The sequence below is a fragment of the Cajanus cajan genome, chromosome 1 (assembly GCF_000230855.2).
Source record: "Cajanus cajan strain Asha chromosome 1, NIPB_CcT2T_4, whole genome shotgun sequence".
NCBI lineage: Eukaryota > Viridiplantae > Streptophyta > Magnoliopsida > Fabales > Fabaceae > Cajanus > Cajanus cajan.
The window spans coordinates 34,044,129-34,116,217 of NC_138517.1; the positions used below are offsets into that span (position 1 = coordinate 34,044,129).

Consider the following 72,089-nt stretch of genomic DNA (forward strand, 5'->3'; position numbering starts at 1 on the left):
AAGTCCAATCACGGACACATACAAGAATGGAGAGACTCAAAGAGAAACAAAAATAAGCACAAGCTAATAGGTCCTAAACAAGTTGATTGTGGAAGAAATCAAGAACAATCAAACAATGGATCTATGGAACAAATTTGATTCAAAACAATTAGATCCGAATAGAAACTCAAAGAAGACATACAAGAGTACACAAACAGCAAAACAATCGGACAAAACACAAGAGAACTTATCTCCAAGAACCTTGCTCTTGATACCAAAAATGATGGCAAACACTAGGAGAAGTGGTAGATGTTCTTCTCCTCGGATTCACCAATGCTTGGACCTCTTCAGTGGAGATTGAATCCGAATGTAGGACACTTGAAGGAAGGTAGATTTTTGGACTTAGGGTTCCTAGACTATGGATGGAAGCATCCAAGCTTAAGGAACAAAAGAAAGCTCACTTCAAAAGGTAGAAAACCTAGATAGGGTTCCTAAAAAGTGATGGCTCTCTCTTGGTGACTTTTGGAAGAAACTTGGCAGAATATTTGCTCTCAAATTTCATATATCAAAAGTGAATACAATGAGTGAAGGAGGAAGCTTAAATGGATCCGGAATTAGGGACACTTGGCGCCAATGTGGAGGCTTCACATGTGGCGCCAAATTTTGAATTCAAATTTTGAATTTGAATTCAAAACTTAACTCACATGTGCAAGTCCGGTTCACATTGATGCTAGGTGTATTTAGGTTTGATTTAGTGTGCATTTAGGGTTGAATTTGAGTCACACATGTTCAGTCAAGGTGGCACCATCCATGTGACTCAAAATGCAACTTAAATGCATGCTAAATTAAACCTAGTTTTGAATTTTGAATTCAAAACTTAACTCACATGTGCAAGTCCGGTTCACATTGATGCTAGGTGTATTTAGGTTTGATTTAGTGTGCATCTAGGGTTGAATTTGAGTCACACATGTTCAGCTAAGGTGGCACCATCCATGTGACTCAAAATGCAACTTTAATGCATGCTAAATTAAACTTAGTTTTTCCTAATTCACTTAAACTAATAATCCTCCTTAAATCCTAATCTAAAGACCTAAATACAATGGTCAATCAAATACAATGAATAGGAAAAATTACAAGAATGAAAATGAGTCCAATATTGGGTACCAAAAGCCCAAAGGCCCATGAAGCCCAAAACTAAGCCCAATAAGCTTATGGCCCAAAAATGCTAATCTATGTGGTCCAAAATACAAGACCAAAATATGTGAAACCTATACTAATATAATATGTACAAAATATTAGAAAAATGGATTTATTAAGAGATGGCCCATGTGAAGCTCAAATTGGGCCTTCTAGGCCCATCGGGCCTTGACTGGCCCAAACCTTCATGTCTAACCAATTTCTCTTGACTCCTTCAATGTGTCACCCCTTGCCTTCCTAGGCATGATTCCATCATGTGTGAAGATAAGTCATTGACCACATTTACTCGAAAGATGCTTCTTTGACCTATATTAACATATTTTATATGAATTTGGATCCTCTCCTACAATTTTCTCTTTCCAGCCTCTCTCCTGCAACATTAATAGCCATTAGATATATCTAATGACCCAAATTTAATCTTATAATTAATGTAACTTCTTAAATGATTAAATTTGAGCCATTAAATATATCTAATGACTATTAATATTGCAAGAGAGAGGCTGGAGAGAGAAAATTACATGAGAGGATCCAAATTGTATTTTATATACATTTGTTTAACCCGTCTTGTAACAAAGGACTTGGTATTTTTTTTTTTTAGTTGCTTAATTTTTATTTAGAGGTTTCGGTTATCTGAATATTCTCATGTAGGATAAAAATAAAATCATTTTTGATTCAATATATTCTTCTTCTTTTCATTTATTTTACTTAATTGTCTTAAAATTTAAAAGCAATCCAATGTAGTTAAAAGACGGTTAGAAGTGGATAGTTTTAAGAGGCATTAATTAAATCGTAATGCATGTCATAAATAGAGAATTTTAAGCCAGGTAATGCAATAAAATAACACTTTATAAAAATAAATAACAATAAGTATTAATTTAGTTGCTTTCCATGTATTTTTAAAATTAAAAAAATATTTTTTTACTTTTTATTTCTCTGTTCTACTTTTTGTATTTCATTTTCACAATTTACCTTAAATACATTAAAGCGATTTATCAATACTTTTGCGTACTTTTTATCTATACGTGGAATGTCTCTACTATAAGAAACATAACACTACTGATTACTCCCCGTTAAAGTTACTATATTGAACAACTAAAAGAAAATGCGAATTTTACACACTTTATATGCAACTATATTAGTCGAAGAAAACAAGATAATTTTCTGTAGACAGAATACCATTCTAACAATTTGATTTTGTGTTATACCATTTATGTTCATTCACACGTATAATGAAGAACTAATAATCATAACATGCTAATAAATAAAGTAGTGCTATTCAAAATTACATATGATATCAAAACGGACATGTTGTCTTGAACGGGACTATGTCACAAAATATGACCGATGAAATGTCAATGATTTCATAATTGAGACAACACACATCAATCAAAATTAATGGGATAAGAGTGACAAATGAGACATAGTGGTAATATAGTCACAAAATATGGTCTTCATATGGCCACTTATACGAGACTTACATATATATCAGCATCGAAAGAGAGTCACAACAACCGGGGTTCAAAGGATTTGGATGATTAGTTGTTACAATGTCACTGAACACCTGAACAGAAGCTGTGGCACTAAACATGTGAGTGAGATTATTATTAATTAACATTAATAAAAATGACAGCAAAAGATTGTTAATGTTTGGTTGAAGCAAAGGAAGAAGGAAAATAGAAATAGAGATAGGAGACATCTATGCTCTCTGTCACATAGTACTTGCTGAAATTCCATGCACGTACGGCTGCTCTATGTTGCTTATGCCACTATCTGCCAATGCAGAGTGACATGGATACGATGGTGTGAAATTGAAAAGCTTTTGTTGTTTTTGTTGTTTCTTGGACCACGTGATCACATTGCTTCTGTGTTCTGCCTAGCTTGGATCCCCATAAAGATCTCCAATATCTTACACAGTACCCCCACAACCTTCTCTCTTGTTCTTTTTAACATACACCATCTTTCTCTCTTTCACATTCATGCACGCCAAACTGCTGGCAAATACATGTAACCATAGACAGTTTTATTATTCCTTTAATGCTTATTTATTATGGCTTTAAAATACAATATTAATCTCTCATTTTATTTTATTTTAGTTTGAGTTTGGTCATTTAAGTTTAAATAATTTCATTTTATTTTTTTTAGTACTTTTATTAACTAAATTAGTCTTTTTATTGATATTTTATCGGATAATATAATTTTTACTGATGTAACATTATTATGTATCATTAAATTAATCAAATTAGTGTAATAAATTAATAGTATAATCAACTTGATAAAATAAAGATATTTTAAGAGATTAAAGTATAATTTTTGAAATTGGTGAAATCAAATTAAAATTAGAAATATAAATAAGAGACTAAAGTTCATTTTAGCTCATGTTATTAGTGTAAAATTTTGTAAGTAGATCAACAAGCAACAAATAAAAAGTCACCGTGAATAAAATTTTAAGAAAATTATCATAAAAGTTAATGAATGAATGCATGTATGATAATTTATCATTAGAAGACGGTATAAAATTATTTTTCATTGTCTGTGCATTGTCTTTTGTTTTTTTTTTCTCCTTTTTCTTTTAAATGCATATAAACAAAATAACATTTTATTATAAAATATTGTCTAATGTAAGATAGAGAATAAATTTTTAAATTATTTCTTGAGAAAATACATTAATGTTGAAAATTATAGAAAAAAATTAAATATATTTTTAAGCCCTTTAAGATAAGTGAATTTTGATTTTGACTCTTACAAAAAATTTTCTTTCTAAAATTTGTAAGCATTATTTTTTATTCTTGTAAAATGAGAAAAAATTAATTTTAATCCCTCTAAAATATTTTATTATTTTTATCCCTTTAAAACCTAAAATTGCTATTTTTAAGATTTATTAATAATATTTATTTTAAGGTTCTATAAATTTCTTTTAGAGATATCATACACTAATAATATATCAGACAATTATGAATACTAATTAGGATAATCACTTAAAATTTCTAATAAATAAATTAATAGTTTAAAAGGATCACATGGTGTGTATTTGTATAATTGTTGAACCGAGTCCATCAATACATTTGCTTCTGTGTTTATGCGGGAGCTTGTGAAACTTCCGTTTTAAGGGTTTCAAATAGTTACCCAAACACACAGATAGCAATATGGGCTAAAAACAGTTTCAAATTTTACAAGAATGAAAAAAAAAAATTAAGAACCAAAATTAAAACTGACGCATTTTTCATGTACTAAAAAAGATATTTAATGTAATACAAAATTCTAATTTATTTTTAAAAATTACAAATATGAGTTATATTAGTCTTTTTAAGGAATTATTGTGTCTAATACAGAAAATATAACATGACTAATATTTATGATTTTCACAGTATATATTAATATTTCTAACCTTAAAGTTTTCAAACAGGAATTTGGAGTTTTCCGCTAAAGTATAAGTATGATTATGGCTTTACTAGTGCCATTATAGGGATTGATCGGAATATTGGCCTGCATGTGTAGTGTCTTGCATATGATAATACACTAGAAAAAGGTGAAGAATATTCAATCTCAGTCGCTGATGGTGGCAACATATTATATCTCTATTCTATTCCCATGTTGAATTTGAATTTTACCAAACATTTCCGAGACACGTAGGTGGACCTACACAACGGGGTTATGAATTTTTGCTATGGTATATAGATTGATGAGAACAACAAAATTTAATTTACAAAGAGAAACTCTTTTCCTCTTTTGGTGGTGCCATTTTTTTTTTCATTCTTCTTTTGAAGAGATAAGAAGATACTCGTTTCGTTAGGTAGAAGACCTAACTATCGCTGTTTGAACATGTGGCAAGGTTGCATAATTGTTCCCAAGTCCTGGATTTGAGGATCTCAAACATAAATTACATACAACACCTTTCATTTTCCATTGGCTCCATCAGTTTCGGTTAATGATTAATGAGCCCTAGAAATTTAAGAAGTCTTTATATATATATATATAATTTTATTTTTCTTTTTTGCATTTATTAGTCATGCATATGAACTTAAAACATGTATCGTCAAAGATTACAATCTTCAATTTGAAGCATTAGTAGAATATATGTTCTACAGAACCATGCTTGGTGGAAGTTCTTGGTGTATGATAGCTCCTTCTACCTGCGAGATCTATAGGTCAAAGATTGTTCTTTGAATGCCCTTTGTTGTTACACTCTAATTTATTTTTCCTCCCAATCAAAGTCCTTGTCTAAGACCTAAGATCATAACTAATTGCATTTGGCTATTTTGGCTTAATTTAGCCAGAACCCCACTAAAAGAACAATTTGGTACATGTATTTTATATAGTTCAAATTATTCTGACATATATGTATATATCACCAACTAGAAGAACCCCTGAAAAGCTAGCCAATTAAATTATTATTAACTAGTTCACTGGATTCTCTTGCGTGTGCATAGCATGCCATTGTTTTCTTCCTATATTCTTATAGAAGGCATGCCAGGTGCTTTTCATTTTTATATGTTCACTCACCACGTAAGGCTTGGCAACTGGGAAATTAATTAGCTAGGTGTGGTTCAATCAGTAGCCATTGCTAATTAATTAATTATTATTAATTTAATAACGGCATGGTATCTATCATCTTTATTATTATTATTTTTTTTGGCTCGGAACTTGTTGAAGAAAAATATAATCATGTCATATATATGTAGACATTCAAATTCTGAAGCAGGCACATTGTTGTGTTATGGTTAGATTTCCCTTTCATTTATTACATATATGTTGGGAATAGATGAGGCTCTCTAAACAAAATCTTGGCCCGAAGAAAATCCGGTGTGATGTCTCACTCAGTTCCCATTGACACTACCCTTCATGAATTAGAAAAGTTCAATGCAATATAGTTTGATCCAAGAGAAGTCCTCTGGTCCCAGAAAGAAAATCTTGAGAGATCCTATTGATAATTACAAGATTTTGACTCTACCCCTTTATTCATAAAACCTTCAATTGGTTATATAAAATATAAATGGTATGTGAATTGACTAAACTTGACCAATCTTTGACCCTGAGATAAGAATCAAACGGTGTCAGTTCAATTGCAACTATTTATTTATTTTTTTACTACGCCATACAGTGGAAGAAGCTTGTGGGGTTTCTCAACAATTGCTGGGAATCTTTGTGATTACGTCTATGACACAAACACGATCACCCAAAACGAGTAGCGATTGGAAGGCCTAACACTTCATTAATTGCTTTATTAAATATTTTTATTTTTATTTCTTAGCTGCTCAATTTAATTGCTTTACACAAACACTTCATGACGTTTCAGAAGGAGGGCCAAATATGATCTCTACATTGGTTCCATCGTATCTTTGAATTTAACATTTAGCATCCCTCCCTTTACACAATGTACAATTTGATTTTTAATGATTTATCACTCACACTTTCATATCTTGTCTTCGAACTGCGTTCTATACCCAACCAGGTGAAAAATTAATAAAGAAAGGGAATTAAACATATTTTAAAAATGCTTCTCTCTCCCCTTTTCCAAATCATCATAAAGAAATAGGTGTAAGTGTAATTTAAAAATAAGAATGTAAAAATACTGGTTATTATTTATTTTCCTTTTTATTTTCTCGTCAAACATAAATATAATCACTTTAATTCTATTTAAAAAATCAATCCTAATTTTCTTGCAGCTCAATTATTGTATTTAATTATCTATGTCTGTTTCTATTTTTATCACTCATAATATATATTATTTATCTGTCTAAATTAACCTACTTACTTTTTCTTATTTTTCTTTAATTCCTTACGTATCATATCATACCTATTAACTTAAAATAGTATGAGATTATCATTATTTTAATTATTTATTTTTATATAAAAGTGATAATAAAGTTTAAACTTAAATAATGTATAAACTATCCAATTTTTTCCACTATTTTGCCAAAGCTAATAAATTAAATAATCATTTTGATTTAAAAACCCTATAAAATAAACAATTACAAGAAAACCTTTATTAATTATACCCCGATTATAATTATTAATTAAGTCTCCCTTTTCTCTCTCTGTCTCTCTACATGTGTTTCTCATATACTTTTCATACCCTCCTTTATCATGCAGAGTCCCCGTCCATTCTATATATAGCCCCTACCCCTTCCACCTCCTTTCCCCACTACAACACACACACCAACAGCCACAACAACCAATCCACCCTAAAATAACAAACCACCCTCTCTTTTCTCATTCTCCCCAAACCAAAATGGCAGCTGAAAACCACCCTTCCCCAACATACTTCATTCTCCTACTCATAACCATCACACGTTTGATCTCCACAGTGGGCAAAACCTCCCAATTGAAGACCATGCTACCTCCGGAACTCGTCTCTGCTGAGGACAACAACAACAACAACAACAACGTCTTCCAAAAGCTCCGGGACGACCCGGAGGCTCTTGAAAGAGTCTCCAGAGATTATGGCAACCTTGTCCACGATGTCCCCGTGGCGGTGCTTCAGCCCGCCACGGGACAGGACATCGCGAGGTTGATAAAGGCCTCATACAACAGCTCCGTCCCTTTTCGCATAGCGGCGAGGGGCCAAGGCCACTCGACGCGCGGTCAGGCGATGGTAAGGGACGGAGTGGTGGTTGACATGGCGGCGTTCAGAGAGAGGGGGAATGGGGTGGGGATAAAGGTGAGTGTGGACCCTTTGGTTGGTGATTACTATGCTGATGTTGGAGGGGAACAGTTGTGGTTCGATGTGCTTCACTCCACGCTCCTCCATGGACTTGCACCTCGTTCTTGGACTGATTACTTGTACTTGACGGTGGGAGGGACTCTCTCCAATGCTGGCATCAGTGGCCAAACATTCCGCTATGGTCCTCAAATCACCAGTGTTCGTGAAATGGATGTCATCACTGGTATGAATTGATTCCAAACCAATACTCTTTTGTTTGTACCAATATTCGAATCTCAGATCTTCTACATGGTATTCTGGATTCTCACTGCTAGGTTTTTCTTCTCACCCTAACATGATAATAATAATAATAAACTATTTTAATTTAACACACGTTAATTGATTTCACGGTGCCTTTGAAAATTTGAGCGTTTTTGTACTATATACAACAACTTCTGTATCAAAAGTGGTTCATCTATTTGCTTAGTATCGAAACTCTTGGATTTACATGGATATTATAACAACCCTTTTAATTTAACTACTCAAGGTTTTAATATTGTGAAAATTTGTCATTGGACACCTTGGAAAGTGTCACAGCTTGGAAAGGGAGGAAGGAAAGAGAATGAAGTAAAATAAAGTAATTGTTATAATTAGTTGCTTGAAAAATTTGAGATTGTTTATTAAATTATGGTTCGCGATTCTAATTGTGGCAACCAGCAATGTCGTGGTTATGAGTGTTTTCAGAACCCAATTGCAGCTTCAGTTATAGTGGCGTTTGTTCATGTTGTTTTTATAATTTGATTAATGTGATGCATCAGATTGTGATTGCGATTGAAATATATAAAATCTTGTTATTCAATTTTGTTCTATTGATTAGGACAAGGAATTTCGCAAACTTGATTTTATTTTATATTTTTTTCATGTAATACCGAATTAGTGGTTGATAACCGAGTCTTTGTTGACAATTTTGGTGAGAGTTAGCAAGCGTTTTCCACCGGTCCCATGTTTGAAAAATTCTTAACCATGGAATCAGTTCACACAGACAGTCATGGCCCCTTAGTCCTGATTAATTGTTTTTTTCTAAGAACTTGTTGATATATTATTGCTCCAAGTCTTATTTTGGTCAATTTTTTTATTGTAATAAACAGACCGCTGAATTGATTTACTCAAACTGTTTTTTTAATAAAGAATGTGTGCATGCATGCAATTATATATTTTATTGTTTTATGTTTAATAATAAAGTTTTTTATCCCTTCAAAAAAAAAATAAAGTTTTTTATTGGTTCAGGAAAGGGCGAATTTGTGACCTGCTCTTCGCAGACAAATTCGGAGTTATTTCACGCGGTTCTTGGAGGCTTAGGACAATTTGGAATTATAACAAGGGCCAGAATCGCTCTTGCGCCAGCTCCAAAGAGGGTATGTTTAAATCTCTAGAATTGACTAGGACTTTGTCTTGTTGCTTCTTCCTCCAACATCTCATATAGTAACGCCAATTCTATGTGTTACATTATTCAACCATCAAGCTTTACGGAAGCATCAATTGTCCTTGTCCTATAAATTTTATGTCGCCATTCTTCTTGCATACACATACACACATAAGTTTCACATTATGTTTGTGCATGTGAGTCATCATTGAAAGACACATGCGCAAATGAAAACGAGACATGATAAACTTAATTAAAGGTGAATAACGTGGATTCTTGAAATTAAAAGGGCATTAAAATGTATGTGTTGGAAAAATATATATTATATATGCATAAATCTTTTGAAATAGAAAGGCTCGTGTTATCCTTTCTCGTCGAGGTCCACAATTAATCTATGTAATTTGTTTATCAAACTCAAATAACAAACGCTATTTGAAAATACTACCAAGCATGGTCTATGTATGCATAAATATGTTTCCACTAGAAAGGATAAATAAAGTTGGTGAGATCGATCCATCATTCATTTGATGCTTAGGCAAGGGTTGAGCACGAAGTACTATAGTACCTTATTTAACTTTTTCATTGTATTTGATGGGACTAGTTGCATAAACCATCACCATGTGTTCATTATGGTTTTTCATTAGTACGATAACGAGTTAATCAGTTCAATGTATAAACTAATGGCGAAATTTTATTGGCAGGTTAAATGGGTGAGACTTTTGTACAATGACTTTTCTGCTTTCACCAAGGACCAGGAACAATTAATCTCAATTTCTGGAAGGAAACAAAATATTGCACTGGATTATTTAGAAGGATTGCTGCTAATGCACCAAGGACCCATAAATAATTGGAGATCTTCTTTCTTCCCTTTAGCCGACCATGCTCGAATAATTTCGCTTGTAACCAAACACAGCGTCCTCTATTGCCTAGAAGTTGCCAAATATTATGATGCCCAAAATGAAAACAATGTAGACAAGGTACCATCTCTATTCATGTGCAATTGCCCTCATGATGTGTCTTTTTTTTTCTTTTCTTTTTTCCCATTTTTTTGGGTATCACCTTAAATAACAACCATTTTAAATTTATTAGTTCAAGTAATCTTGTAATCAATATTGTAATTTGTAAGTAATGTTGTTATTTTCATGTTTGTGTAGGACCTCCAAGTTTTACTCCAAGGACTGAGCTATATCCCTGGATTTTATTATGAGAAAGATGTGTCATATGTTGAGTTCTTGAATAGAGTCCGAAGTGGAGAGTTGAAGCTACAGTCACAAGGACTGTGGGATGTTCCTCATCCATGGCTTAATTTGTTTATACCCAAATCTCAAATCATGGATTTTGACTCGGCCATATTCAAGAATATCATCCTTAAAAGAAACATCACCACGGGACCTGTCTTGGTTTACCCCATGAACAGAAACAAGTAATTAAGCTGAACTACTCACAATTTGTGTAATTATTATTAGGAAAATGTTAATTAATTGGTACGAAAACTATTTTCATTAAATTCAGGAAAGTGAAACTCCTCTTTCCTAAAATAACTTCTTTCTCATCAAATGATTTTTCTCAATCTTTTACTTATTCCCTTTTTTGAATTTTTTGTCACTCATGCCATTTTTCACAGAAAAGTTATTGGTACCAATTTAATAGCATTGTCGTTATTATCATATGCACACATTTCTTTTCTTTACCCTACTACTTCTCACTCACTAACTTTTTTCCATACAAATTGTAAAATTTTCAGGTGGGACAATAGGATGTCAGCATCAATACCAGACGAGGAAATCTTCTACACAGTTGGATTTTTGCATTCAAGCGGGTTTGATGATTGGAAGGCCTATGATGCTCAAAATAAAGAAATCTTGCAATTTTGTAATGACGCTGGGATCAAGGTTAAGCAATATCTTCCCCACTATCGCACACAAGAAGATTGGACAAACCATTTTGGCCCTAAATGGAGAACCTTTGTAGAAAGAAAACACCAGTTTGATCCAAGAATGATTCTATCACCTGGACAAAGAATCTTTAACAATTAAACTAGTTTTTTTTTTTTTTTTTTATAAATATTTTTCCCCAAATAAAAAAGATGTTATATATATATGGTGGGACTACCCAAGTTAGCTAGCTGGCTGAGCGCAAGTGTACACATAGGACCCAGAGTTGAGGTGATAGCCTTTGTACTTGTTTTTGTTAAGAGGGTGGGGTTAAAAGCTGCATGACTTTGGCATATATGTAGATCAGGTTACACATTCTATAGATACGTTAGGTTGACAAAATCATGTGTGAAAGATGCACACAGCTAGCTGTACCTCTCTTTCTCTCTCTCTTTCTCTCTCCCTCAGTTTGTCCATCACTAAAAAGATTACTAGTTTAGATTTTAGAACCTAGTGAAGAGAAAGAAAAAAAAACGATTATAATGAGGATATATATATGTTTATCACGTTCTAATCCTACATTAGTTCTTAATGTGCAATGAGTGTGTTTGGTGCGTTAATGATTCTTTATCTTTGTTAATTCCTATTATATAATCTTGTTTTGCCTTCCTAATTTTGTACAGGGGCACCCTAGAAATAATTGAGATCCTAGGTTAAGAAGGAACAGCATTATTGTGTCTAAATTGAGAGTCCTAGCTGTATGCCATGATAATAAAACATTGTAGGTTACTAGATAGATGTGATAACGCCAAATGCCTTCAAATACTATAATCTCAATTGCAAGATCCTTCTTCCTAATTATATAAGAAAAGATTACGCTGCTTTACAAGAGAATACAGGAAAGCAAGTGTTTCCTTAATATAAAGAATCATGCAATAAACAAATGGCATTGTAGAGTGCATTTTATATTTAATGAAAGATTAGTGTAGACATCAAACTCATAAATTTGATACAATTCGAATTCGTAGATATAATTACTCTTTTTCAATCATATATATATATATATATATATATATAATTATTGGAAAAGGTGAAAACTCGCTGTGCAGATTTTTATATCTCCAAGGGATTAATCTTTAATTTAATTTTCCATTGGAAATTCATGAAATTAAGAAAAGAGTTTAGACATGAACAATTACGGTAACCAAGGAATATATGCATATATACTGCAAGTATGCAACCTACGTCACTCAATTTTGCGGAGGATTTCGGAATACTATAGTGTATCACTGAAAGGACACACAAGTGGCAGTGATGAATATTTTAATTTAAAGTTTTAATTAGATTCTAAAATTTTCCCTTCTTTTTCCGGCAAAAGTAAAATAATTAGGGATGAGCAACGGGTGAGTTTGGTCGGGTTCGGGTAAAAAATGTTCAACCCATTATAAACTGATTTTGAAAAAATGTAACCCATATCCGACCGACTGAACTTTAGATTTGAGGTGGTTCGGGTTGAAACGGATTTGGATTTGAGTGGGTGGGTACAATCGGGTTTGAATTTTTTTGTAGACCAATTTATCTTAATGAAGATGAAGCTTAAAACGATAAAAAATATTTTTAAAATAGTGTATAAAAATAGAATAAAGGTGACAATAGATGGTGTAAGTAGATTCGTAGATGAAATATATACAAACTAAAGAAGCAAAAATAAAAGATAACAAAATTCATAGTTGTTACATGCAAAAGAAATCTAAAGTTAGATTACAAAATCCATAAGAAATCACAGTCGCACAAGTTGTACTCAAAATGGAGATAAGAAGATGGAAAAGAAAAACAAAGAAAGAAGCAAAAAGATAACTCTAAAAATGGACTAATGTGTTAAGAAGTTGAATGAGGAAGGAAAAGACAAAAATAAATATCTAAGTTATGAGAAAAAGGAAAAAATATAAATTACAAATTGATGGCTATATTATACTTGAAATAATGACTTTTAAGTTTGGACCATTGTTGTTTAGTTATACAAAAGTAATAAAAATTTAAACTTATCTCATTTTCGGTTGGGTTTAGTTTTTAGCGGGTTTAAAAATTCAAAATTGAACTCGCCCAATATAACCCGTATAAAATCAAAATTTTAACCTGATTTACCCATAAGACCCGCCCGAACCCACCCAAAAGCAATATTTTTTATCTGGTTTTTCGGGTTCGGTTCGGGTCTCGGTTTAATGCTCACCCCTAAAAAAAATAATCGAATAATCAAGTCAATTACAACTAGACAACAAGAATACAGGTAAATAAATAAATGCGTGGCTTCGTTTCACCTTAGAAACGAAGGAATGCAATAACGAAGACAATAATTATAATATGAAATTAATAGAATATCTAAATGTTTGTAGATATTTATGAGTTAATCACCTATACACTGCTAGTGTAAAGTTTTTTTTACACTGGCAACCAATTATATTTCTTAATTGTGTCATGTCACTGTTAAAAGTAAATGTGTCTATAGTGACATGGCACAATTAAGAGATATAATTAGTTACCAGTGTAAAAAGACTTTACACTGACAGTTTATAAGTAATTAACTCTATTTATATATCATGAAAAATGTTTTTCCATTCAACCTAAGTATCTTTTGTTGAAGAATTCTAACGTTTTTAGGTTGAAAATATAGGAATTAGGACAAGAGGTTAAAAAAAAAAAGAGAAGAATGTTTTATAAAACGATCCAATCTATGTAAACTAAAATCCTAGTGGACTATACCAATCAAAGAAATGAAAACCATATACATTGTAGAGTGGTGATCTGAATCAAACTAAGAAAACGATATTTGAACAGCTAGTCCACAGAAACATCAGTGCCTTATAGAAAAACATCAAAAGGTAAAGAATAAGAAGAATATGACTCAATTATATAGGAGAAAATAAAAATTAGAAATTTTAAAATGAAGCTTCTTTCATTAAACTAAGATCAACATGTGTGTTTTTCACTTTTTCATCAAATGAGTATGTTTGGAAAAGTTTATTCAAATAAAAACCATTTCTATAACTACTCTGGTAGCATGGTAGACAAGCAACTCAACCAAAACGATATATTGCAAATAGTAACAACTAACAACGTGGATTTTGGCTAACCATGGCTAAATACACACACACACATATATATATATATATATATATATATATATATATATATATATATATATATATATATATATATTATTTTTTTGACAGCATGGCCTCATATTGTTTAAATACTTTAATCTTAATTTGGCCATTTCATCTAAATGTCCTTGTATTAATCACTTGCACCTATTCTTAAAAACTTTGTGAGAGGTATGGCATGCCCCGTATTCATAACCTAATAATTATACATTTCAAGATTTATTCCTTGTAGTGCACTCTAATAGATTTAAAGTCTATTTAAATACAAGTTAAAAACATTTTTAATGACTTATTTTAGTGAAATTAAAGAATATTTTTCTGCAAAGAAGTTCTTAAAGTATTTCCAAACTTATATCAAACAAGCCTTTATTCTACTTTGCATTTATATTTCGAACAAAAGGCTTTCATAACATATTCGGTATAATTAGTACAATGTAAATATCAACAATAAAAAAATAACATTCCTTACGATAAATCGGAATATCTTAACTGTGTTAGAATATTTAGTAAATACCAAAAAAATTTAAAATAGAAGTAGTGTTGGATCGAATAGGAATAACATTTTGCTTTTTGGGGTATCAGACAGACCCACGAGTGCTTTTGTTGTGACAAAGTATTAAGCAAGGAGTTATTGTACTAATCAAAACGTTCATTTAAATTAAAGTAAACCTCACCTAGTTGTCGTTCGTGTTATCATCAATAAGAGGATTGAATTTTCCTTGCTATGGAATATTTATTGTTAATTAACTAAGCAAGATTCCATAATAAAGTGACTCCGATCGATCTTTGCCACATAAAGTGAAACTTTCCTTTTACTTTTTATGTTAACAACGTGCTTTGCGGCCTCCATTGGGACCTTAGTTACCTTATTTAATTAAATAAGGGCATAATTATAAACCAAATTAAAGAAGCCATGTAACACTTAATTCCAGCTTACAGGCAACAAGGAGACAGAAAAAGTTAATAGCCTCATCATTTTGTTGACTTTTCTTGCTGCCTATAGAGTATGAATGCTTTATAGATCAATGTCTAATTGTTGTGAAAAATCATGGACAAGAAAACCCAACATTCACACAGTGACACTGAATAATATCTGTGTTGATAATAGATTTTACTAGAATATATATATGTAACACTTGATCTAATTATGGTACCATATAATCATAACCAAATCGCAACTTCTTTGTCGCTTTTCCGCAAATCCTAAAGTATGCCTATCTCTTTGCTACCCATTGTTTTCAACTTTCCTGACATCTTGATATTAGTTTAATTAAAAAATAAAAAATGGATAATTTGTTAAAGGTTGAATGTTGTGTTTGTAATATTAAAGGTCTTTTTTATAAACTTTTCTAGAAATACTTATAAGAGAGAAAAATTAGAAGAAGAAAAAATTTCTTCATAAGAAAAAAATATTTAAAACTAATTTGTGCATAAATTAAAAATAAAAAATTGGATAACCTAATAGGAGAGACTAATAATAAAATTTTTGCAAATTAGTTTATGCATAAATTAATTTTAATTTATAAAAAAAATTGTTTTATTTTTCCTTCTTTTTCTTTTAGAAGTGTTTAGGAAAAACTTATTGTTTGAGTTTGATCGGTTTGCTTTAGAGGATTTTGCTGACCTGAGGGATTCCTTTTGCTTTTGGGATCAGAACCTATCTTCTATCTATAGCTGAATTGATACAACCTAACATAATAATTAGATGCTCGGGGGCATCATAAGTGAGTGTCTTCGACAACCACACTCAAAGGGCATAAGTAGTAGACAGAAAAGCAACATTTAAAGTAGAATCTTGTCGAAAAGAATTAGGTTTTATGACGGCCATCAACAATATTTATCATAGAATTGTAATAAGATGATTTTAGATAGTAGATAGAGAGAAACTCTCTCTTATTTCATCACGCACGGTTCTGAATTGAGACAGTATCGATGAAATTAAGGTGTTTTCTAATGCTATCTAAGATTGTGGATATATGAATTAAGTGTTCTTTCGAGACACATTCTAAATTCTGTTTTAATATTAATTTGTGCGATATATATATAAACCTTTAACAATTGTATTTCTTTATATTTTATAAATTAAATCTATTAGGGCGCTAACTGGTTTTAATATGAGGAAATTGAGAATTCAAAACAATTTGGAGTTGATATTCTTATATATATTCGTTTATATATTTTGGTTCAAATTGAACTAATTAATACAATTCAATCATCTTGATTTGAATATTAATTTTACCTATGATTCAGAATTTGATGTCATCTAAAACACTCCAAAATTTGTCTTCTTTATTATATGTACAATAATACAAGTTATTTGCCGGAAAAAAAGATAACCAAACCAATCAACCTAAATATCATTCTAATTAATTTTTAAAATAAAAAATTATATTAGTTCACACGAGCTAAATCAAACCAAACAAATATAATTTATTTTAATTTTTTTTTCTCTTAATACCAAATCAACCAACCCGTGGATCATTGATTTCGGAATAGAACTTCTCTAATATATATGGTATTAATATCATAAAATAAGTTATATATACATCATACTCATCTACACAATTCCACTTTCTAGCAGTAAATTTCGGAATAAAAATTATATTTATTTTTACATAAGATATTCTTAAGTATTCTGTGTAAGATTCTGAATGCAACGAAACTATAAAATTTTACGCGGGAATTTTATATATTATCAATAAAATAATCATCTATGTTTAATGTTATTCTCGGAAGTTTTTAATCTCTCACACTCCTTATTCAGATGATTGTTATTTGTTAATAAAATAAGTATCAATCATGTACACATCAATTAATGGGATAAACAAAATTTTTATTTTCTAGGTACAATAGGAAAACAAAACAAAGTTATTGTTTAGTTATAGGCTATATTTTATCTATTTATTAAATTCTTATAGAAAATGAATATTTTATTGACACCTGCTGAAGGCTGAAGTTATGCGAAATTACTCTGGATACTGTTTAGTCTATTATATTATTAAACACTCATTCATTATTGAAGAATGGAGATTGTTCACACAATATTCCCTTTTTAATTGTGGTTTGTTTTAAGCGAGTATACGTGGTCTCTCACATGAAACTCACGTGACACGACCCTTTATGAATTTTCTCTCCAAAAATACCCTTATACTCCATATGTTCCAAATGTGCATAACTTTCAAACCATTTGTATAATATCTCCCTTATTTGCATGGAAGCTGGCAAAATTACAAAACAAAGGGGAAGAGTATTTAGCTGGTTACTTGGTTACTGCTTAGAGGTATTTTTTTGCACTTTCTATGGATGATTCATGTAAGAAGGTTCGAGTAAGCATTAACTATTTTTAATGAGAAGCGAAACACACAAATAATTATTAGACACATCGATGGTCAAGTTAATGATCGTAAAAAAGTATATGAAAATAAACATAAACATAATTAGTTCACTAGCATATACATAAAAATAACTTATATATAATAGTTAAACATTTATTATGAGTTAAAGACATGACAAGTCTAAAAAGGATTAAAGTCATTGATGTTTGGCCAATTTTTATGATTATTTTGTTAAGCTTGAGAAAGATAATATCATCAGGGTGTTTGGTGAAATGGGTCGAACAAGCAATTAATGCAATGACATGGGTTGGTTGGTGATAGTTGGTTAAGAGTTAAACACTAGATAAAAGAAGTCAACAGTGGAAGACTTACAAAACCCAAAGTAAGTCAATCTCTAAACGACACAAATCACCTAATTTGTAAATTTAGAGATAAGGTATGCAAATTCTTGGAGTGTTGTTAGAATTAACGGACCAAAGGTTGCATCCGTTGGTTGTGTGGAGTAGGGGAAGATGTGAAAGGACATAATTAAAAGATAAAAGGACAAATGTGCAAGGATAGAATAGAATGATGAAATATTTCGTGTATTGATTATCCCAATGTGAGCAATATATGTACAAGGTGAAACACATCAGCAAGGACAAAATAAAATAAAGGAATATTGCTACAATATAAAGCTAATATCATTTTGAAGTTACTGATATTTACAGCAAACATAACAGAAAATATGCTAAGAATATACTGAGGAATAATCTGTGGGCTTTGGAATGGATTGGGCTAAGAAAGCATTGGGCTTCTTCTGTTTTACCCCCCACAAGCTGGAGGTGAATGAATGTCAAGCAACTCCAGCTTGGATAAATTAATAGTGAGTAAGCGAGGGGAAAGAGCCTTTGTAAACATGTCAGCAAGTTGGTTGGAGGATGAAATGGGTAGCAAGTGCATGAGACCAAACTGAGCTTTCTCATGAACGAGATGACAATCAATTTCCAGATGTTTTGTGCGTTCATGAAAAACAGGATTGGCGGCAATATGGAGAGTGCTTTGATTATCGCAATACAGGGCAGGCTGCTTTGAACATGAAATTCCCAAATCAGACAGTAAATAAATGAGCCATTACAATTCACATGTGCTGGAAGTGCCCTATACCTAGCTTCGAAAGAAGATTTGGTTATTGTGTTCTATTTCTTGGTTTTCCAAGAAACCAAAGAATTGCCAATGAAGATGTAATATCCTGTAACAGACCGACGAGAATCAATGCAGGTAGCTCAATCTGCGTCGTTGAAACCCAGAACATGAACCAGTGAATCACGCCTAAACATAAGGCCTTTGCTGAGGTTGCCTTTAAGATATTTAAGAACCCGCATAGCAGCATGGAAGTGAACTTGAGTTGGATTAGAAATGAATTGGCTTAGTTGCTGGATAGGAAAAGCAATGTTAGGAAAAGTGCTTGTAAGATACAACAATCGACCAATTAAACGTCTATAAGAGAGGGGATCAGACAGTGGTGCACTTGAATCTTTATGAAGACGTAGTGAAAAATCCATTGGATTGGTGGATGGTTTGCATCCCAACATACCAGAATCTGATAACAAATCTAAGCAATATTTCTGTTGACAAATTGAAATTCCAGCATCTGAAACATTGACTTCTAAACCTAAGAAATATTTAAGACTTTCTAAATCCTTTATGTGAAAATTTGAATTTAGGATCTGCTTGACAATATCAATTTCATGATGACAATTGCTTGCCAAAACTATATCATCAACATACATTATCAAGGCTGTGAAATCAGTTCCAAGTTTTTTAACAAAGAGGTTGTGATTCGCCTGTGCTTGCTGATATCCACAAGATAAAAGAAGAAGATAAAGTTTCTCATACCAACGTCAACTAGCTTGCTTCAGTCCATACAGAGATTTGCAAAGTTTACAGCAATGTGAGCTAGAGTAGCCATGAATGCTAGGGCCTAGGAGGAATAATCATATAAACATCTTCAGTCAAATCTCTGTGCAAGAAGGCGTTGCTGACATCTAATTACTGCAAGTGCCACTGATTGATTAATGCTAAGGCTAAAACTACACGAATTGTAGTCATCTTTGCCACAGGGGAAAAAGTCTCCATGTAATCAATCCCCTTAATTTGAGAGAATCCTTTGGCAACAAGATGTGCTTTGTAGCACTCGATATTACCATCAGCTTTGCGCTTGATCTTGTAGACCCATTTACATCCTATGGGTTTAACATTAGGAGGAGGCATAACAATATCCCAGGTCTGATTTAGATTTAGAGCCTTAATCCAACAGGGGTGGTGAATCGCCTCTTTGTATGTAGAGGGTTCACTTTTAGAGAAAAGAGACATGACAAATTTGTGATCAGAGGGAGGTAACTGAGAGTAAGAAATTACCTTTTGAAGTGGATATTCACACTTTAAGGATGGCTGGTCTGACAAAGCAGTAAAGGTGCTACAAACAAAGTCACGAAGCCGAGTTGATGGCTGAGGAATGCAAGTTGAACGACGTGGCTGAGGAATGGGTGGTGTGGTGGTCGTAAGCAAATTAGATGTGGGTGGTGTACACAAGGAGGGCCTTCTCTAACGGTGTACTCCATATCGTACTCTTCACATAGATGCACATGATGCATGTCACACACATTCACACTTCATGGACTCATCACTTTACTTGTCATAGTTACTCATATATTATGTCTCATTCTCACATATCATCATATTTCATATCTCATATTCACTTTTCACATTGTCTCATCATATTCACATAATCTCTACAAAGCACTCTAATCCCTATCAAAACATATTCAAACTCAAAATTAAATATACATTCATGCTCAATATATAATCATTAAGGGACACAACAGAACATTCAGAAAGCAAAACACAAAACTTTCATAAAGTGTCTGTTTCTATCAGGCACGGGATTGGAGGCCAATCCTGCTACCCAACAGTTATTCCCACACCCTGAGTGAGATTTCTCACTCCTCCCTTACCTTGATAAGTAGAAGATGAAGCTAGAGTAGAATCTTGCTAGTCTCCTTCTCTTGGTTCTTGATGGACTCCTTCCACCAAGGGGATGATCAAACGTTCAATGGTGAAGAGGAGCTCCTTGCCAAGGCCAAGATGGTGACCTTAGAGGGTGGACGTTCCTTCAAGGGTGAGGCTAAGTGATGGTGGGCGTGAAAGGTGGGGTCTTGGGCGATTAGGAGAAAGGTTGGGAGGATGGTGTCTTTGGGTGTTCTAGTTGGCTCTCTTCACCAAGTGGAGATGAAGGCCACTCAAGGGAACCCTAAACTCATTCTAGGGAGGAGATAGTAGAGGTAGGCCATGTAGACCTAGAGAGAGGATTTGAGGCAAAAATGCTAACTCAAATTCATATATTCCAAAGTATTTACAAGGTGCATGGTTTAGGGTATTTATAGGGGAGGGAAGCATTTAGGGTTGCATTTGGAAGTGTATGGCCGAAAATGGCAATGCCAAATGCACTCCAAATGAAACTCAAATTAACCCTAGATGCTACTTGGTGGCCAAGGATGGAATCTTTGGATTTGGCTAAGCTACAACTAGGTGCATGATAAGACCATGCAACCTAGGTGCCCTCCACTTGGGCCTATGCCTTTCCAAGTCCAAAAATAGATCAATTCTCACCAAAAAATATGTCTAGGCCCTAAATAAATACCCTAGTCCAAAAAAATAAAAATCCTATAATCTAAGGCACCCCATAATACAAGGGTAAAATGGAAAATACAAGTAAAAATAAATCGTATGACTAAAATACTCCAAAATACAAGGGTAAAATGAGAAATACAAATAAAATAAATTCTATGTCTAAAATACCCAAAATAAAAGGGTAAAAAAGGGGAAAATAAAGACAAGGGCAAAATAGCGTAGAAGAAAACAAAGTCAGAAGTGTAAAAAAATGCTTTTGGTAGTGCCTTAGTATGCTATTTATAGACGTCAAAAGTGACCAGAACGGCCCGTTTTGGATCCAGAACGGTCCGTTCTGGATCCATTCGTCATGTGTTAAGTTTGCATCTAGAATGACATGTTCTTAAACTAGAACGACCCGTTCTAGAGTTGAGTTTTAACTCATAACTGCCATGTTGGAACGACCCATTCCAATATAGGGTTTTAAGCCTTTTTAGTGGTTTGGAATGGCCCGTTCCAGTTTGAGAACGGTCCGTTCCAGGTTACTAAATCAGTCTTTACAAGGCTTTTTGAGTCTCCTAGTGTCATATCATGTTATTTTCATGCTTTGGGAGCTCCTTTTTCTTGAGAATAGAAGTTCATTCCCTTGTTTGTATGTCCCAGACGAAATTAGGTGTCTACAATATTTATAAAATACATTTAAATATCAAAATAATTTCTAAAATACCTTCATATAATTTATGAAAATTGAGGTGTTACACTAGATGATAAAGACCTTGTTGAAGCTTAGCCAAACCAACAATCTTCATTGTGCTCAATTCCTGAATTTGGCATAAAAGACCCGAAAAGGTTAATTTGTAATTGAGACTTGAAAGGAATTTTGAAATGAAAAAAAGATTAAAGCTAAAATCTGGAACATAAAGCATATTATAAATTATAAAATTTGGAGCAAAATGAACAGTGCCAGCATAATGTGAAGTGACTATGGACCCATTAGGTAGATGAATATTAATGGGTTTTATTTTTGAAAAAACTTGAAAATTTTTGAGAGAGCAACTAATGTGATCAGTTGCTCCAAAATCCACAATCTAAGATGAAGAATGATATAATGAATTAAAAGAGAGGACATGAGAAGTTTGTGGTGTGACACTACAAAAAATAAAAGATGTGTTACCACTAGGACCAGAAAAAGAATTTGGGCCTTTCTGAATAAGGTTGGCTTGAGTGGAAGAATGAGGCTCATTGCTATTGGCACCACCTGTGGCTTGTTGGAGTAGAGACATCAAATGTTGGTATTGGGCCTGGGCAAAGTTAAGACCTGATCCATGTTGTTGCTTAACAGGGTTTTGCGGTAGAGAAATTTAGTCATCAATGGCTGTGTAGTTAGTAGAGGAAGAACCACTGTTGGGGTTGTAGAAATGTGGACGACCCGGATATCGTGGATGGCCAGGAGGGTAACCGTGTTTGCTATAGCAAACGTCAACAGTGTGCCCTGTTCTCTTGCAATAAACACACATTTTTGAAGATCTAGCTTGTTGGATTTTGCCACCACTGCCTCTACCGCTTGGTCCACCACCTCCACCACCGCGAGTTTTACCATGAAAAAAACGTGCATCAATGGCATTTGTTGAAGGGGAAATGACATTATTAGCAAAGTCATTTGGCGCATCTAGAGGAGAAACAATAGTAGCATGTTGTCGTTCATTTTGAATGACCATGGAAAAGACTCTGTTAATAGAGGGTAGAGGATCCATTAGTAAAATTTGGGAACGAACACATTGAATCTATCATCAAGATCTTTGAGAAATCGGATAATAAAATCCAATTGATGGTAAACACGGGCTTGACAATCACACGGTGGAAAAGGAAGAAAATTATCAAGTTCCTTCCAAGATGCCTTTAGAGTAGTAAAGAAATCTGTGACAGTGAGTGAGCCTTGCTTCAAGGCATAAATTTCCTCCTGGAGCTCTGCAATACGCAAAAGATTGTTATGAGAAAAACGTTCTCATAAATCATTCCAAGCATCAACAACACGGTCCAGATAAATTATGCTTTTGCGCAATCGAAAGAGAGACAGAATTTATGATCCATGACATGAGCAGCGTGTTGCAACGCTCCCATGGAGGATAGAAAGGATCATTAGGACTTGGAATAAGAATAGAACCAATAAGGAACCCCATTTTATTTTTGGAAGTACGAGCCATGCGAAAGGAAGGAGACCAAGAGTGTTAGTTACCACCGGAGAGGACATGAGAGACTAAGACAGAGGACGAGTTCTCACTAGGGTGGATGTAGAAAGGACTTGATGGATTTTGGCTAGGGTCAGTGAAAAGAGGTGGGTCTGAGATGTGATCAATGCGAGGGGACCCAGGTTCAGAAATAGAGGCTGCCATGGTAGCAGAAAAAAGATATCAACAGAGCTCTAGGAGGGAGCTCTGATACCATAAAAAGATAAAAGGACAAATGTGCAAGGATAGAATAGAATGATGAAATATTTCGTGTATTGATTATCCCAATGTGAGCAATATATGTACAAGGTGAAAGGCATCAACAAGGACAAAATAAAATAAAGGAATATTGTTACAATATAAAGCTAATATCATCTAGAAGTTACTGATATTTATAGCAAACATAACAGAAAATATGCTAAGAATATATTGAGGAATAATCTGTGGGTTGTGGAATGGATTGGGCTTCTTCTGTTTTAATAATAAAAGTTGAAAATGGAGACATGAACAAAGGAAATTATATAAATGCAAGAATAATGTTGAAGGTTATTGAAGCATACATTTTTTTTTAAAAGGAGGATTATATTATGTTATTATATATCATAAATATTGAGTTTAGTTTGTTTGACAAATATATATTTTTTTTAAGAGGAGGATTATTATTATTATATATATATTGAATATTTGGAGCATTTATATACATATTTCTACCTTGGTATTAATATTGTCCACTTTGAGTTTACACTTTCATGATTTTACTTTTAAACATCACTTAAAGAGCCTTTTACCAATAAATTAAGTATATGTGTACTTTATAAACTCTTATGTCTTCTCTTTAATTATGTGAGACTTAATTTGTATTTCAATAACTTAACATCATTTTTTTATCGATAAGCCTTGCATCATTGAAAAACCTTGTGATGACATTTTGTTTTTCTTCGTAATTTTTTTGGCATTATAATCTTCACACACACACACATATATAGGAAATCACTTACTCAAGAGTAAATCTTATTAGATTTACTCCACTTAATAACTTATGTTCTACATCAAATTTTAATGATTCAATCGTTAAATTAAAAGTTATTAATGTATAGATCAAGTTTGTAAATTTTTTAAAAATTAAAAAATTATTTGATACTTCATTATATAAATTTAAATCGATGTATAAAATATTTTTATAATTATCTGTCGATTTAAATTAATGAAACAGAATATCAAATAGTTTTTAATTTTTTTTAAAATTAAGCAGACTTAATCTATATATTAATAACTTTTAATTTAACAATTGGATTGTTAAAATTTAATGTAAAACTTAAGTTATTAAGTAAAGTAAGCCTAGCAAGACTTATTATTAAAATAAATATATCTTTCCTTATATATAAATTCCTTCTCTAAGAGAAACTCCGAGTTGCTTGTCCCATGAAGCAACTCAAGTCTCGGTTTCTTGCCATTGGAAGACTCTGACGTGGCAACATGAGTTGCTTGAAGAAGAGAGAGAGTTGCTTCCTCAAACAACCGTTCCTTACCAAATTTTAAGTAGATCTTATTGAATATATTTGGAAACGTTTCGAAAATAATAATGATGAAAATTAATTTCGTATAATATTTATGTATTTATTATTGCTTTATTTTATTTTTAATATCTACTTATTGTGTATTTTTTCTCGTAATTTTTTTTATTGTAGCGCAATTATCCTTTTTAATAAAAAATTAAATTTGGTTCATAAATGATTAGAAAAAAAATTCTAAAAGTTGAATTTCTTAAAGTTTTTTACCATTAAAGTAAATTTGTGTTTGAGTTGCTTAATACTGACATGGTACACTAGAGACCACTTTTTTCATTTTTTAATGCATGAAGCAACTCAAATGAGTTGCTTGCATTGGAGATGCCCTAACTCATTTATCTTTCCTATAAAATTTCTTCTCTAACTCATTTATCTCTCTCCTATTAAATTCTTTCTTTAACTCATTTATCTCTCATCTCTCATGATGTCTCCCCTCTCTCTTTGAAAAAAAAATTAATAAATAGAAAAAAAATGATTTGGAGAATGAAGTTAATAAGAGAGAGAAAATATAATTTATTTTCTTTTAAAATTAAATTAAATTACTATAATATCCTTTATACAAATTAACCAAATCAAAAGAAATGAGTAATTTTCTTGTCCTAAAATTTTAATGTAGGTTGTTAACATACTCCAACTAAAAAATAGGTGAGAGTATATTAGCATTCCCCATATATATATATAGCAAAGTAGGTCTCCAACAAAACTTTCCCACCCGAATCAAAAGGCTATTCGAATGGTTAGATAAAATCTTAAAGCATGCGCATGTCATTTACATCGTTACCATTTGAGTTTTTTTTAACTCTTACAGTTAATTCCTTTTGTATTCTGAAACCTTTTTATTTTTGGTGAGTTGATTTTAAAAACTTTCATCTATCTTCTTTTGAATTAAGATTTATCTCAATCATATTTTTTTTTATAGGTAAGACTTTACTTAAGAAAATTGAATTCAATATCACTTATAAAAATAAAGAATGTAAATTTAAATAAATAATATAAAATTTATCAAGGTACACTACTGGAAAATGAGTCTTTTATGTCACCTTTTTTTTTATCGGACATAATAAAAATCGACGTAAAAAAGATACAGTGACATTTTGGCAATTTTTGTGAACTTTTTTACATTGGACCTGGTACGGTCTGATATAAAAAAAGTAACGAAAGCGAATAAAAAGAGTGCATGGGAGGCACACGCACGCACGCACTCACTCGGATCTCATCACTTTTCTAGATTCTATTATGTATAAACTCTCTCCCTCTCCTTTGTTGCTGAATCATTTTTTCTGTCTTCTGCAGAGTGGGGTGAACTTTTCGTTACTCGTTCGTACACTGTTGCAGCTCAGGTATGAATTAGGGTTTCGCTAACACCTTTTTGCTTCGCATTGCTATTGTGGCTATTTGTTCTATTCGATTTTTCGGTTGTTCTATTTTTTTTGGGTTGTTGGTCTTTTCTTCTATATTGTTCTATCAAGCAGAACGACCCATTCTCCAAGCAGAACGCTCGTTCTGTTTGCACTCATTATGTTTTTTTGTTTACAACTTTTTTACGTCGGATCTTGGCAATGTCCGACGTAAATTTGCATTGATTTTCACAATCGACGTAAATTTACGTCTCCGGCATTGACGTCGGACTTTTTTCTGACGTAAAAAGTTTAAAATAACATACGTAAATTACCTCTTTTGTACTAGTGGTATTAATTTTAAAACTCATTATTTGAGTTTAAATTTGAGAGTTCAATTATCCATAAAGGATGAAAATTGAATTTTACTAGACTCTTGATACATTCATTTAAAAGTAGTTAATTTTACAAATATTATTAAATTTTAAAATATTTTAAAATTGTTATTTATATTAATTAAATAAAATGATTTATAAAGATGAAAAAAAGGAAGAAAAAAGAAAATAAAAAAGGAAAAATAGTTTTAGCTGAACAAAAGTTTATCATGCTTTGATACATAGACCTGCAATAGAAAGCCCAGCTACAATGTTTTACAAAAATTGCAAATTGAAAATTGAATGGTTAAGTAAACGAGTTAAAAAAAACAATGTAAATGATACAATCGACTCCGATAAATTGCCCTCTATTTTTTTGTTTAATATGAAAGAGTTATCAATTTGTTTCAATTAAATTAACTCCTTCGTCTATTATTATTAGTGGAATTATGTCTTATATATTTTATTTTAAAAATAATATAAAATAATAAAAGTTATAATATGTAAATCAAGTAAGCAATAATCTTAAAATTAATAAAAATTACACAATTAATGTAGAAATTTTTTAAACAAAAGTAAGAAATAATAAAAGTTAATCTTAAAAATATGATAGCGGATTATAATTTACCAAAACCCCAGTTAATAATATCAAGTTAAATTTTAATTTTAATTTAGATTAAAAATAAATGTAATAATACTTTAAAAAAAATTCTTATCCATCTAAAGTTTGAAAAGAAAGAGTTAACAAGTTGCCCAAATTAAACTAAATCTCTGATTTAGATTAAGAAATAAAAGTAACGACAGTTCTTTTTAAAATAAATAGTTTACCAATTTGTCCCAATTAAAGTGATCCTTTAAAAAAAAAGCATTAACCTATATTTTCAACTAAAAAAAGAATCAACTCTTGAAAAAAATAAAATAAATGGAACAATAATTTAAAAAAAATAATGGTTTATAATATTATCTCTAACTTAATTGGTAGTAATAATTCAAGTTTTAGCTAGCTAGGTAATTCATGTAAAATTTGTTATTCAAAATAAAATACTAGTATTTGACTCAACTAAAATTGTCTCTCGTAAAACATTATCAGAAGATCTCAATGAAAATAAAAATAAAATTAAAAAGAAAATAGAGGGACACTTTGTAAGGAGGAAAAAATCCATTACAATTAAAATAAAAATTAAGTTTAGAATAAAGGCAGTTAACAATTTAAAACCATCCATGAAAAAATTGCATCATCTTTTGAAACCATTTTAAAACCATCGATGAAAATATTGCATCACTGAAACCATTTTCACAAGCATATGGGTAAACACCATCCATGAACATTACTTTTTTCTATTTTCATTTACTAGTCATTGGAGGAGCCACACTATATTGAATGATACCCATTACCCAATCGAGGCAAAATGTGACAACTTAAGCACCAAGAAGAGAGGATATCCGACACATCATAGTACCCATTTTTGTATGAAACAGTAGCACGGTCTATTGAAAAGTAAATCCATTTTCAATCCAATGGAATATACATTCAACCTGAAAACATTATGGCTCTTAATCTTAATACAAATCAATGGCAGAAAAAATAGACGAGTCATATGAGGACAAGACCACCATTTATGCTTGGGTCAAACAAGCAAAAAGTAACATTCACACATTCAAAAACAATTATTATAAGACCTTTTTTTGTGCCCCACTGATATATATACACTATATTGACATCAAACTTACCTTTTCAGACTTGTACCAAAAGTGCTGTCAACTCTCCAAAAGAATTCATTATTACAAATTTAAGCACAATGCATGATACAAAACAATTGCTAAGTATTACAACCATCTTCACAATTGGCTGAGTCACGTTAGCCTTGTAACAAACCTGCCAGCTGTCCCTGCTAGCTGTCCTCATTCTGATTATTCCTTCCTGTATTGCATTTCTATTATTTTTGATTCTGCATTCTGTTTTTTCTCTTTCTTGTTTTCAGCTGCTATATATATGCAGAGTATTGTATCTTCTCAATCTGCAATGAATTAGCTCACACAAGGCTATTAGTCAGAGTCCTTTATCATGATGTTTCTCATTTTATGGTATCAGAGCTCTTGATTTTTCAAGAGCTCTGTAGACCTCACTTCCAATGGTTCGAGGAAATTCCAGCAGCGGTAACAATGGTGGTGGTGGGAATCCTCCTAACCCCCCTCCATTAGACCCAGCCTTGAATCCACTCAGTGTCTATTACATTGCCCCCGGTGAAAATCCTTCTATGGCCTTAGTATCTCCATTGCTTACAGTCAAGAATTATCATAGCTGGTCTAGGGGGATGAAGCGCTCTTTAATCTCAAAAAATAAGTTCAAGTTTGTCAATGGCTCTTTACCAATGCCTCATGCCTTTGATCCATCTTTTGATGCCTGGGAACGTTGCAACAATCTGGTTTTATCTTGGATCTTGAATTCGGTTGAACCAACCATCTCACAAAGCATTGTCTACATTGAAGTTGCTGTTGTAGCTTGGAAGCTATTGAAGGACCGTTTCTCACAAGCTGATCGAGTCAGAGTTTTTGAATTGCAAGAAGAATTGATGTCTTTAAAACAAGGTGCAAATTCTGTTGCTCAATTTTTTAAAGAAATGACTACAATATGGGATGAAATAGGTAATTTTATACCATTGCCAGAGTGTGCATGTACTGTGAAGTGTGTATGTGTAGCTAGCACCAATGGAAAGCAATTTCGTGAAGAAGATTGCATCATGAAATTCCTCAGTGGATTGAATGATGAATTTGATGTTGTTAGAACCCAAATACTGATGATGGAACCTTTTCCTGATATCAATAAGGCCCTCTCCCTAGTATTACAACATGAAAGAAGGATCGGTGGGTTGAATAATAATGAAAACCAAGTGCTCATTAATGCCGCAGAATGTAACGTCCGATTCTAACGCCTAATTTATATAATAATAATTATATATTTCTTATATAATATTTTTGCAAATATATCGTTAATAATATTTTTTTTATGGATAAAGATAAAGAAACAGAATATTTTGTGAATTTAATACATAACATAAGTATTTATAATAATGTATTATTTTACATAATATTTCTTTCTTTCACTTCTATTACAAACTTTACATTGATAATAGAAATAAATTTACAATAACAATTATAATAAATTCATCAAATAGTCTCCATATTCTAATTTCTTCCAAGAAAGACAACAACTATAATCACTGCAAAATGCTCTAGAATCCCAAGTAGATCCATCTATTTTATAATATATTTAATTTTAAAAACAAAGAAAAGAGAGGAGTAAGAACAATATCCAATAAATACAATAATTCAAAAGAATAAACAGAATTATTTATAATCAATATTAAACATATATATATATATATATAGAAATATAAATATATATACAGATCATATATTAGATTTTCATGATACAATAAAATTTGAATTATACTTGTAGTGACTAGTCAGGATAAATGAGCATCATCATAATATCAACCAATAAAAGGATATTTCACCTTAACCAACAATAGGATATTTCACCTTCATTCTTTACTCATTTAAATCCCCAAGGTCAAACCTCCAGCTACAAATAATTCAAACTTTATCTTCTATGGCCATAGAACAATATTTATTTTCGTAAATACGTTAAGAAGTAACAATAAGACGAGTCCAAGATATCACAACTATATCATAGTTGATTATAAATATATTTACAATAAATATATTTACGCAAAAAGAATATATTAAGAGTACCAATGATATAAATAAAAATGACAATCATTATAAAATAATGAAACAATATAAAATATGAACACCTTAATAAAGTAATAAACAATTATGTGTTACAAAATTGGGGTTTTCAATAATGAGCGAGAGAGTGAGCGAGAGAACTGAGTTTCGAAAGGTCGGTGGGGGAGGGTGGTCCAAGTATGATGCCCAAGCCTATCAATCCTTCTTTTTTTCAAATTTCCCAGATACAGAAGGTATTGCATCTCTCTGGGCTATTTTCCGTGGTTATGGGAGGGTGGAGGATTTGTTCATTCCACAAAAAAGGGACAAATATGGTCGTCGTTTTGGTTTTGTACGTTTCAGTGACATACATAATGTGGAGGAGTTAGTTCAAAAACTGAATCGTATTACAATTGGTCGGATGCATTTGGAGGCCAATGTGTCCCTCCATAAGCGGCGATCTGATTTTGCAAGACAGAATATGAAGGTTGTTCTACGTCCAAATGATAAATCGATGCATCAAAAAAATATTTCATATGCAGACAAAGTCAAAGGAAAGGCTAAGGTTGACGATGGGGAAGTGAGGATTGCGGACAAGCCTAAAGTGAAGCACCAGGAAGCAAAAGGGGTCAAGAAAGTGTGGCAACCAAAGCGAGCTCCAGGGCACCAAGTGGAATTCTCTGTATCCAACGAGATCATGATGGAGTTAAGTAAGGTTTCTATGGTGGGCAGGATGCTATATCCGGCGGACTTTGATTCGTTGGCTGATGTTATGTTGCGAGGAGGTGTTATTGGATTAAAAGAAACATACATGGGTGATGATCTGGTTCTTTTGGAAGCTAATGGAGAGGCGGGTGGGGTGGAGGTAGTGGTTACCCAACATCGTGAGTTTTTGGAGAAAGTGTTTTATGAAATTTCGTGGTGGCATCCACGAATGGTGGCAGTCACTCGCGGGACTTGGGTGCGAGTATATGGTGTTCCATTTCATGCATGGTCTAAAGAGTTTTTCAAAAAAATGGCGTCTTCCCTGGGTTCTTATATTAGATGGGATGAAGACACGTGTTTACGGCGCAGAATGGATTTCGGGATGATTTATTTACGAACACAGGTGAAAGCACTGATTAATGAGCTTTGCAAGGTGCTTATTAATGATCTAATTTTTGACATTCGTTTGGTGGAAGAGCATGGGGGGGAGCTGTATGAAGATGAGTGGGAAGACAATGATTCAGAGAATTCTAAATCTATAAATTCAGAGGATTCAGTGGAGTTGGAAGATGTTGAGGCCTATAGTTCAGATGAAGGACACGACGGTGCGAAGGTGTCGGCGACAAGTAGGGTGGCAGAGACGGTTGCTAGTGGTGGTGATTATGAAAGTCAAGCCATGCTTCACGAGCAGTCATAATTTTCGGTGCAATTAATCCAAAATGTGTTAGGTGCGCAAAATCAGGGATATGATGGATTGGAGGTTACGATTGGTGAGAAAGGAAATAAAGGGAGCTTAATGGCGATTAGTTCTAATTCAAATATACCAATTTTGGAGGAGCAGAATAATGAGTTAGTTAAGAAGGGATCATTTTTGTGTTTTGATTCAAATTTAAATACAGATTTAGGTGGGGAAAAAGAAAAGGAATTAAATGGTACAAATTTAAATAAAGATCTATTGGAAGATGGTGAAGAGTTTGATATTGGGTGGGCTTGTGGCGTATGGCAAATGGGTTATGCATTAGATGGGTCTACAAAGGATATGCAAGGGGTGGTGCATGAAGTTGATCAGGGTGGTGCAAGTGATCATGTGGGTGGTGTGCAAAGTAAAAAAGGGGTTAATTCTTTTGACAAAATTGCACCAAATATTAGTTTTGGAGCTGGTCGTGAGATTTTTGAGAAGTCACAGAATTCAATGTTTAGTCAACAACGACGAGGAAAGAAATTAAATGTTCGAGGTATGCTTCGTGTAGCTAGACAGAAGAAAGGTGATAATGTACCTAGACTTAGGAGTAAGTCGAGGTCAAGTGGGTCTCAAGGGCGAACAACAACTACAGTGAGAGCTTGGAAGCAGTTACTTAGGGGTTCACGATTTCAACAAAAATTGTCAAATAAACGACGACGTACTATCTCAATGTCTGAGAGGGTGGAGTCAGTGAGTCAAGAGGTGGAATGTAATAGAGAGAAGGAGGTGATTGCATAAAAAATATTGGGGATTACAGAGGAGATAGGGATGGTGGTGGGAAAAAATAGGGAAGAGGTGAAAAGAAAATTAGTGGAAATGGAGATACGTGATAAACAGGTGGTGGCAAAAGCTAGGGGTGGTGTAGGTGTTCAATGAAGCTTCTCACTTTTAATATAAGGGGGTTGGGAGGTAGGGTGAAAAAAAAAAAGAGTGGTAGAGATGGTAAGAGAACTAGGTGTTGATGTGTTGTTATTACAGGAGACAAAAATGGAGAGTTGTTCTAGGGAGACGTGTAGTCAAGTATGGGGGGATGAGGATTTTGACTGGATTTCGTGGCCCTCGAACGGTAATAGTGGTGGGATTTTGACCTTGTGGAATTCCACTAAAGGTAAATTAATTTACAATTTTTGTGGACCTGGCTTTGTGGGTGTTTGTTTGGAGTGGGGAGTGCGGAAGGTTCATGTAAAAATTGTAAATGTTTATGCTCCTTGTCGTTTGACTGAGAAAAAATGTTTGTGGAGGGATTTGGTGATGTCTAAGTTGGGTTTTGGGCATGATTTATGGTGTATTTTGGGGGATTTCAATGCAATTCGATGTCAGGAAGAAAGGAAAGGTGGCGTTGGTGGTGTTGTTATGCAAGATATTATGGAATTTAATAAATTTATTGCCGATATGCATCTTGTGGACTTACCATTGGTTGGTAGGAGGTTTACTTGGGTGAGGGGTGATGGGAGGGTTATGAGTAGGTTGGATAGGGTGTTGGTATCGGAGGGTTGGAGTGATGAGTGGGGTAATCCCATTGTGCAAGTGCTAGAGCGGGACGTCTCAGACCACTGTGCTTTGCTTGTTAAGCATAAAACATTAAATTGGGGACCGAAACCTTTTCGCTTTAATAATTGCTGGTTGGATCATAAAGGGTTAAAGGAGGTAGTTGTGAAGGCGTGGGATGAACCAATACAAAAGTCGTGGGCAGCACAAAGAATTAAGGGGAAGTTAGCAAATGTGAAAATGGCATTGAAGGCATGGAATAAGGAGATATATGGCGATGTTGATAAGAATATTAAAGACTTGACATTGACGTTGGCGGCCCTTGATGGAAAAAATGAAGGCGAGGGTCTTACAGAAGATGAAGTGGTAAAGAAAAAGGAATTAGTGGCAGATATTTGGGTTGCTCGTAAAAGTAAGGAGAATTTAATGGCTCAAAAGGCGAGGCGAAAATGGTCAATAGATGGCGACTTCAATTCAAAATATTTTCACGCGTGTATAAGGGGGAGGAGAAGACGTAACCAAGTTTTGACTTTGTGTGTGGAGGGGTGTTGGTTGGAGGAGGTGGATGAGGTTAAAAATTATATTTTAAATTATTTTCAGGAGCACTTTTCTAGTAAAGAATGGAATAGACCGACAATTGATAATGTATATTTTCCATCTATTGATTTATCAGAGAAGGAAGGTTTGGAGGTAATGTTTACCGCGGAAGAAATTCACACTGTAATTAAAGAGTGTGAAGGGGATAAGAGCCTGGGACCGGATGGCTTTAATTTTATGTTTATAAAATCTTTTTGGGATTTGTTGCATGTAGATGTGACTCAAATGATGGTGGAATTTCATATGCATGCTAAGCTACCAAAAGGGTTGCTTTCCTACTTTGTAGCATTAATCCCGAAGGTTAAATGTCCTCAAAGTCTTGGAGATTTTAGACCAATTTCATTATTGGGGTGTCTATATAAAATCATCTCTAAAGTGCTTGCTACTAGGTTAAGAGGTGTTTTGGAAGGGATTTTTAATGAGCAACAATCAGCTTTCGTTCCGAAAAGGAATTTATTCGATAGTGTCTTGATTGCGAATGAGGTGGTGGATTTTGCAAAAAAGACAAATAAAAAATGTTTTGTGTTTAAGGTGGATTATGAAAAGGCATATGATTCAGTAGATTTGAGATTTTTGATATATATGCTTCGAAGATTTGGATTTGGAGAAAAATGGGCAAAATGGATGGAGGCGTGCGTTTGTGGTGGATACTTATCGGTGCTCGTCAATGGTAGCCCAACGAACGAAACGACAATAGGAAGAGGACTTAAGCAAGGCGATCCTCTTTCTCCTTTTTTGTTCATTATGGTGGCGGAGGCTTTGGGGGGTTTGATGAGAAGTGCTGTGGAAAAAGGTTTTTTTAAAGGTATTAAGGTGGGTGAAGGGCCAGAGATTTCTTTGTTACAATTTGCGGATGATACTTTGTTGATTGGTGAAGCTTCAGAGAGTAATTTATGGACGCTTAAAGCCATCCTGAGAAGCTTTGAGCTTATTTCTGGAATGAAGGTAAACTATCATAAGAGTTGCTTGATGGGGGTAAATGTTGAGGACGTGTATTTAGATACAGCTGCAAATTTTTTAAATTGTAAGGTTGGGTCATTACCATTTCGATATTTGGGCTTATATGTTGGGGATAATCCGCGACGGCGTAGTGCATGGGGGAAGCTTTTAGAGGTGCTTCGCAACAAGTTAGCGTCGTGGAAACATAGGTATATTTCAATTGGGGGTAGAGTAACACTTCTTAATGCAGTTTTGAATAGTCTTCCTTTGCATTACTTATCGTTCTGGAAAATGCCTCCCAGTGTTATAAAGGATGTGGTGAAAATTCAACGTCGTTTTTTATGGAGTGGTGTGAAGGAATCTTAAAAAATATGTTGGGTGAAGTGGGATAGAGTGTGTAGACCTACAGAGAAAGGTGGATTGGGTGTAAAAAATATTGAATGGTTTAATTGGAGTCTTTTGGGGAAATGGGTGTGGCGTGGTCTTACACAGTCTAAATCTTTGTGGGTCCAAGTTGTGAAAGCAAGGTATGGTTCATTTTCCTCTTTGCTAACCTCGGAGGTGGTGGATCCAAAAGCATCGATTTGGTGGAGGGATTTGGCAATGGTGTGTCGTCAAGCGGGCTTTTGGTTGTCGTCAAATTTAAGTCGTATTCTTGGTGATGGTAGAACGATTCGGTTTTGGATAGATAAATGGTTGGGTGATGAAATTCTTGCGGATGTGTTCCCTCGTTTGTTCTCTTTAGCAATGAATAAGGAATCGTTGATAGCTGAAAATGGAAGCTTTGATGGGTTATCGTGGAATTGGGCCTTGGTTTGGCGTCGACCTTTATTATTGCAAAGGGAAATTGATCTTGCTCAGGAACTACAGGCGATGATTGAGCTTGTCCAACCTAAGGTGCACATGGAGGATTTGTGGTTATGGAAGTGTGACTCATCGAAAGCATTCACAGTGCGGTCGGCATATGATTTTGTGTACTCTTTCTATAATATAGGTGTGGTGGTGGATGAGGTTGTAATGCTGGCATTGCGGCGTATATGGAAAACCAAGGCACCGCGTAAGAGTTTGGTTTTTGCTTGGCAATTATTACTCCGTTCATTGCCTGTGCGTCAAGCTTTAGTGCGGCGGGGAGTGTTGCTTATTCATGAGGATTGTGTGTTTTGTAATAACAGGGAGGAGGATGTGACACACTTGTTTCTACATTGTGATGTTGCTAGCTCAGTTTGGTATTCATTATGTCGATGGTTGGGTTTTTCATCATGTTTATCAGGTTCTGTGGAAGGCCAATTGCTGACTATGAGTGGCTTTGTTGTTGGAAAAAAACCTGCTCGTGTTGTTGTGACTATTTGGGTTGCAACTGTGTGGAGTTTGTGGCTACACCGGAATAAAATGGTGTTCAATAATGGAGTGTGTGATGTGCTTGAAGTAGTTGAATCGGCTAAATATAGAGCATGGAAGTGGTTGACAATAGGAATGAGTCATGGAAGCATTCCATTTGTAAATTGGCTTAATGAGCCATACCATTATTTTTCAAGTTTTTTGTAATTGGGTATGGTGAAAGTTTCCTTGTACTCTTAGTTTCTTGTTTCTTAAATAAAACGTTGTTTGATTATCAAAAAAAAAAAAAATTATTATAGACAAAATAATCAAAGGTTAAGCAAATAAATGAGGTTAGGGACACCTCACTAGATAAATATACATAAAAAATAACATAAAATGAGGTTAGGGACACCCCACTAAATAAATATACATAAAAAATAACATAAAAGTATATAAAATTTTAAAGAGATAAGGTTCTCCTCCCCCTTACCTGGATAAGTAGGAGCTAAAACTTGGGCAGGACCTCCCCCTCTGGATTCCCTTTTCTTTCCCTCTCTTTCTTTCTCTTTCTCTCTCTTTCTCTCTCTTTTTATCTCTCTAAGATTTTCACCTTCTCACTAAGTTATAATTTTTTCACAGCCCAAGCCTCCTATTTATAGGCATTCTGGCGTACCCGGAACGACCCGTACTGATTTCGGAAAGGCCCGTTCCGAAACCTTCAAATATACGTAAATTTCTCAACTGGAACGGCCCGTTCTGAAATCAGAACGACCCGTTTCCAAAAAGCAGAACGGCTCATTCTAAAATTAGAACGGCCCGTTCTGGAGTTCACTTTTACACAGGTTGACCATAAGGAGAATGGCCCATTTTCAACTTTGGATTTTAGGCCATTTTGTTTATCTGGAACGGCCCGTTCCACTTTTTGGAACGCCCGTTCCGCTTTTAGGAACAGGCCGTTCCGCTTTTTGGAACGCCCGTTCCGCTTTCTGGGAACAGCCCGTTCCGCTTTTCGGAACAGGCCGTTCTGGGCCTAAAAAAATCAGAATTAATTTTTTATAAAATTTAAATTTACAAACCTTTAAAATATTCTATAAAGCCCCTTTTAATTAACTAAAATAATAATCTTCATAAATATAAAAATAAATAATAATTAGTAGCCTATTAAGTAGAAAATTCGGGGTGTTACACAGAAAATGGAAAGCCATTTGGTAGAGGTAAAGGAACTGGTTATTTTGGAAAAAATAATCTGAAAATCTACAGTTTCTGTGGAAAAACTGGACATACAATAGATGTTTGTTATAAAAAGCATGTCTATCCAAACAATTTCAAAGGCAAATGCTATAGCAACATGAACAACTTGATCTGTGATTCATCAGATACTGCTTGTGAGGATGTCAACAAGAATTTAGAACCTGTGCAGGATACTCAAATTTCACCAGAGCAGTACAAGGATCTCATGGCCTTGTTCCAGTCTTCTAGCTTGAATAGTTCCTCAGGACACCAACAAGTTGCAGCTGTAACCACCTTTGAGTCTTGTTCCCAAAATATGCAATTAGCTGATTAACATCTAGGTAAAATCAAATCCTTCCTCTATAATGTCAACTCATCTAAATCCAACACCTGGATTCTAGATTCAGGTGCAACAGATCACATTTGTTCAAATAAATCCCTTTTTGTCTCTCTAGAACCTTTAATTGCTCATTCTATTTCTGTCAAGTTGCCAAATGGAAATGTTGTTCTAGCTACTCATGCTGGAAAGGTTTGTCTTAGCTCAAGCCTCACATTGACTCAAGTTCTATATTTACCAAATTTTTCCTTGAATTTGATTTCTGTGTCAAAACTCATTGCCTCCTTGCATTGTTCACTCATTTTTTCATCTAACATTTGTCTCATACAGGATATGAAAAATTCGAAGATGATTGGTTCTGCTAGTGAGGTAGATGGCTTGTATTTCCTCACAGGATCTTCTTCACAAATAACACACAACTTCAGCCAAATCAACTCTTCCTCAACCATGAAATCTTCTTATCCATCTAGTGCTTTGTGGCATTTCAGGCTAGGACACATTTCTAATTCTAGAATGACTATGTTATCTGCATTGTATTCTTTTTTGTCTAAAAGTAATTTGAATCACATATGTGACATTTGCCATTATGCTAAGCAAAGAAAGTTACCTTTTACTGTTAGCACTTCTAATGCCAAAGAACCTTTTGATTTAATTCACTTGGATATTTGGGTTCCTTATAGAGTTCAAACCATAAATCAGCAAAAATATTTTCTCACCATAGTAGATGACCACAGTAGATACATTTGGATCATTCTTCTTAAACATAAGTCAGAAACAAAAAACTCTTTAAGAAATTTTAATAAAATGATTGAAAGGCAATTCAATAAGAAAATTAAAGTGATTAGGACAGAAAATGGAACTGAGTTCTTATTGCATTCCTTTTATCAAGAACATGGCATCCTTCATCAAACATCTTGTGTGGAAACTCCCCAACAAAATGGGAGAGTCGAAAGAAGACATCAAACAATCCTTAACATTGCTAGAGCTTTACTTTTCCAAAGCAATTTACCCAAAACATTTTGGGGTTTGGCAGTAGGACATGCTGTCCATTTATTAAACAGAATGCCTACTCACATTTTGGGATCAAGATCACCACATCAAGTTCTTTATGGTGAGGTCCTTGAAATTTCTCACTTAAGAATTTTTGGATGTTTGTGTTATTCTTCTACTCTTTCTTTAAACAGAAGCAAATTTGACCCTAGAGCTCATAAATGTGTTTTTGTTGGTTATAGATCAGGCACTAAAGGTTATTTAGTTTATAATTTGAATACAAAACAGTTACAGGTCTCTAAACATGTGATTTTTGAAGAACTTGTTTTTCCTTACCTATTAAATGCCACAAAGTCCATTAATTTTTCACCTCCACAATGCATCACATGTCCAAATTCCCAATTTCTCACACAACCCAATGTTGTACTTGAACCTACTGTACTTCAACCTGCCCCTCAATGCCAACCCAATGAAGAGCAGATTCCTTCTCATTCAGATTCTGCTCATTCCCCATCTTCTTCACCTGTACCTCTAAAGAGATCCATCAGACACAAACAAAGGCCTGCATACCTTAAGGATTACAATTGCCATACTACCTCTCAGCAAGCTAATCAAGGTACTTCTTATCCTATTCATTCATTTGTGTCTTTTGCTTAATTATCTCCTGTTCATGCTGTTTATAGTGCTTCCATTTCTGATTGCAAAGAACCTAATTCCTTTTCTGAGGCTAACAAGTTAGAATGCTGGAAAAGGGCCATGGAAGCTGAGATCTCAGCTCTTGAAAATAATGGCACTTGGACTCTTGTTGACTTACCTCCTAGTATAATTCCCATTGGTAACAAATGGGTATACAAAATTAAGAGGAGGTCAGATGGGACTATTGAGAGGTACAAGGCCAGATTGGTAGCTAAGGGATACACACAAATTGAGGGGCTAGACTATTTAGATACTTTTTCTCCTGTTGCAAAGTTAACTACTATATATTAGAGTTGTGTTGGCTTTGGCAGCAATGTAGAATTGGCATATCCACCAACTAGATGTCAACAATGCTTTCCTTCATGGAGACTTAAGGGAAGACATTTACATGACAATTCCTCAAGGAATGGTTGTCTCAGGTACCAACAGAGTCTGCAAGTTGAGTAATTCATTATATGGATTGAAGCAAGCAAGTAGACAATGGTTTGAAAGCTATCTACTTTCCTTTTAAGCCTTGGTTATTCACATTCTGTTGTTGATCATTCTCTCTTCCTCAAATTTTCAAATTCCTCTTTTACTGGGTTGCTTGTCTATGTTGATGATGTTCTTTTTTTTGGAAACTGCCTTACAGAGTTTGTTTCTGTTAAGAAGAATCTGCATACAGTGTTTGGAATTAAGGATCTAGGCATACTAAAGTATTTTCTTGGGTTAGAAATTGCTCATTCATCTGTTGGCATCTTAATTTCCCAAAGAAAATATTGCTTGGAGCTTTTAACAGATGTTGCCATGCTTGATTGTAAGCCAGCAAATACTCCTTTGGATCCTTCAGTACATCTTCATCAGGACACAGGACAATTATATGATGATGCTGCTTCTTATAGAAGACTAGTTGGTAGACTTCTCTATCTTACTGCCACACGCCCTGACATTACGTTTGCCACTCAGCAAGTGAGTCAGTTTATGAATTCTCCGACTCGAGCTCATTATAAAGCAGCCAACAGAATTCTTAGATATCTCAAGAAGGCTCCTGGACTTGGCCTTTTCTTTCCTAGGAAATCTCATATTCAAGTCAAGGGGTTCTCTGATGCAGATTGGGGTGGGTGTCTGGATACTCGCAGATCCATCTCAGGTTACTGTTTCTTTATAGGAGACGCCTTAGTCAGTTGGCGTTCTAAAAAGCAAACCACTGTGGCTCGCTCTTCTGTAGAAGCTGAGTATAGAGCCCTGGCAGTAGCAACTTGTGAACTCCAATGGCTTCATTTTCTTTTGCAGGATCTGCACACTCCTTTGTCCAAGTCTCATGTTTTATTTTGTGATAATCAGAGTGCATTACACATTGCACAAAACCCAGTTTTTCATGAACGGACCAAACATTTGGAGCTTGATTGTCACATAGTTCGTGAAAAACTTCAATGTGGACTTATGCATCTTCTTCCTTTGCCCTCTAAAGATCAACTTGCAGATTTTTTTACCAAAGCTTTGCTGCCTAGACTTTTCCAATCATTCTTGTCCAAGCTTGGTGTGCTCAACATTTTTAGCCCTTCAGCTTGCAGGGGGTATTACAACCATCTTCACAATTGGCTGAGTCACCTTAGCCTTGCAACAAACCTGCCAGCTGTCCCTGCTAGCTGTCCTCATTCTGATTATTCCTTCCTGTATTGCATTTCTGTTATTTTTGATTCTGCATTCTGTTTTTTCTCTTTCTTGTTTTCAGTTGCTATATATATGCAGAGTATTGTATCTTCTCAATCTGCAATGAATTAGCTCACACAAGGCTATTACTCAGAGTCCTTTATCATGATGTTTCTCATTTTACTAAGAATGATTTGAACCCCTGAAGACAGTGAAGTTTAGATACTGGTACAAAGAATAATTCAACCACCATTATATGCATATATATACTCTTAGTCATCAAATTGTTGTTCCATTCCATATAATAATCACAGTTGCCAACACAATAGAAAGTTATTTTCTCATTTCCATGCAATTAAATTTATCAAACTTATGTAGTAACACACTCATATGCAACCATATTTCTCATCAAGTTGATACAAATTCTACAAACCAATAAATATGGGAGATGCCCTCCCAAGAAAACAATTCTACCACTAGATTATGTAACCATCACAACATTATATATACATGTTTGCTAAACTTCTCCATATATAATTTTAGGAAAAAAAAATAATGATAAACTTATTTGTATAAGTTAATTTTAATTTATTGATTTTTTTTCTATTTTTCTTAAAATATTTCTGATTAAGTTTTCCTAAATACACATTATGTATTTGTACAAGATGCAGGCTATGATTTCAGCTGAGTCGAGCATTAATGAGGCAACATGATTCCCCTATGACTGCAATAATACCATCATACATAAAGGGGAAAGGTCCTGAAACTAAATGTGTGACAGCTGTAACGACCCACCCTAGGCCGTCACATCAATAACCAACCAAAATAAAATAATATAAAATAAAGAAAATAGAGCAAAAGCCAGCTACGCTAGAGTGTAATTATACAATAACATATAAATTGTTTCCAAAATATATAATATAATCTTCTATAGCAGAGTCATCATCCTTAGTAAAGTTATACAGTAATCCAAAAAGATAATATAATTACAATGTCATGAAAACATCAAAATAAGACACCCTAGGTGCTGATCAAGCTCTAAACCTAGCCACTTCTCAAAGCAGCTATCCAAAAGACTCCTTGTTATCCCAAAGCCTCATACCTGATCTGCTCCCCCACATAGTGAGATCATCACAGTCCACATCATGGAAATATAAGGGTTAGCACATATAAAACCAATCATAGTACATCATAATAAAATATCATTAAACAAATATTTATCCACAGTATTTATCTAGACCAACAAGTCATTTTCAAGCTAAATATAGACCAACCCAAAATATAATGTATACACGTCCATGCCAATATATACATATTTTATGATAATAAAATAATCCATAACCAATGTATACAATCCATACCATATGTATACATATTCCATATCCAAAACAAAGTCACACCACTGTATAATCCATGATGTAACCAACACATCCAAACCAAATGTTGGCCTCAACACCATCCAAACCAAGTGTTGATACGGTGAAACATGTCAGCAACTCATGTCCCACGCCTAACCTCTCATGAAAAATATACAGTTGGATTACGTCGTCACGTAACCCTGGTGGGGCCACCTCATCCATCGGTATGACTTGGCCTAGACCCATACCGGTAGCAAATAGAATACTTAGAGGAGTACTTCAGAATCCACCTAACATCTGAAGTGGTTTATTATATAACCTTTGGAAAAGTTTCACATTGAAATCCTCACCATGGGATTCCCAAATTCCATATTTTTCCAAAGATTATATCCTGATCTCACCAAGAGATCTAATCCATACCATAACCTTACTCCTTTAAGTCCTATTTACTTTTCCAAACCACATACACATAGCATATTCCATAATTAAACATAACCATAACCATGCCAATTTGTCAATATAATAATAATATAAATAATTAAATATCCAAAACAACCATCAATTGATCCAAATTATACTATATGAAATGAAAATCTCCACATAAAATAGCATATTAAAATTATACTATTCCTATCATGCTCATATATACTAGATTAATTTTATAAGCACTACCCTTACTTGGATAAACCTGAACTGAAACTCGGGCAGAACCTTCTCCTCTTTCTTGCTTAAACAAGAACCGAAACTCGGGCAGAACCTCCACCTCTCTCCTTAAGCAAGGACCGAAACTCGGGCAGAATCTCCTCTACTGGATTCCTCTTTCTCTCTCCTCTTTTCTTTTCTTTTTCTCTCTCTCTCTCTCCCTTCTCTTTCTCTCTCTCTCTCTTCTCTTTCTCTCTCTCTAAGATTTTCACTTCCCTCAGTATATTTTTTTTTCACCCCCCTGGCCCCTATTTATAGGCAACCAGAGTCACCCGGAACGACCCGTATTGAATTCGGAACGGCCCGTTCCGAATCTTTCGAATGTACGCAAATTTTTAAACTGGAACGGCCCGTTCCAAAATCGGAACGGCCCGTTCCCAAAAAGCAGAACGACCCGTTCTAAAATCAGAACGTCCCGTTCCGAGACTCATCCAGAACGGCCCGTTCTCCCTCCGGAACGGCCCGTTCTCCCTCCAGAACGGCTCGTTCCAAAACCAGAACGGCCTGTTCTCCTTTTGGAACGGCCCGTTCTGGGCCCGTTCTCACTAAAAAAATTTAGTATAATTTTTAAGCTTGGAACGGCCCGTTTTGCTTTTGGAACGGCCCGTTCCAAGTTTCCAAAACACCCCTTAAATTTTTTTAAAATTGCGAAAATGCCATCAGTAATAAAATTACAAGAATACCCCTATACCTTTATAAAATTTACGAAAATGCCATTGATAATTAATAATAAAAAAAATGGGTATTACAATTCTCTCCAACAACAAAAATTTTCGTCCTCGAAAATTCACTTACTCTAAAAGAGATATGGGTATTGATCCTTCATCCTTTCCTCCAACTCCCAAGTAGCTTCATTAGTAATCTCATCCCAAATAACTTTCACCAAATTGATAGATTTACCTCGCAACTGTTTAACTTTCTTATCTGCCACTGAAACTGGCTGTTTCTCAAAAGTTAAATTCTCCTTAACTTGTACTGCCTCTGATTCCAATACATGACTTGGATCGTGAATATATTTCCTCAGTTGTGAAACATGGAACACATCATGCAGATTAGAAAGGAATGGAGGTAATGCAATCTGATATGCCACTGGTCCAATCCTCTTGAGAATTTGATACGGCCCAATAAACTTAGGATTCAACTTCTTAGCTTTGATAGCTCTTCCCACACCTGTGGTAGGAGTTACTTTCAAAAACACATGTTCTCCTTCTGAAAACTCCAAAGGTTTCCTCCTTTTGTCTGCATAAGACTTTTGCCGACTCTGAGCAGCTTTCATTCTTTCCTGAATTTGTTTCACCTTTTCAGTAGTCTGTAAGATGATCTCTAGCCCCACCATCACTGATTCTCCCTCTTTAAACCAACACAAAGGTGTTCGACATTTCCTCCCATACAGAGCCTCAAATGGTGCCATTCCTATACTTGCATGAAAACTGTTATTATAAGTGAACTCGACCAAAGGCAACATCTCTTCCCTATTCCCTAAATGATCCAAAATACAAGCCCTCAACAAGTCCTCCAAAGATTGGATAGTCCTCTCAGACTGCCCATCAGTTTGTTGGTGATAAGCAGAACTGAGCCTCAACTTAGTCCCTAACGCTTGATGCAAACTTTGCCAAAATCGGGATGTAAAACAAGGATCCCTATCAGAGATGATACTGGAGGGTACACCATGTAATCTAACAATCTCCTTAATATACAATTGAGTTAACTTTTCCAAGGACCACTTTATATTCATTGGAAGGAAATGAGCACACTTAGTTAATCTATCCACGATCACCCAAATAGAATCACAATTCTTAGTAGACCTTGGTAATCCAACAACAAAATCCATGGTTATACTATTCCATTTCCATTCTGGCACTTCCATCATTTGTAACAAACCTCCTGGTTTTTGATGTTCTACTTTAGCTTTTTGACACACAATGCAAGATGCAACATACTCAGCTATCTCCCTCTTCATACCATTCCACCAGAACATTTTCTTCAAATCTTGATACATTTTTGCCATACCCGGATGTACACTCAACTTACTTTTATGACCTTCCTCAAATATCAACTTCTTCAACTCCTCATCTTGTGGAATACAAATTCTACCCTTGTACCTCAAGATTCCATCCATATCTTGTTCAAATCCTTCAACTTCTCAGAACCCAACAACTCTCTAACCTTATTCAATCTCGTATCCTGAACTTGTTTTTGTTTCACCATCTCCAAGAAATCACTAGTAATGGTAGTCATACCACAACTAATAAAATCTGGGGCAATCACAACATTAAGATTCATATCCCTGAATTTCTCTACTAACTCCATCTCTTTAACCATCATGTAAGACATATGAAGAGATTTTCTACTCAAAGCATCTGCCACCACATTTGCTTTACCTGGATGGTACATTAACTGAAAGTCATAATCTTTCAAAAACTCAATCCACCTCCTTTGCCTCATATTTAACTCTTTCTGATCAAACAAATATTTCAAACTCTTATGATCACTAAACACATCAAACTTTGCTCCATAGAGATAATGTCTCCAAATCTTCAAAGCAAAAACCACCGCAGCCAACTCTAGATCATGCGTAGGATAATTTCATTCATGAGTCTTTAACTGCCTAGATGCATAAGCCACAACCTGTCTATCTTGCATAAGAACACATCCTAAACCTTGATGAGATGCATCACAATAAACCTCAAAAGATTTATTAGGATCTGGCAGAATCAACACTGGAGACGAAGTCAACTTTTCCTTTAACTCTTGAAAAATCCTTTCACACTCCTCCGTCCATATAAAAGGATGATCCTTCCTGGTCAGCTGTGTCAAAGGCATAACTATTTTAGAAAATCCTTCTATGAATCTTCTATAATAGCCAGCCAATCCCACAAAACCTCTAATTTCAGTAACTGATTTTGGACGCTCCCACCTCAAAATCGCTTCCACCTTAGTAGGATCAACTGCAATTCCTTGTGCAGAAATCACATGACCCAAGAACTTAACTTCAGATAACCAAAACTCACATTTTGACAATTTTGCAAATAACTGTTTCTCCTTCAATACCTGCAAAACTATCCTCAGATGTTCTCTATGTTCCTCCATAGATCTAGAATAAACCAGAATATCATCAATAAACACCACCACAAACTTATCCAGAAAGGGTCTGAAAATCCTGTTCATATAATCCATGAAAATAGCTGGAGCATTCGTCACTCCAAAAGGCATGACAACATACTCATAATGGCCATACCGAGTCCTAAAAGCAGTCTTTGGTATGTCCTCTTCCTTTACCCGAATCTGGTGATATCCAGATCTCAAATCAATCTTGGAGAAAATAGTAGCTCCCCTTAACTGATCCATCAAATCATCTATTCTTGGCAATGGATATTTATTCTTGATTGTCAATTTATTTAACTTCCTGTAATCCACACATAACCTCACACCACCATCCTTCTTCTTTACCAATAACACTGGTGCTCCCCACGGAGATACACTAGGTCTGATCATCTGCTTCTCCAAAAGTTCTTCAACCTGCTTCTTCAATTCAGATAACTCCGCTGGTGCCATTCTATAAGGAGAAATGGACACTGGTCCCGCCCCTGGTATAAGATCAATACTAAACTCTAACTCTCGCTTTGGTGGTAATCCCGGAACATCATCCGGAAAAACCTCTGGAAATTCTCTAACAATATCAATACTATTCAACAACTTTTCATTCTCTACACTAATAAAAGATAAGATCATAAACCCAAGAGCTCCATCCTTCAACAACCCATCCACCTGTCTATTAGAAATAAATCTCTCCTGTTCATCAGTAGGAAAGATTAATTTCTTCTCTGAACAATCTATCAAAATCCTATTGGCAGAAAGCCAATCCATCCCTAAAATCACATCCAAATCGGATAGAGGTAAACAAAACAAATTCACTTTATAACAACGCCCTTCCACCTCCACTGGACATCTCAAATAAACCTCAGAAGTGAAAATAGACCCTGAAGCTGGGGTAGAAACAACTAGATCCACACACAAGGAACTCACAACTAAATTTAACCTTGCCACGCATTTATAAGAAATAAAAGAATGTGAAGCACCAGAATCAAATAAAATAGAAATATCATTACCATCAGCTTTGCCCTTTCCTTTTACCAGCTCAGATGTCGTTTCAGCTTCAGCACCTGTTAAAGCAAAGACACGACCTGCTGCAGTAGGTCGATCCACTTTCTGGTTCTCTCTAGCTGGAATATTTTTGACATTGCAATCTTTAGCCATGTGACCCACCTTGCCACATTTAAAACACGTATAGTTCTTTGTAGGACAGTCCTTCATCATATGTGGGCCTCCACAGATATAACATCTAATACTCTGAACATCTCTTGTGGTAGTAGTCCCCATCGGTTTCTTATTAGCATTTCCAATTTGAAACTGAGATGGTCTCTTTTGAGGATGTTTCCCCCTCCCAAATCCAGATGATCCCTCTAGACCCTTTGCCACTCTATTTCCTCCTTCAAATCTCTCAACTGTTTTTGCCTTTTCAACTAGAACTGGGAACTCCATAATTTCCATAGGGACAATAGTCTTTTTCAGCTCAAATCTTAGACCCTCACTAAACTTCCTACATCTCCAGGCTTCAGTGATAGCTTGAGAATAATACCTAGCCAAGTGTTCAAACTTGACCATATACTCTTGTACTGACATATTTCCTTGTTGCAATCTCAAAAATTCAGCTTCCTTAGCATATCTGGCGCTATCTGGAAAATATTTCTCTAGGAATACCTTTTTGAAATTTTCCCAATTTATCACCTCCCCTCTAGCTTCCATCATAGCTTGAGCACCTTTCCACCAGAAACTAGCCTCACCCACCAACATATACACAGCATAAACTAGCTTCCTCTCCTCGGGGCAATGCATCACCATAAAGATTTTCTCCATCTCCTCAATCCATTGATCAGCAACTTCAGGTCCATTAACACCTGTAAATTGAGGAGGATTCCCTTTTCTGAACTCTGACAAGCCTCTATACTCATCAGGTACTTCAGTCCTAGCTGCTTCAGCTGCAGCCCGGTTGGTCTCCATCTGAGTCAACAAAGTATTCTGTTGTCCAATAGCAGCAGCAATTAGCTCCATAGCCTGAGCAATCTGCCGCTCATCTACACCTGAAGAAGGATGAGAATGGTTTCCCCTACCAACCATCCTAATAAAGATAAAAGATCAAGGAACCCATGAGTTTACACTAAAACACATAAGAAATTCCTTTCAAAAAAATCTATTTCCACTCAACAGAAACATAATAAGACCATTTCCCACAAACCCTAAAGAGACTCGACCAGCTCTGATACCAAAATTGTAACGACCCACCCTAGGCCGTCACATCAATAACCAACCAAAATAAAATAATATAAAATAAAGAAAATAGAGCAAAAGCCAGCTACGCTAGAGTCTAATTATACAATAACATATAAATTGTTTCCAAAATATATAATATAATCTTCTATAGCAGAGTCAGCATCCTTAGTAAAGTTATACAGTAATCCAAAAAGATAATATAATTACAATGTCATGAAAACATCAAAATAAGACACCCTAGGTGCTGGTCAAGCTCTAAACCTAGCCACTTCTCAAAGCAGCTATCCAAAAGACTCCTTGTTACCCCAAAGCCTCATACCTGATCTGCTCCCCCACATAGTGAGATCATCACAGTCCACATCATGGAAATATAAGGGTTAGCACATATAAAACCAATCATAGTACATCATAATAAAATATCATTAAACAAATATTTATCCACAGTATTTATCCAGACCAACAAGTCATTTTCAAGCTAAATATAGACCAACCCAAAATATAATGTATACACGTCCATGCCAATATATACATATTTTATGATAATAAAATAATCCATAACCAATGTATACAATCCATACCATATGTATACATATTCCATATCCAAAACAAAGTCACACCACTGTATAATCCATGATGTAACCAACACATCCAAACCAAATGTTGGCCTCAACACCATCCAAACCAAGTGTTGATACGGTGAAACATGTCAGCAACCCATGTCCCACGCCTAACCTCTCATGAAAAATATACAGTTGGATTACGTCGTCACGTAACCCTGGTGGGGCCACCTCATCCATCGGTATGACTCGGCCTAGACCCATACCGGTAGCAAATAGAATACTTAGAGGAGTACTTCAGAATCCACCTAACATCTGAAGTGGTTTATTATATAACCTTTGGAAAAGTTTCACATTGAAATCCTCACCATGGGATTCCCAAATTCCATATTTTTCCAAAGATTATATCCTGATCTCACCAAGAGATCTAATCCATACCATAACCTTACTCCTTTAAGTCCTATTTACTTTTCCAAACCACATACACATAGCATATTCCATAATTAAACATAACCATAACCATGCCAATTTGTCAATATAATAATAATATAAATAATTAAATATCCAAAACAACCATCAATTGATCCAAATTATACTATATGAAATGAAAATCTCCACATAAAATAGCATATTAAAATTATACTATTCCTATCATGCTCATATATACTAGATTAATTTTATAAGCACTACCCTTACTTGGATAAACTTGAACTGAAACTCGGGCAGAACCTTCTCCTCTTTCTTGCTTAAACAAGAACCGAAACTCGGGCAGAACCTCCACCTCTCTCCTTAAGCAAGGACCGAAACTCGGGCAGAATCTCCTCTACTGGATTCCTCTTTCTCTCTCCTCTTTTCTTTTCTTTCTCTCTCTCTCTCCCTTCTCTTTCTCTCTCTCTCTCTCTCTTCTCTTTCTCTCTCTCTAAGATTTTCACTTCCCTCAGTATATTTTTTTTTCACCCCCCTGGCCCCTATTTATAGGCAACCAGAGTCACCTGGAACGGCCCGTATTGAATTCGGAACGGCCCGTTCCGAATCTTTCAAATGTACGCAAATTTTTAAACTGGAACGGCCCGTTCCAAAATCGGAACGGCCCGTTCCCAAAAAGCAGAACGACCCGTTCTAAAATCAGAACGTCTCGTTCCGAGACTCATCCAGAACGGCCCGTTCTCCCTCCAGAACGGCTCGTTCCAAAACCAGAACGGCCTGTTCTCCTTTTGGAACGGCCCGTTCTGGGCCCGTTCTCACTAAAAAAATTTAGTATAATTTTTAAGAATGGAACGGCCCGTTCCAAGTTTCCAAAACACCCCTTAAATTTTTTTAAAATTGTGAAAATTCCATCAGTAATAAAATTACAAGAATACCCCTATACCTTTATAAAATTTACGAAAATGCCATTGATAATTAATAATAAAAAAAAATGGGTATTACAACAGCCATCAAAGTCACACAATATGGATTTTGCAGATTCACGCACAGAATGGGTGGTGTTTTGTGAAAATTCTCAAGACCCAAAAACAAAAGAGACTATGATAAGTTTTGAAATGGGTATGAACAGAGTTCTATTTTGATTAAACTGCATGGCATGACAAAATGGAACATGCTAGCTAGAAAATTCACATACAAAAGAAATCTCATGAACACATAGTTACCATCAGATGATCATAGCTTGATGTAAATATATAAAGAAAGAATGTATTTCACTGCACAAATTTAGAAAAGTAAACATGATTTGAAGAGATTTAACCATTCATTAATGATGAGAAAAGAATCACTCACGGACCAAAACTGAGTGCCTTAGGTCCTTTCAATTTTTTTTATATGTTATTTAAATTTTTTATTTTAATTTTAAATTATTAAATGATACTTTGTATATATTGAATTTATTTATTTTCTTATACTTAACTTATTTTAACAAATATCAAAATTTGAAATCAATTTAATTTTTTTACATCAATTTTAATAAATGAAAATTTAAAAAGAGAATAAATTGAAAAATAAAATATTATATTAATTTAAAATAATTTAAGTTTTAGTGAGCATTAAGTTGGTATTATTGGTATTGACTTGTTTTCTAAATTAAAAATGTTAAAATTAATACTAATAAAACATATTAACGTCTTATTTAAAACATTAAACTATAGTAAAATGATTTTTTTTTACATGCATGCAATGTTTATAAAATAGTATTAAAAATATTTGAAATTAGAACTATTGTCAAAATAATTTTTTAAAAATTTAATTGATATAAATTATATATTTAAGGTTTAATGAATGAAGGAATTATCATTGAATAAAATGTTAAAAATATTTTATTATTAAATCTTAATTAATAGATTTATATTGTTCAAAAAGTTAAAAAAATAAAAATATATATTATGAATAACTAATTAAGTGTAGCATCATTGATAAATAACGTTATTTCTTAAGTATGTGAATAGAAGTTTGATTTTTAGTCAGTATATATGAAAAAATATTTGTTGGAAGAGAACAATCTTTTAAATAAATCTCAAGTATCTTAAAAGATTAGTCATTAGTTCTTAAAGTAAAATATGTCTTAATGTATAAAAAAAAAAAAAAGAATATAACTCATAGAATTTGCCAAAATTCAACCATAAAGTTTCTAGGCACACCTCTAAGAATAAACAATATTATAGCTCAAGGATGGAATGCCAGAAAATCAGTCCTAGGAATTTATACTTTACCATTTCTTTGCACCATCGATAATTATTACAATACATGCAAACAAAACCCAATCTAATTCTCAAGACAGGTAATAGAAACCACACGAAGTATCTCAAGATAACCCATTGAGGCGTGACAAAAATGACAGCAATTTTTCGATATATTTTCAGAATTTAAGCACCACTTGGATCAATGTAGGCTAATAATGTGTTTGGATGGGGAATTTAAATGGAGTAATTCATTTATTTGAAGAATTTCACATTCTTTGAGGTGAAATACCTTGTTTGGATGGAAAATTTATAAAGAATTTGAAATTAAAGCATTTGAAAAATTCTTTGAAATAGTAGAATTTCAAATTCTCCCAAAAAAGTAAGAATTTAAAATTTCTCATATTTTTTTCTTCTTATTTCACTTATAATATATTTTTATCTTATCTCTTATCTCTTCATGTTTTTAATTATTGAATATTCAAAAATATTTTTTAAATTATTAAATATTATCTAATATTAATTTTTTTTATAAGCAAAATAAATTAAGGGGAGTACAAGGGGTACCCCAACCCATTACAAAATACAAAGTCATCTAAACAAAATTCAACGTAGTCCATACAAAAGGTAATCACTAGATTGTAATGTCTACCACCATTACAAAACTAGGACCATAAAATGTCATCTAATAATCAAACAAGTTCAGTAATCAGAAAACTAGATACAAAACTAACATCATGGTGTGTACAGAATCAGAAAGAATCATTATTCCAGAAGTTAAGGCATTACAAATGACTTATCTTTGGTTTTAATCTATTTCCAGCTACGTAGTTTGATTAATTCCACTAAATTCGTAATTGCCACCACCTTGTCTTTAAAAATGACATCATTTCTAGCAAGCCACAGAGACCGAATTGTGGCTAACCAAACCACAGACCACCTCATCCTATCTCTACCACTGCATCTAGGAAATCCAATAAAGTGAGCAAAATTTTCATGACAAGAGTTATGTAAAACTATTGAAACACCAAGCCAAGCAAAAACAGATAACCATACAGAATAGACATAATAACATCTGAATAATAAGTGAGAAGTATTCTCCAAATCTTCACCACACCAAGCACATCCACTAGTAGAAATATTAAGAACCTTTCGCTTAATTAAGTTACATTTACTTGGTATCCTATTCAGCAAGGCTTTCCAAACAAAACCTGATACTTTAGAAGGTACACAACTGGACTAGAGAAATTTATGAAGCGGAAAATCTGCGTAGATAGCATCATTAATCACCGCCTTGTATGCTAATTTCACATTATATATCCCATCGTTAGAATCCTTCCAACACCACCTATCACAAAAGTCATTTTTTAAGACAGTTGATCCTAAATCAGTAGCTAATTGTGATAATAAATCTAATTCCCATTGAAATAGACTCCTACGCCAAGACCAAATCCACTCAAAACCTCCATCCCTCCAAAGCACCATGTTTGCGACCGATACATCCTTGTCAGAAGCTATAGAGAACAATCTACTATATCGATTACAAAGAAGTCCCTGTCCACTCCAACCATCCTTCCAAAAAAAGGTATTTCGACCATCCCCCACCACCTTGGTACACCTAGAAGAGAACCAATCAAATGATGCGTATGGAGCAGAATCAATGGTCACCACTTTGAACTTTGTACTTTATCACCAACTCCCTGAAAACAACCCTCCCCATATATAAATAGAAGTGACAACTGTAACACCCCAATTTTCAAAAAGGTTATTATTATTATTATTATTAGATGGTATTTGGTCATAATTATTTTAATAATTATAGAGGAATATTATTTTGTACGTTTTAAATAATTATTATTTTGGACAATTATTTTGTACGTATTAAATAAGTATTTTTATTAGCATTTTTAAATAAATATTTATATGTTTTAAGAGAAGGTTGATTTTATATGATATTTTGTTATTGAAATTATATTATTATATTTAGGGTCAGAAATATATTATTATTATAGAGAAAAAATATTTTATAATATACATGTATTTATTTTATTTAATTATTTTGAGGAAAATTAGAAGTGGGTTAGAAGAGAAGGAAAATGGGTTGGGTTGACCCAGTCCAATGGATTAATTTTAAGAAAGGAGTCAGGTGGTGTTAACCCTATGTGTCTCATTTGCGTTCTGAACGGTTAGGGAAAAAAAAGAGGAGAAACAAAGAGCTCTAAGGAAGAGTACTCAGGAACGATCTTAGATCACACCAAGACCATTCATCTTCTGCTCATCCAGGTACGGGGGAGATGAGTTTCTTCATATGTGAATATAGGGGTGTTCGGGTAGTAAGGGCAATCCCTAAGTCCCTCTAGGAACTCTATTTAAAATTCTGAACGATTATCTGTGCAATCGATGTTCTAAATTCTTAATTCATTTGGAAGAACTTATTTCTTGAATTGTCTTTGAATTCCATTGGGGCTTTCTTGTTAATTATTTATCCTTAAATTTGATGACTTGAAGTTTATGTGTTAAGAAGAGTTTAGATTTTTTTTTGTAAAACCAATGGAAACCAATTTTTGAGGCTTGAGATGTGTATGGATTGATTTGGAACGTATGAAGAATATAAATGGAGTTAAACTGAACCAACGGGGTGTAGAAGTAGTGAAAATTGGTAAAAACCTTGTTGAAACTCGTAAAACGCAGGTTTAATTTCACAGAGGGGAGTCTGGGCAGAGATTTGGGCGCTCAGCGCCAGTTTTGGGGGTCGGGCGTCGGGACCCCGACATACGTTTGTAATTTTGCGATATCTTTCTGTGTAGTTATCCAAATCGAGTGCCGTTTGTTTTGTTAGAAACTAGACATCTGGGGCTACCATTTAGACACAAGAATCGTGTAAAAATATTAATATTTGATCAAGTTATGTGAGTTGAAATTTGAGCCTTCCAATCTGTGTGCGAACCACAACATCAATTTTTGTGAGCCCTGAATGGTAACCTAAACGACTTTATTAGGATTTGTGTTCTTCATGAAAGTTGTAGATATTGATGCTAGGATTCTAATGGAGTTGAGATCACTTAGAAAGGATATGTATATCTCGAGTTATGGTTAAATTATTAACTGAATGTCATAGATATTGTGATGTGTGTGAAGAATTATGTGAAATTTGTGGTCTATGATGTTGATAACTTAATGATAGGTACCTAGCATGTGAGGATAATATTGCATGGATTGTTATTGACATGTGATGATGTTATATAATGGAGATGCATTAATTATGAGTTACGTGGGATGCATGAGTTGCATGAGACTTATGAGTTGCATGTGGTGCTTGAGAAGCCAGACGTGGCTATATTGCATTGGACCCTGGGCCCAGAGAGGGGTTGAGACAGGGGGGACCATGATGGGAGGCATTCCATGCGTGGGCCGTTGGGTGTTTAACTGCGCAGCTCACTGGCCACAGAGGGTTTAACGGTGGGTGGATTGCCTTTGCACGGGCCGCTGGGTGTTTAACCGTGCAACATACCGGCCCTGGGAGGGTGTGAGAACGGTATGCCCGCATTGGCAACAACTAAGGGAATTGACGAGGTACGCCCATTGTGCGGAGTGCCAAGTTGAGACTCTTAGGAGAGGAGATGTGTATGAGCATATAGTGAGCATGTGTATGAAAGCTTGTATGATTGAAAAAAAATGATGTTTGGTAATTATATGAGATGTATTTGTTGTTTATAGTTAATGATAATATTTTGGTGCACGGAGTGGGGTGGGAATTGGGTAGCTCTATGTTCATAGATGATGTTATCTATCTCTCACCGTCCTGTTTTTTATGTGATTTTCTTTCAGGTGAAGATGAAGGCACTCATAGTGTTGAGTTCTAAAGGGAAAGGGTTCTGCTCTGATAGGATGTGACATTGGGGCATGAATTTAGGATGCTTTAGTTATGAATTGTTATTTGTCGTTTGAGGAGACTTATTTTTAGGAGTTTTATATTCACCTTATATTTGTAAATTTTGGATCCCTTTCATTTTTCTTTAGAGACCTTGATAATTTTCTTTTAAGAGTAAAACTTTATTATTATTATTATTATTATTTCTATTTATTTCAAGACTTGTGAACCTATGAGTTTTTATTAAAATATGTGGACCCTTCTTGATGTTATATTTATTGAATTATTCTTATTGTTGTTACTTATCTATTATGGGGTAGAAGGGTGTCACAACAACCCTATGCCAAAATCTACCCTTTTCAAGTAACAGCCGCCATCTCCACTTTCCTAGGAGAGCAAGGTTAAATGCTCTAAGGTCTAGAATTCCCAACCCACCATGTTCCTTTCCCCTACACACCTCCTGCCAAGCCACCTAAGCAATTTTCCTATGATTTTCATCCCCTCCCCAAAGAAAGAGTTTAAAAAGATATTCAAGTTTAGAAATGATGCCTTGAGGAGCCTTGAAGAAAGAAAGATAGTAGATCATAATGAAATTAAGGACTAATTTCAAGAGGACACTACACCCACCAAAGGACAAAGTTGAAGACTTCCATTTTGATAACCTCTTCTTCACTTTAGAGATCACGGGCTTCTAAGTTTTGATATTTGCCCTATAAGAGGTAACCCCAAATAGCAAAAAGGTAAAGAACCAACCCTACAGTTTAGAAACTGAGCCATCAAGTTTAACACTTCAATATTAATATTGAATCCAAAGAGCTTGCTTTTATGAAAATCACTACAAGAAAAAGTTAAATTTCCGACGGATAATTTCCCACGGACAAAAATCCGTCGGAAATTTCCCACGGATTTAGATCCGTCGGAAATTTCTGACAGAATTTTAACTGATGGAATTTCCGACAGAATTTTCGACGGATTTAAATCCGTCTGAAATTTCTGACGGAATTTCCGACGGATTTAAATCTGTCTGAAATTTCTGACGGAATTTCCCACGGATTTAAATCTGCCTGAAATTTTTGACGAAATTTTCCACGGATTTAAATCCGTCTGAAATTATTAAATAAAATATAAGCCAATTATTTTTCAAATGCAAGCAATCCTGATCCCATCGATACACACAACAATGCACTATATAATATTTTCATTATTATATGGGTGTTTTCAAAATATAAATATATTTAATGAATAAGATAAATATAAATTAGAGTGAGTGAGGTATGACTTACCTATATATAATTATATGTTTAATTAGGTTATTATAAATTATAAACTAATTAGCGTAAATGTATTTTTTTTTACTTATCTTGAAAAATACCAACACATGACGTCCAAATTTAAGAATAACATATCTTTTCTTTAATTTTTAAAAATCACTCATCTCTTTGAAAATAACGTTATTAATTAAATAAGGAGAAAAAAAAGTTAAATTATGTTCTGCAAATCATATATATGTATCTATCATTTATTTCTAAATTACATCCAATACTATGTTATTTTCATGAAAACTTTCATTGATTTTCAATTTTGAAAAAAAGATTTTTTTTTCAATTCATTTTTAAAATTATTACTTAAATTTAATATATTTTTTAAATCACAGTGTGCATGATATTTAAAATAAATTTCAAAAAAGTTGAAATAATGAAATAAGAGATCAAATCTCATTTAATTATTGATATTTGTATTAATAAATTATTTTCTCTTAATAGTATATAAATAGTATTATCTTATATAAGTAGTTGTATGTGCCACTTAAATAAATAAATAAGAAAATTAATACTCACTTAAAAATTTGAGAATAGATATACGTATGACGTTATTGAGAAAAACTTCAAGTAGGGGTTAATGAAATTTTTTCTAGATTAAATCTTCTTTATTTAAAACTTAAAACATTAAAGTTAAAATAATTACACTAAATAATTATTTTTTTTCTTAATAATTGATTGATTTAAAAATATCTCTTTAAGTTGTAGTAATTTCTTAAATTTACATTTTATTGATTTCTGAATTTTATATTTAAGTAAATCAGTAAAATACAAAGTAACGAGTATAAATATGAGTATTTAAAACTTCAATGAATCTATATATAGAAAGTAGAGATAAAGACAAAGAAAATGAATGGAAGAAAAATAGTTAAATATATAGTTGTTTGATTATCTATAGTAATAGATAAAAGGAAATATATGTCATCTTGTAACTGATTTTGTCTAAAAAATAATAGATAATCATATCCTTAACTGATTTTTATTTTATATATTCTAATTTTATTTGTAATAATATGATTATATTTTTAAATAGTTTATTTGTAATAATTTTTTAAGTATATTTTTGTCTTTTCACTTAAAATATTTGAATTTCTATATTTTAATTTCAATTATTTTTTAAGTATATTTTTGTCTTTTTGTCTTAAATTTTTGAATTTCTATATTTTAATTTTAATAATTTTTTTATTTCTATTATTTATTAATTCTTTTCTTTTTTAATGTATTATAACATTATTAAAATTTTATAATTTTAATCTCTATAATTTTATCTTACTTTTTATTTTATAAATATAATTTGGATTATTCATTTTATAATTAAATTAATTTTTTAAAATTTTTTATGAGTTTACATTCTAAGAATGTATTGAAACCCCTCAATCTTTGATTATTAGATAGCAACAACATGAATATTCTGATTATTAGACATTATGTTATAATTCTACTGATCATACTATATGTTATTTTTAAAGTTGAACTCCTAAACTTTATTTGTTATGTATGACATTTTATTTTGTATGAATGAACTTGTTTTGATTTACATAATTATGATTGATTTAATATCTTTAAATAGGATAATTATTTAATACAAATTTGAATTAAAAAAAAAGATAATTTTTCACAAAAATTCCCACGGATTTTCCACGTATTTATCCACGGACAAATCCGTATGAAATTACCCACGGACAAATCCGTGGAAAATTACCCACGGACAAATCCGTGGGAAATTACCCACGGATTAGTCGGTGGAAAATTACCCACGGATAAATCCGTGGGAAATTCTGTGAAAATTTATTTTTTTTTAAATTCAAAATTATATTAAATAATTATCCTATTTAAAGATATTAAATCAATCATAATCATGAAAATCAAAACAAGTTCATTCATATAAAATAAAATGTCATACATAACAAATAAAGTTTAGGAGTTCAAATTTAAAAATAACATATAGTACGATCAGTAGAATTAAAGATTGAGGGGTTTCAATACATTCTTAAAATGTAAACTCATAAAAAATTTAAAAAAATTAATTTAATTATAAAATGAATAATCCAAATTATATCTATAAAATAAAAAGTAAGATAAAATTATAGAGATTAAAATTATAAAATTTTAATAATGTTATAAAACATAAAAAAAAGATTAATAAATAATAGAAATAAAAAATTATTAAAATTACAATATAGAAATTGAAAAATTTAAGACAAAAAGACAAAAATATACTTAAAAAATAATTCAAATTCAAATATAGAAATTCAAATATTTTAAGTGAAAAGACAAAAATATACTTAAAAAATTATTAAAATTAAACTATTTAAATATATAATCATATTATTACAAATAAAATTAAATATATAAAATAAAAATCAGTTAAGGGTATGATTATCTATTACTTTTTAGACAAAATCAGTTACAAGATTACGTATAACCTTATATTAAATGTGAATTTTGTAAATTCAACCGTTAAATTAAAAATCTTTTACTCTTAAATCATATATACAAAATGTTATATTAATCGAAGATGATTTCTTATAAAACAAAATTAAATCTGTCGAAAAATTTATATTTTCGATGAGAAAATTTTTGTAGGAAAAGCTATATTATTGATGAAATATTTCAGACAAATTTATATTTGTCGAAAATGTAAGAACTAGTTTTAAATTTGATATGAAAATATTATGATATTATTAGATAAGATTTTAAGTTAGTATTTTATTAATGGTTGATAATTAAAAAATAAAACAAGGATAAATACATTTTTTGAATTTTATATGTTTGATTAAAGATAACTTACAAAATAACTCTTAGTAAAGTTATTCCGCTCAATAACTTATGGCTTGTGTTGACTTTTATCGATCTAATTAATTGTTAAATTAAAAGTTATTAAATTTTACTAATAATTAATATAAAAAATTAATTAGTTTTTGAATAAATTATTTGCTAATTAACAATATAATTGAAACATTAATTATTTTAAATTATTTAACTAAAATCTTATTGACAATTAACTAATATCTGGTTTTAAATTTGATATGAGAATATTATATATAATTAGATAAGATTTTAAGTTAGTATTTTATTAATAGTTCATAATTAGAAAGAAAAAAAACAAGGATAAATACATTTTTTGAATTTTATATGTTTGATTTAAGGTAAATAAATATATTAAATTAATTAATAATTTATTTAAAATATTAAAATTTAATTTATAAGTATGTAATAAATAAATATTTATAATTTTATAAATTATATTATCATTATGAATTATAAAATTAAATAATTTAAATTATAATTTTAAATAAAAATAAGTAGATGTTAATTATAAAAGTAAGTACATATAAATAAATAATAATTAAATATATTATTATTATTAATTATTATTATTTGTAATATAAAATTATTATATATTATTATTACAGTACAAATATGAGATTGTATATTTGAGAATGACTTAAATGAATTAATTTGTACAAGTTATTCTGATAACATACATATACATTTCGGTAGCCTACTCATCAGAACTTCACAGTTAAGCGTGTTTGACCTGGAGTAGTACATGGATGGGTGACCTACTGGGAAGTTTCCCAGAAATTGCACAAATAAGGATAAAACACGCTAAACAATGAAATATCGTGAAATAGAACCCTTGAGAGACCAAATATGAGGGTTGTTACATTAATAACGAAAAATTCCTTGAGGGTAATTTCCCACGGATAAATCTGTGTCGGAAAGTTACCCACGAAAAATTCGTCGGTAAATATTTCAGACGAGCAATTTACCGACGGATTAGTGTCTGTCGGTATTCCGTCGGAAATGCACTATTACCCACGGATTTTTGGCATTTCTCACGGATTCTGGCGTTTGTAATAGCGAATTTTCTTATAGTGAATTAACTGAGACTCGCCACCAACTCAAAAATCTGTAAGATGGATTTTATCGCCCAAACATTATGTGAAGATGCTCCACCAATAATCAAAGTGTCATCTACATATTAAAGGTGAGACACACTAACTAACTAGTGTCCAACTGAATAGCCACTAAACACATGACATTCCACAACTTTGCTCATCAATGCATTAAGGCACTCAGCAACTATAAGAAATAGAAATGGAGCAAGAAAATCTCCTTGTCTTAGTCCCTTGCCAACCCCAAATTCACCAGAGGGACTGCCATTTAATAGGACAGAAATTCTTGTAGAGCTCACACATTCAGCAATCCACTTCCTCCATTTTAACGGAAAACCCATCCTTTCCATCATGTATTGAAGGAACTCCCAATTAACTGAATCATAGGCCTTTTCAAAATTAACTTTAAAAGGCAAACATTTACTTTTCTTCCTTCTAATCTCCTCAATAATCTCATTGGCAACCACAACTTCATCAAAAATAGATCTTCCTTGTATAAAGGCTGATTGACAATCTGAAATAATGTTACCTATTAATGCCCTCAATCTGTTAGCCAACAATTTTTGCCACCACCTTATTCATACAACCAATTAGGGAAATTGGTCTGTAGTCTTCAACTCTTTGAGGGCTCTCAATCTTTGGGATTAGAACGATAAAAGAGTTATTGGAACCCTTCACTAATTTTCCATTTGCATGAAACTCATTGATAAAAGCCAAAAAATCTACCTTGACAACCTCCCAAAAGTCTTTAAATATATTTTTATTTTTAAAATGATTAAATATTTAAAATGATTAAATATTTTAAAATTAGTTAATATTTATTTTTATAAAATTTAATTTAAAAATCTCAATATATAAATATATTTTTAAAATCAATTTTACCATGGTGGAATCAAATTATTATATCTAACCTAATAATTTAAAGTTTAAGAAAATTGAATTGACTTATCCAAACAAAATATTTTAAAAATGATAATCAAAGTAATTCAAATACCAAGAATTTAAAATTCCTTAAATTTATAAAATTCCTTATCCAAACACACCATAAAGAATTTTCATTTCCTTCCTTTGACATTTCACTTGCATTCTTACATGTTCTCCTTTAAAGTATCATAGAAAGAAAAATGTGTCACCACATAACAAACATTATTTCTATCATAAAATCTGAGACAAAGAATGTGATCATTGCAGAACCATTAGCACCTATTGGCACCTCAATACAATAATTAGGCACAAGACCAGCAATCCCATAAGGGAATGTCAGGAAGCACTAAATGAATACTCACTCAAACTTTAAATTCCAAAAGATTCGATCCCACAAATTCCTAGAGATTTTACAATATCTATATATGCGTAAATCCTATCATAATATGCATTTTCTTCAAAACAAACCAAACTACCAGAGCTTGTATAATCCTAAGCCATATCAAAAAGGTGGAAAAAATATTATTAAGCAACCAAGATATCATGAGTATTTGCTGGTAAGCAACAAACTCTTGATAGGCCAGAACATATGTCAAGATGACGTTGAAATGCAATTAAAGTCTCACATTATTTAAATAAAAAGATGAACATGAGTTTATATATACACAATTGTCTCTATTGATAAGGAAACTTTTTGGATAGTATTCAAAACCGTAACGGAGGACTTAGATCTAAATTAAAGCGGACAGACATGTGTATATATGTGGTAATTCCCGATGTACAACAGAAGAATAAATCCATTCCCCAAGTCACAAAAGATATTTACTTACCAAATTACACACTAATACCAGTCCATCTCAGAAAACCAGAACCTGCAGGCCAATTAATTAACTGACCCACTAACTATTGATGTCAATACAAACTTGATAGGAGAACTTATTCAATTGTAGAGCTTACTTGAAAACAAACATACGAGACATTTCATCAAACAATTAATGTCACTGAACAAAATGACATCCTAGCTTCATTAAAACACATACGGCCATCAGTGAAAGAAGACATGACAGAGTATATAACAGTTCACACGATACCAAAAGAACTCCTGATTTAAAAACTATTTGTTGTTGGAAAATTATTTTATAATTTAAAATTTAATTAAATGTTTTTATTTAACTACTTTTTCTGTTACAATTTTTTATTAATTATTTACTTAACACTTTAGAGTTTGTTAAGGTTTTAATATCTCTAACCAATTCTTATTCGTGTGTACGTTATTTTTATTTATTTTTTTTTACTGTTGGTGCACATTAGAAAAAAATGGTTGTTGTAGCTCATTGTTCTACTTTGTTGCATGTTTTTAGTGTTGTGGTCACATGTGCAGACTTACTACTAAAGGTGTGTTTGATTTGGCGTTTAAATCGTGTAAACGTCCGTTCAACTCAAAGCAACAACTTTGCTGCTTCTCAATTCTTGCATCGGAAAGTGAAAAACTATGGCTACATTTACAAAAACGCATACCCAAACACATTGTAAGTCAATATATATGGGTTGTTGAGAAAAAAAAAAAAACAACACATAAGACACTACACATATAAATGTGATGTGTTATAGTGTGTAAATGATATTAATTTGGTTCAACACGAGTGGCAAGAGACTTGTGTTTCTTAATCAAGTGAGCAAGGATTGAATCATGACTCTTGACTCAAGTTAGGAGAGGATGTCCACTTATTTGGGATTTGTCAAATTACGAGGATCATCTCAATGTTTGACGAGAAATACTCCTTGATAATGAACCAAAAAATAGCGTGTAAATGATATCCTCTATTTTTAGTTTTTTTTTATCAAATATCCTTTGATATTATTATTAAAGTGTTTTGTGTTTTGGAGTGATATTATTTGGTTTGGAGACCCCTCTTGCTACACAAGATTAATCTAATAAGTTGTTGTGTATCTTGAGAGAGGATCACAATACAAATTAATTTACTAGTGCAGTAGGGAGTTTTCTCTCTAAAAGATAACCTTCTTCAATTCAAACTTCTCTAAACTCTTTTTCTTAATTATTTTAGTCTTTGTTATTTTAATTTATCATTTATTGATGTTCATCTTAATGTAATTCATTGATAAATAATATTTATATTTTTTCTATTTCCATGTTCAAACAATCTTATTAGAGAGAAAAACATGATCTTAAATCAGAAATTGTTTTTATAATATATATATATATATATATATGTGTGTGTGTGTGTGTGTGTGTGCGCGCGCGTGCGTGCGTGTGCGTGTGCATGTGCATGTGTGTGTATTATGAAAATAGAAATTATTATATTAGATGTCAATTATATGAATTGCTTATAATTTGATGAACTTTGTTTTGATGTGGTAGAAGATGAACGCTGAATAATGGTGATATAAAGGCAACAAATTGTCTTAGAGAAGCTAATAAATTGTGCAACAATGTGAAAATGTGAAGATGAGGTAGAGAATGACAACTTAATGAATGTGATTGGTCATATGATTCAATAGTGATGGGAAATCATGTGATATAAATTAAATGTTTTTTATATTATTTAGTCTCTCTTTAATTATTTAATCCTATAATTGGTTGCAAATTTTAGATTGCTTTAAACATGTTGATTTTTTTTCTTCTTCTACATAGTTGATTGTGGTTAGAAAAATGTGTTAGAACTATGATGGTTCTGGAGAAAAGAAAAAGACTAGAAGGGGGTTAAATTGTGTCAATGAAAAACTCAATATTTTTTTTGAAACAGTGAAGTAGTATCAAAGGTCTTATGAGTACAAACAAAGAGTCAAGAAAAAAGAATACACAATATTTTTATACCGGTTCGTCTTAACCTTTAAGACTATAGGTTCAGTTCTTGATACACATGATCAAGTTTTACTATCTTTCACAAAGTTATAAGTATTTTTTCACAAACTTTGACTCAATTTAAGTATTATTTGACTTGCTTCTTCAAGCAATTACCAAAGTATTCTTGGAACAACCAAAGTCTCTTCAAACTTCAACAACCAAGTATTCTTTTATAGTCAAGTCAAACCTCTTCAAGCTCAAAGCAATAACACAAAGTTAAAGCTAAAAAGTCACTTATTGTTTCGTCTTACTATTAGTATGTAATACAACCAATTTAAGAAGAAAAGTTTTTTTACAAAAAGGTTGAATATGAATTTTTACAATTGATTTTTCTATCTTCTTTCTAAGTCTTCAAGCTTCTTTAATAGGTGTTTTGTGAAGATTATTGTTGCAAATCCTTGAGCATCTCTTATGGACTTACTCCATCTTCCTTATTTTAAAGAAACAGTGTCTATTGGTGCATTAATTGTGAGTATTAAATATTTTTCACCAAATGATCACTTCTTATTTAATCAAGGATTGTTATTTTTCACCTTTTTGGTATCAAACAAAAGGAGTTGTTGCATATGTTAGTCAAGAATGACTTTTTCTAAGATTTTGCATGCTTCAAGAGATTTGTTTATCCTTTCTCTAACGCAAAAGATGTCTTCATTCATTTTTGAAGTATGTGTACCGAAGAAACATTTTATTCCTTTTAATCTATTTGAAGAATATCATTGAGAAATATGATTTAGTTAATAGACATCATAAATGATATATAATAAATGCATTAGTCTTTCAGATGAAGTAGTTCATTTGAGAGACTACACATCATTATAACCAATCGTCTATATTTATTCGTCTTTTAGTATGATCTGAAAAACATCTAAGGTTATTATCATTAAAACTTATACCCTAAGAGATTTAAGATCATTTTTTGATCTAATGATCGTCTTCAATTTGATAATGATAAACACGTTTTTGAAAAGAAAAAATTTTATGCACAATCATAAAATTTTTTAACAAAACATATATACCTATTTAGAGCAAGTGTTCTTGACATGTTTAGACAAATTATATAACCTTTTTAATATAGTCATTCAAACAATCAGAACTTTTATCCAGCCATATATATCTGCGATTATAATTTCATACATTTTGTCAAAGCATATATATATATATATATATATATATAATCATACTATATATTAAAACATATCAAGCATTTCATGCATAAGTGTCAAAGCATACATAAAGATTTTCGAAGTGAATATAAACTTATAATAAACTTTCTCTGAAATGGAGGGATTAAGTTTGAAGTTTTAAAAACAAAAATTCAAAAACTATAATAACTATTGTACTCTCCTTTACGATACCAGCAAGAGTTGAGACCAAGGCAAAAACAAAATTTGAGCAAAGAAGCACTAGCCTAAAGATTCTTTGTCCAAATTAACTTCCATATAAAGCTTGTTAAGTAATTTCTGGTATTTATGATCAGAGGCGTTGTTGTTGACGAATGAATTGTTGGAGAGAGAATACTAGGGTGTTGACCATTAGTTTTGAAACCATTTCTAAAGCTACAGGAACCTCTTCAGACAAAGGTGGAAACACTTGTTCACTCTATTCATGTAGAGGAAGGGAAATAATAGTAAGTGATGTGAATCCAGCAGGGTAAAATTGAAGACTAACAAGTCCAAAGTCATATGATAAAGAAGAAGGATTAATGGGCTGGAATTTACGTAGTTTGGGGCTGAATAATTAAATAAGTCCATTATCTTATTTTTTTAATGTAATTTTATTTTTATTTTATTTTATTAAATAAATCTGATGGGTTTCCTTGCCTTTTAGGTTGCTAAGGGGAAATAAGTGCTAGTGGAAATTAGTGAGAATTTATTGCTTAGTTAGTGGGCTAGTGAGGAGTCAATTCTAGTGGATATTAAGTGTTAGTGGAAATTTATGTCATCTTGCCCATCTAAGCTTATAAATAGGAACTTTTTGTAAAAATTTTAGAGGGAGAGAAAATGATTTATTCAGAATTTGGATATTTTTCCAATTGAGAGGATTTTCTCTAGGTTCTTAGGAACTACTTTTGATTCTTATCCTTGAATTTCCTAATTCAAAATGGCGAATCTTCCTCAATTTATCAATCTTTAGGATTGTAGCGTTGTTCTTCCATTTCTTACCTCAATCCATATTTTTTTTCTTTTAATTTCTTAATTATGAGCTTTCCAACCTAGATAGATCCGTAAAACAAATCCATCCCTCTGGGTTCATATCATTTGGTATCAGAGCTTTAGCTTTAGGTTTGGAATGGAAATGGAAATTTACTATACAAGATGTTTGGTTGAAGACTCTCTGTTCTTGGTCACAGTAGATGAATTCAATTTCAGAAATGTCGTGAGCAGCAGGTTGGTTGAGAAATTATGTCTGCCCACTACAAATGGACAAGCAATGATTAAATTCTCTATTTGAAAATATGAAGATGAAGTTCTTTGTGATATTGCCCCATGGAGACATGCCATATGTTATTAGGGAGGCCATGGCTATATAATAAAATTATAAATCCTGAACGACCTTCTATTTCTTTTGTGCATGGTGGACGAAGGATTAAGTTGATATGTCTATCATCTGACGTTGTACATGAGGATCAACTGAAATTGAAAATAAAGATAGAAAAAGAAAGAGAAGAGAAGAGGAGAGCAAAAGATGAGATACATAGAGAGGAAGATGACAACTCTAACGTTACATTTTCTTCTTTTGATGTGTCAAATTTACAGGATCAGAAGGACAAGTTTTCTTGTTTGAAGAAGCATGTCAACATCATTCTTAATGCACCTTTATACATTCACTCCACCTTTCAAAATAAAATTCAAGAGACCTTGCACCTGAAAAATGGAGTTGATTTGTTGTTTGAAGTTACTATTTTCCAAAGCTACCACTTGAATGGGATTTAATTCATATTCATTGAGTACGTTTGTGGTTATGAGTTTGAAGAGGTTTTATTTGTTTCGTTGATGATTAATAACTTACCAACAGGTGAAGCTAGAGATGGATACAAGCGAGATGTCTTCAACCCAGGAGGAAGCATTTGCGTTCCGACAGTAGTTAGTGAATTAAATGAATTAGGAAATAAATAAAGCCTTTAGATTCAGGACGAATCTTTAGGGATGGAAACGGGGCGGGTCGGGTACGGGTTTCATGATACTCGTCCCCGTACCCGCGAGTCAAACTCATCCTCGTCCCCGTCCCCGTACCCGTCGGGTATGTGATTTTCATCTTCATCCCTGTCCCCGTCGGGTATCAGGTATACCCGTACCCGTCAATTTTTTTATTTTTAAAAAAAAATGATATTTTTAAATTATTTTTTATTATATTATAATTATAATTAAGTTATTTCTCTATCTCATATTATAATAAACAATCACACATAAAAATATTAATTTTTTTAATATAATTAAATTGAAAGTGAGTATTAAATTAAAAATGAAAACAGGGACGGGTACGGGTATGGGTACGGGGCGGGTAAGTACATACCCGTACCCGATTTAATATATCACGTTTTACCCGTACCCGTACCCGTACCTGGTCAAACCGGGTATTCCCCGTCAAAGTCGAGACGGGTTCGGGTATTACCCGCGGGTACAAGTATATTTGCCATCCCTACGAATCTTCTCAAAGAAGGAGGGTATGATGTGAATCCAGCAGGGTAAAATTAAAGACTAACAAGTCCAAAGTCATATGATAAAGAAGAAGGATTAATGGGCTGGAATTTACGTAGTTTGGGCCTGAATAATTAAATAAGTCCATTATCTTTTTTTTTTTAATGTAATTTTCTTTTTATTTTATTTTATTAAATAAATCTGATGGGTTTCCTTGCCTTTTAGGTTGCTAAGGGGAAATAAATGCTAGTGGGAATTAGTGGGAATTTATTGCTTAGTTAGTGGGCTAGTGAGGAGTCAATTCTAGTGGATATTAAGTGTTAGTGGAAATTTATGTCATCTTGCCCATCTAAGCTTACAAATAGGAACCTTTTGTAAAAATTTTAGAGGGAGAGAAAATGATTTATTCAGAATTTGGATATTTTTCCAATTAAGAGGATTTTCTCTCTCTAAGTTCTTAGGAACTACTTTTGATTCTTATCCTTGAATTTCCTAATTCAAAGTGGCAAATCTTCTTCAACTTATCAATCTTTAGGATTGTGACGTTCTTCTTCCATTTCTTATCTCAATCCATATTTTTTTTTCTTTTAATTTCTTAATTATGAGCTTTCCAACCTAGATAGATCCATAAAACGAATCCATCCCTCTGGGTTCATATCAGTAAGGGTAGGGATAACACCTCTTAGATTTGACATTTCAGCGACTCCATTATATAACACTTCACACAATTTCACTTCATACAACTCCTTGTTAGTCAGAATCTTTCATAAATAACCCTTCCTAAGATGTTTATCCACTTTTAAAATCAATGACTGACTTACAAATTAACACAACTTTATAGCGTGTTTTACTATCCCAAACTTCACCATTGGACTATCTTGATGGTTTATTTATTTAAATTTTCTAAAAACTTCTTTATTGTTTTCCTTTTTCTTCAATTATGCCAAAAACCCAAAATTTTCAGTGCAACAAGATTTTCTCCCATATCTTCAGCTGAATACCATATATTTTTCTCCCATTCAACCCAATGAAGCAAGATTTTCAATTTTGACGAGTCCAAAGTAGGTAGTCTCACTACTCGAGGAACATCAAGCCCATTAGTCATTAGAGTCAGTCTCAAACACATGGAACTTCAACACTATTATATGTATGAAATCTTAAGTTCAAATCATCTTATTGCAGCCATAAAAAAATTGCGTGCAACATCAAGTGCGGGTAATTAGGACCCTGAAGAGTGAAAATTTGTCTTCGTACCAATATTCAATAGGCTCGAAACTTCAAGATACATCACAAGTATGTCATTAGAAAAACATAACTAAGTTCACACGTGTTTCACATGTATGCTAGCAAGAAAGGATAACTAGCTATCAGTACCCTTGACTGTTGGATAATCTTAAATTTCTAGAGATATCCGAGATATCCGAGATATTCGAGATATCCAAGATATCCGGGATATCCGATTTAGTTATCTGGAATTATTTGATTTTGAGTTATTTTGTTTCAGATTAGATAAGATAGTTTTTTGGTAAGTTTTGATTTGATAAGATATTTTATTATCTTCTTGTTAATTCAGTACGTTGTACAATGGCTATTTAAAGGTCATCTCTTATTCAATAAAAATCACAGTGAGTTGCTATGATCACCCACAATTTTAGTGTTACTCGTCTCTCTTAGTTTTTCTACAAATTGGTATCAGAGCTATATGCTCTGAGTGCCGAGTGTGAGGGGAAAACAGTGTGCGCCTGTGAAGGGGGAAGAAAGAAGAAAGAGAGAGTAATGGCAAAGGTTGTGAATGGAATGACCGTACCACAACTGTCAAAGAAAACCAATTATGATAATTGGTGTTTACAAATGAAGACCCTGTTGGGTTCCCAAAGTCTATGGGACATAGTGGAGAAGGGGTTCCAAGAACCCGAGGAGGACGAAGACCAATCTGTGGCTCAGATTGCCACATTGGAAAAGACACGAGTGAAGGACAAATCGGCTTTGTATTTTTTGTACAATGCCGTGGATGAGTCAGGTTTCGAGAAGATTGCAAACGCTGCATCTTCAAAGGAAGCATGGAAGATCTTAGAGGTTGCGCACAGAGGTAACCACCGTGTCAGACAGATCCGACTTCAAACTCTCCGAGGAGAGTTTGAGAGTTTGAAGATGGAGGATAAGGAACAAGTATCCGAGTACATAACTCGGGTGGAGAAGGTGGCTAACCAACTAGGAAGGAATGGGGAGCCAATGCCAGCAAGTAGAATTGTGGAGAAAATCTTGAGATCATTAACAGATGATTTCGAGAGTATTGCATGCGTAATTGAGGAGTCAAAGGACTTGTCAGTTCTCTCAGTGGAAGAGCTCGCTGGGTCACTCGAAGCCCACGAACAAAGGAGGAGGAAGATGAAGAATACTCTTGATCAAGCATTACAGGCGCAACTTGATTTGAATGAAACTCGGAACACTCAGGGCCGAAGATCAGGAGGACAAGGACGAGGTGATCATGGAGGACGAGGCAAAGGACGAGGTGATCATGGAGGTGATCAAGGACGAGGTCGAGGACGAGGTGACCATGGAGGTGGACAAGGACGAGGTGATCGTAGCCAAGGAAGTCAGCCAAGGTCCGAGGTGGAATGTTATAAGTGTGGCAAACTCGGCCACTACGCAAAGGAATGCAGATCGGCAAATTGCTACAACTGTGGCAAATACGGTCACATAGCAAAGTATTGCCGAGCTAAAAGCCGAAGTGAAGAAAAAGGGAAGAATCTTCTCACAGAAGAAGAGGACGAGGAAGCAGGAATTTTGATGATGACGCAGAGCTCGGAGACCAAGCTACGTCCGAGTTGTGCCTCCGAGGTCCAGCTAAACTTGAGTTGCGTCGAGAGATCAACAATTGAGCCTCCAAGCTCATATGAGAAGTCAGAAGCCGAGCTTGATTCGAGTTGCCTAAACAACTCGATCTGGTATTTGGACACTGGAGCGAGCAATCATATGTGTGGAGAAGAAAGTTTCTTCAATGAACTCATCAAGGTAAAGGCTGGATTCGTGTCATTTGGGGATGATTCCAAGGTGGCGGTAAAAGGGCGTGGAACCATCAAGTTTATACAGAAGGATGGACGAGTTGGAGAAATAAGGAATGTCTACTACGTTCCCGAGCTTAAGAATAACATCTTAAGCATGGGGCAGATGATGGAGAAAGGAAACTCGGTTCTGATGAAGGATCGAGTGCTTTATTTGAAGGACAAGCATGATCGTTTGATAGCCCGAGTGGAGATGAAAAAGAATAGGATGTATAAACTGGAGCTGAACATCCTTCAAAATAAGTGCTTGAAGCTGGACGTGAAGGATGAAGCCATGATGTGGCATTTTCGTTTTGGGCATTTAAACTTTGGAGGCTTGGCCGAGCTATCAAGGAAGGAGTTGGTACTCGGACTACGTGGTGTTGAGTTTGACAAGAAGTTTTGTGAAGCGTGTGTACTTGGAAAGCATACAAGGACAAGTTTTCCGAGCTCGTCCGAGCACAAAGCGAAGGAGCAACTTGGGCTGATACACACTGACTTGTGTGGACCAATCTCTCCAGCATCTTTCAGTGGTAAGAAATATTTCATCTCTTTCATAGATGATTTCTCTCGAAAGACCTGGGTATATTTTTTGCAAGAAAAATCAAAGGCATTTGAAGCTTTTAAGAAGTTTAAAGTCATGGTGGAGAAAGAGACTAACAAGCAAATTAAAGCTTTGAGGTCGGACAGAGGTGGAGAATTCACATCGGCAGAGTTTATGGAATACTGTGAA

The 72,089-nt window shown here is 33.4% G+C and overlaps 5 protein-coding genes and 1 pseudogene across 6 annotated transcripts in view; 3 read left to right on the forward strand and 3 right to left on the reverse strand.

Annotated features, from left to right (window-relative positions):
* Positions 1-7,268: 7,268 nt before the first annotated feature.
* On the forward strand, positions 7,269-11,692 carry LOC109815775 (cytokinin dehydrogenase 3). The gene is made up of 5 exons (XM_020380570.3): positions 7,269-8,060; positions 9,104-9,231; positions 9,941-10,216; positions 10,394-10,662; positions 10,984-11,692. The coding sequence occupies exons 1-5, from the start codon at positions 7,406-7,408 to the stop codon at positions 11,273-11,275; spliced, it is 1,620 nt and encodes a 539-aa protein (XP_020236159.2). The 5' UTR covers positions 7,269-7,405; the 3' UTR covers positions 11,276-11,692.
* A 7,948-nt stretch (positions 11,693-19,640) lies between these two features.
* Positions 19,641-19,964, reverse strand: LOC145954303 (putative mitochondrial protein AtMg00820 pseudogene; annotated as a pseudogene).
* Positions 19,965-28,899: 8,935 nt separating this feature from the next.
* LOC145954306 (uncharacterized) lies at positions 28,900-29,697 on the forward strand. The gene has a single exon (XM_083068302.1). It carries the CDS (start codon positions 28,900-28,902, stop codon positions 29,695-29,697), a length of 798 nt encoding a protein of 265 aa, XP_082924428.1.
* Positions 29,698-30,635: 938 nt separating this feature from the next.
* On the forward strand, positions 30,636-31,901 carry LOC145954307 (uncharacterized). Its single transcript, XM_083068309.1, has one exon. It carries the CDS (start codon positions 30,636-30,638, stop codon positions 31,899-31,901), a length of 1,266 nt encoding a protein of 421 aa, XP_082924435.1.
* Positions 31,902-41,951: 10,050 nt separating this feature from the next.
* On the reverse strand, positions 41,952-50,211 carry LOC145949499 (uncharacterized). Its single transcript, XM_083059475.1, has 3 exons — positions 49,820-50,211; positions 47,345-48,414; positions 41,952-42,282 (listed from the first exon to the last, which is right to left on the reverse strand). Exons 2-3 carry the CDS (start codon positions 48,411-48,413, stop codon positions 42,272-42,274), a joined length of 1,080 nt encoding a protein of 359 aa, XP_082915601.1. The 5' UTR covers position 48,414; positions 49,820-50,211; the 3' UTR covers positions 41,952-42,271.
* A 19,329-nt stretch (positions 50,212-69,540) lies between these two features.
* Positions 69,541-72,089, reverse strand: part of LOC109815782 (putative uncharacterized protein YDL057W) — a 9,169-nt gene continuing 6,620 nt past the window's right edge. For both annotated transcript variants that reach the window (XM_083059488.1, XM_083059482.1), the window contains exon 8: positions 69,541-69,687. In XM_083059488.1, coding sequence (XP_082915614.1) covers positions 69,673-69,687 — 15 coding nt within the window. In that variant the 3' untranslated portion in view covers positions 69,541-69,672. The remainder of the gene's footprint in view (positions 69,688-72,089) is intronic.

What these genes read in the sequence shown, in the direction of transcription:
- LOC109815775 (XM_020380570.3), top strand. Translation starts at nt 7,406, where the DNA reads ATGGCAGCTGAAAACCACCCTTCCCCAACATACTTCATTCTCCTACTC. An exon ending in TGAAATGGATGTCATCACTG is followed by an intron (nt 8,061 to 9,103) that starts GTATGAATTGAT and finishes TTATTGGTTCAG; the next exon opens with GAAAGGGCGAATTTGTGACC. An exon ending in TACCCCATGAACAGAAACAA is followed by an intron (nt 10,663 to 10,983) that starts GTAATTAAGCTG and finishes TAAAATTTTCAG; the next exon opens with GTGGGACAATAGGATGTCAG.
- LOC145954306 (XM_083068302.1), top strand. Translation starts at nt 28,900, where the DNA reads ATGGTTCGAGGAAATTCCAGCAGCGGTAACAATGGTGGTGGTGGGAAT.
- LOC145949499 (XM_083059475.1), bottom strand. Translation starts at nt 48,413, where the DNA reads ATGGTTGGTAGGGGAAACCATTCTCATCCTTCTTCAGGTGTAGATGAG.
- LOC145954307 (XM_083068309.1), top strand. Translation starts at nt 30,636, where the DNA reads ATGAGCGAGAGAGTGAGCGAGAGAACTGAGTTTCGAAAGGTCGGTGGG.